Source organism: Phascolarctos cinereus, unplaced genomic scaffold (genome assembly GCF_003287225.1).
Source record: "Phascolarctos cinereus isolate Bilbo 61053 unplaced genomic scaffold, phaCin_HiC Scaffold_2;HRSCAF=192, whole genome shotgun sequence".
Lineage (NCBI taxonomy): Eukaryota > Metazoa > Chordata > Mammalia > Diprotodontia > Phascolarctidae > Phascolarctos > Phascolarctos cinereus.
Window position 1 is genome coordinate 24,538,978 of NW_027555625.1, and position 64,684 is coordinate 24,603,661.

The window sequence follows — 64,684 nt, forward strand, 5'->3', positions numbered from 1 at the left end:
TGGCTAGAAACTCCAGATTATATTCACATTTGTCCCATGGTTTCCACTCACACAACAAACATCAAAGTTTGGGCCATGATTATTTCTCACATATTATTACAATCGGCTCCTAACTGGGGAATGGAGAAAGGAATGAAAGGGAAACCATTTAGATGGCGCCTACTATATGCCAGGCACTATGTAAACGCTTTAATAAATATTATTACAATTATTACAATAATTGGATCCTCACAACAACCCTGCAAGAGAGTAGCTGTTATACAGTTGAGACAAATGATGTAGACAGAGGTTAAGTGACTTGCCCAGAGTGATACAACTAGTAAGCATGTGAGGCTGGATTTGAATTCAGGTCTTCTTGACTCCAAGGCCAGTTCTTTATCCACTCAGAGGGTTTCCAAAAAGTTATAGCTGTGGATGCATTCTGGGAAGATAGCAGAGTAGGCCAGAAATTTCCAGGCTCTCCAGATTTCCTCCACAGACAGAAAATCACCACAAAATGAATGTAGAGCAGCAAAATAAAGGGGTAAAGCAGTTGTCCTCCTAGGACAACTTGAAAGGATCTCAGAAAAGACAGGGCCTCTAGGGGCTGAGATTTGGCCTGAGTGAAGTGTAAATACCTCCAGGCCAACTCTACTGAATCAACAAACAGCAGGCCCTGGAGCAACACCTGGAGGTGGCAAACTAAGGAATTTAACTCAAGAAATTTCACCTCAACTTTCACCTTCTTCTCCTTCTCCTTCCCCTTCTCCTTCTTCCCCTTCTCCTTCTTTTTTTCTCCTCCTCCTCCTCCTCCTCCTTCTCTTCTTCTTCTTCTTCTTCTTCTTCTTCTTCTTCTTCTTCTTCTTCTTCTTCTTCTTCAACTGAGAATTTTTCTTCCTCAGATGCTGGTAGGAGTTTCAAAGTAATAGTGTTGAGAAGTACGAGTGATCACTGTAAGGGAAAGACAAAAAGAAGGGGGAAGGTCATACAAGGACAGGGCATCCAAAATGAATCTGAGAAAATCCTATATTCTTAAAGGTAGAAGACTTACTTCTCTCATCCTTGATGAAGGGTGAAGCCAGTAATAAAAAGGAAGCACTGAGTTCTTATACTCTTTCTTTCTCTCTGTTCCTGGGAATTCTGGAAATTCAGGAATTTTGGTCAAGGATGGTTTGTGTAGAAAGAGCAGGGAGACCTAGATGTCTGAAAAGAGATCCATGAAGAATATCTTCAAACCAGGGACCTGTTGCCAACTCTTAGAAGCAGCAGACGAGTGTAGCCTTGTGGAATTCTAATGAATGGTGGGACATTTGGATTAAAGTTTATTATTCTTTCTTCTTTCTTAGCACACCAAGTATTTTCATTCTCTTTTTCTTCTATCTAAAACTGTAACAGGGAACATGCTTCCACTGGAAGTGAATATTCACATTCGGATGCTTGAACAACTATGCATGCCACTTGCTGCAAAATGTCATCTTCAGTCTTCATATTCTTCCTCTCCCACTCCACTGAGAACCTTCCTGGACTCTGGAATCTGGGAATTGAAAATAAAACTTCTCCCCAGGCACCCACTGAGGGCACCTAAGAATCTAAAGAGTTCTCGAAAAGGACCTGAAAGTCGCCCCTGGACAATACTAGACCACTTGTTGGCCATGTTGTAGTGAAGATTCCCTTTCAAGTGTGGGTTAGGCTTAATGGCTGCTGAGGTTCCTTCCAAAACTCTGTGACTCTGTGAACAGAAATCACCAACACCCTGGACAAGTGCTCTTCCAGTCACTTTGTGAAGAGCTCTAGAAGGGGAAGCTACTGCCCCCTCAAGCAGTCCACTCAAATTTAGAGCAGCTGTAATAATAATTAGAAAGGCCTTCCTAACCACCATCCTGAATGGTCTTCTCTCCAACTTTCACTCATTACTCTTAATTCTGCCCATTTGAGTGAAGAAGAAGAGGAAGAGGAAGAAGGAGAAGAGGAAAAAGGAGAAAGAGGAAGAAGGAGAAGAGGAAAAAGGAGAAAGAGGAAGAAGGAGAAAGAGGAAGGAGAAGGAGGAAGACTGAGAAGGAGGAGAAAGAGGAGAAGAAGAAGGAGGAGGAGGAGGAGGAGGAGGAGGAGGAGAAGGGGAGGGGGAGGATAGAGACAGCTAATTCTTCCTCCCTTCAGCACTAAGGACACCCCAATTCAATTACATTTTTTTCAGTGAAATTCAATTCAATTGACTACTAGTTGCCAGATGCTGTTGTTGTTGTTCAGTTATTTTCTGTCATATCTGACTCTTCATGACCCAATTTGGGGTTTTCTTGGCAAAGATACTGGAGTGGTTTGCCGCTTCCTCCTCCAGATGATTTTACAGATGAGGAAACTGAGGCAAGCAGGGTTAAGTACTGACCCAGAGTCACACAGTTAGTAAGTGTCTGATGCCACATTTGAACTAAGGAAGATAAGTCTTCCTGACTCCTAGCCTGGGTACTCTGCCGCTGTGGCACTTAGCTGGCCTGCCAGATATTAGGCATATAAAAATAGAAAATTAAGAGAACACTCTCTCTCTCTCTCTCTCTCTCTCTCTCTCTCTCTCTCTCTCTCTCTCACACACACACACACACACACACACACACACACACACACACCTGTTCTCAAGGAACATATGAAAATGAAAGAGAAAAAGCATCGAGTTGGCCTTGGGAGACCCTATCCTTAGCACTGCTGTTTATGCCCTCTGTGACTTCCAATGGTCCTGCCAGTGAAAGTAACTGGTTGGGCTCCCTCTCCATTCAATGGAGAGGCTGTGCAGTGCTGGACTCAGGAGATCTGGTTTTTGTCCTTGGTTCTTTTCTTTTGAGTTCAGCAAGCCTTTATTTTGTGCCCAACCATGTTCTCACACTGTGGGGATATCAAAGTATGGGTAATCTTTGCCCTTACAGAACTTAGAATCCATGGGGGAGGGAGATAATCAAGACTTAGACATACGGAACAATAAGAAAACAGTCGAAGGAATTCAGTGATAATGCTAAACTGAATAGAGCAGGTGCGATGATCTATGATGATCTTGCAGCTTGGGATAGACAAAAGAGAAGCAACATTAAGCAATGCTAGGAATACTGAACTTGGATCAGTGGAAATCTCTCCCTCCTAATAATGCTATATGATCTTGGGCAGGTACAGTAACCTCTCCTGAATCTCAGGTTCATTTTCTGTAGAATGAAGCTAATAAACCCAACAGTATATACACCCAAGGTCTCACAGGAATATCAAATGAGCTAGAAAAAAAAGGGTCATATCCTGGTCCTGTGATTTCATTGGTCTTTGGGAACGCCCCTCATTTGACAGATAAAGAAATTGAGTACAAAAGAAGGGAGATGGCCACTTTAAGTTTACACAGCTAACTAATGACCAAGCAACATGGCCCAAGGGAAAGAGCACTGATGTTTGAATTAGAGAACTGGGTTCAAATTGTGTTTACTGGTGCTACCTTGGACAAGTCATTTCAACTCCCTGTGCATCAATTTCTTCATCTGTAAAATGAGGGGGGTGAATGTAGATGCCTCTGAATTCCCTTACATTTTTAGGTCAACAATTTTATGCTCTTGTACCTGTTAGCTGCATCTCCCAGTACAAGGTTCATTTAACTAAACCACACTGGGCATCCTGTGAATAGAAAGTGCTGAGATTCACCTGGAGTACTAAGAAAGGCAGCAGAAAGAGACCAGAAGACCTGGCCTGGAGTCCTATCGGTGCCCTTTTTACTAGTAATTCAACCTTGAGAAAGACCCATCAGGACACTGAGCCTCTGTTTCCTTATTTGCCAAATGGGGTTAAAGCTTGCATTATCAATATTAAAGGGTTCTATGAAGAAAGCATTTTGTAAACTGGAAAGCTTTATATGAAGATGAATTGTTATTCTCATAATGAGAGTGTTAGTATGGAACCTCTATAGACTTATGGACAAACATTGGCAGGAAGGATCAAGAATAGGAGGTTGTGCCTGTCTTGTGACTTAGAAAGACCACCTACACCCATGACATCATGGATCCATTGAATCAAAAACCACAAAGAAGGTGGCTTTGAGTAGAGACTTGATGGGAATAGGAATAGGGTCTAGGATTGCTGCTGTGATTACATTGGTATAGGATCCTTTGGGAATGTACATTCACTCTATGAATAAATCTTTGCATCTTTTCCACAGCTTATCTAATTAGAAGGTTGCATAGGTCACAGAGGGGAAGTGACTGATCCAAGGTCACTTAGACAGAATGTGTCAGAAGTGGGATTTGAACCCAGGTCTTCTTAGCTTTGAGCCCAGCTTTCTATCCACATCACCATGCTGTCTCTCTGAATATAATAATAAATCTCATTTAAAAGTGCTGTAAGGTTTACAGAGCATCTTCCTCACCAGAACCATATGAGCTATAAATGAGGAAACTCAGGCTCAGAGAGGTTAAGTAGGTTGTTCATAGTTATCAAATAGAAGGTATCAGATCTTGGATTAAGACCCATGGACTTTGACTTCTGGCCCAGCTCTTTTTTCCACTGCAACAACACCAGCAACATCAACAACAACAAAAACAAACTTTTATGTAGTGCTTTAAGGTGTGCAAAGAGCTTTATCAATATTATTATTCCAGATGAAGATCAAAAATATTTTTACTTGGTCTATAGATATTTAGCAATCTGTACCCAGAGAAAAGCTAATAACAGACATCATGCCCATGTTCCACTTTTTATTGGAAGACCTATCCTGAATACAGATTAAGAGAGAGACCAGGGTACTATAATTTGTGTATATGCCCATGGACCCTCTTCAGTGCTCTCCTCCACTGATGGCTTCCATCATTGGGCAAATCCAGACTCCCTTTACAGGGTCCCTTCACCATCCACTGTGGCTTGCTCATGGGTCCTGTGACCTGAAAGAGAAATAGGGGTAAATGTGGAAGCCCCACAGGCTGGGAAGCATCAGAAGCTCATTCAGCCTCCCATCTGCAGGTACCAGCATATCTTGTATCAGACTGGGTGCTTCCCAAAGAAAGCTGTGCGTCTTCTCAATTAGAATGGAAGGGTTGTGTCTCCTATAAGACCTGAAGGTTTATGAAGATACACTCATCTTTCCATGTACATTGGAATTATCTGTCATTTCTGGACTTTGAGTTAGGAAGATCTGGGGGTTCAAACACCACCTCAGACACTATCTTTGTGGCTTTGATCAATTTACCTAACCTCTCAAGTCAAATGAAATCAAATGAGATAATGTTTGTAAAGCACTTAGGAAGTGATTGGCATATAGAAGGTGCTTAATAAATGCTTATTTTTTCCCCTTCTTTCCTTTCAGTTTCCTTATCAGCAAAATAATGATATTTAATTCAACCATCTTTAAGGTGCTTTAAGGCTCTAATTATGATCCTATGAACTCTGTACTATAAAACCTACTTTTCCAATGACATGACTGGCATGTCTACTGGATTGGTAAGTTACCCAAAGCTGAGAAGCATAATTAACATGTAGAAAGGAAGGCTCAGAACCATAGAACACAGTGATGCACTCCATTCTGCCCCTCATTTCATAATACCTGACAGGTATCATCTTAAACATCACAAAGTGATGTGTGTGTGTGTGTGTGTGTGTGTGTGTGTGTGTGTGTAAAATCTTTTGGACCTTCATACCAACAGAAATCCACACTTGTTCCTATGCTGTTTAACATTCAGTCACCTGGACAAAGGCATATTTATTGATTTTTTGGGGGGTGTCACAATGTTAGAAGGGATGGCTTATACACTGCAAGATGGATTCAGGATACAATCAACTAAAATAGTGAGTGAATATAAGATGAAATTCAATAGAGATAAATATAAAGTCTTATACTTGAGTCTAAAATACCAGCTTCACAAGTACAAGATGTGGGAGGCATAGTTAGACAGAAGCTGTTCTGGGGGAAAATCCTGGGGCCTTGGTGTGCTACCAACTCAATGTAATTTGGCAGTGATTTAGCAGCCAATCACAAACAACATTATGAGGGCCATAGCACCCAGCAATAGAGAGGTGATATGCCCACCACCTCCTCAGATCTCTCTTAGAGAATTGAGTTCAGTTCTGATTACCACAATTTTAAGAAGGATATTAAGAAACAGAGGGCCAGTATGATAAAGAATATTGAATAAATACCATGTGAGCATCCATGGAAAGGAATAAAGACGTTAAGCTTGGAAAACAGAAGACTTATGGGAGAGGGGAGGCATGATAATCATCCTCAAGTGTTTGAAGGGCTATTATGTGGAAGAGCAATTAGATTTGATCTGTGGCTCCAAAGAGACCAGAAGCAAGGACAGTGGATGGACATTACAAAGAAGCAAATTTTAGGATTGACGTCTGAGAAACAACTTCCTAACAGTTACAGCTATCTAAAAGTAAAATGTTTTACTTCAAGAGGTTGTTGATTCCTTTCCTTGCAGGTTTTTAGTCAGAGCCAGGAAACTACTTCTCAGGTATAGTATACTGAGGATTCTTTTTATATATAGATGACTACACGGCCGGTGGGGTCCTGTCCAATTCAAATTTTGTGATTCTGTGACTCGCTCTTGTGAAGTAATATTATCATTTTTAGCTTGCAAATGAGGAAACTGAGTTTGGGAGAGGTAGGTTAAGCCACTTACTCATGTCAGGACGCTAAAAATTGTTTGTGACAGAGTGGGGAAGATCAAAACTCGGGTCTCTCCTGAATCCATGTCCACTATTCTTTCCACTATACTATGCTGGTTGTAATAAAATCAAAATTAAAGGGTACAATTGTGAAGCCCTATTCTTGAATTACATGAGAAATTAACTTCAAAAGTACAAGATGGAGGGAGTATTTGTTCTGAAAAAGAGCTGGTGTTTTTTTTAGTGGACTGCATGATCAATGTGAATCGCTGTGAGTAAAAGTGCTGTGTCAAATGGCTCACATCGATTTTAGGTGAATTTGGCAGTTTGAAATGACAGTTGAAAAATATCTTACTATGAAGTACTTCTTCTTGTAGAATCATGTTTTATCTGTGATCTGTGAGGATCTATGAGAACTCTATGGAGAAGATACACAGGAAGAAGGTAAGTAAAATTTTTTCCTCACCAGAACTGCCCTAAGCATGATATTACATAGAACCATTACAAAGTCGATTTCATGAACAGTCTGTTAAGAACTGGCAAGTAGAATACATTCTGTAAATGTTGTTTCCTATGATTATTGAAGAGACAAAAAAGAATACTTTAACTTATTTCTTGAGTGATTAAACTTGACTCTTGCCTTAAAAAGTAATAAAATGCTTTTTCAGGGGGAACTGAAGTGAAGTGAATGATATGGGATCATATTCTTCAGAGAAGTTAAGCGAGCTGTCTAGCATTATACTGAGCTTTGGTGGTAACCGTGGCTGTGCCCATTTATTTATCAAAATAAGATATATAATTTTCTTTGCATTCTTATTGCTTTCAATTGTTAGCAAAGGTGATTTCTCTAATTATTAAATTAATACTTAGCGATTGATAGTACAGCCTCATTAATTAACTGAAGTTAATTAATTAATGAGAAATTGGTTTGCAAGTTTATTAATAAGAAATGATTCATTCTTAACCCTGAGTTGTTACGTAGCTCAGGATAATAAAACATAAATATATGCTAAAAAGACAAGTGGCAGGTTGAAGTATGACATACAAGCAACTGTGATGAGTCCACATGAAAAAGCTAATGTAATTTTTTGGCTTCATTAAGAGAATAACACAGTGTCCAAGAATGAGGAGGTGATAGACCCTCTGTATTCTTCCTGATCAGATGCATCTGAAGTGTTATGTTAAATTCTCAATGCTACATTTCATCAATGACATATCTAGAGGATTATTCTAATGGTGAAGAAACTAGAAACCATATCAATTGCTGAAGACATTGGAGATTTTCATCCTGGAGAACAGAGGAGAGAGGAAGAAGGTGATTGTAATACAGGAATTTTAATAACTGCCATGTGAAAGAGATATTCAACTTGACCTTCTCATACCCAGGAAAGGTAACTAGGAGAAACTTGGTGACCTTGCCCAGAGACAGATTTAAGGTTGATGTCAAGAGAACTTTCATAAAAGTCTAAAAGTTGAATGGACTATCCTGGGAAGAAGTAAATTCCCTATCATTGGAGTTCAGTAAGCTAGATCTAGATGCCTGTTTTTCAAAGAAAGTTATCCCAATTGTACTAGAAGTACAATCTGAGGTCTCTTCCATATCTTAGTCTCTGAGAGAGCATCATTCTGTTTACAAAGAGCTTTCCTCCTAAGAACTCTGTGAGGCACAGGGGTAGTTTAGCATCCTCATCCCTTCTAACAACTGCTCCCTACCACTTTCTCTCCTCCTTTTGCCCTTGCACCAATAGCATTTCCCCCTCTCTCATCACAAATGTACCTGTGTTCTTCTTCTTCCATATGACGAAGGCCCCAGCACAGCTCAGCACCAGAATGATAACTGTAAGGAGACCCAGGGCCATGGCCCATGGCCTCTTCACAGTGGGCTTCTCAGGGACTGCAGGGTATGAAAGGCAACAAGTAAACAAGAAGTGTTTTTTAAGAGGAGAGACAACTAGCAAGCGTGTCTAGTGAAAACCTGCTCTGTGGAACATTATTAAGAGTGGAAAAGGTAGTGAAAAGTTTGGAATATTTAATTCCATGGCCCATATAGTTGGGGAAAATACTCACCAGTATATACAGCTGGAGTTTGTAGTGTACTGTGCTCTACCACACAGGTGTAACCTGTGTCTGAATCACCAGGAGGAAGTTCCAGTGAGATCTGGAGGTAGAAGGTGGAATCAGCATTGGGCAAGGTGCCACTGGAGCTCTCTTGACCCCACACACCCAGCTGCCCATCTTTTTCCCAATGCAGCTGGATGGAGCGAGGATAGAAACCTGTGGCTGTGCAGTTGAAGGTGACTCTACCATCTGGAGCATCACGGCGGGACACAATCACCTCAGGGGCCACTGAAGGGAGAAGTCAAGAGAGAAGATATTACCTCCAAAGCTCAGTGACCTTCTATTGTTCTGTTATCACTTCTAGACCCTCTCTCTTCCTTTCCTTCCACATTACTCTCTCCTCTATCTTTCTCTACCAGTTATTACCTTTGTCAGACAATAGCTATTGTTGTTTTGGTTGCCCAAAAGTCATCTTATCCCTAGGACCAGTTTCTCACACTTCTGTCTCCCTCACCCCAATTCCCCTTTTTGGAAACATTAATAGTAGTTGTTTGCTCCTCTTTGTAGTAAGTGGAAATGATCCTGTGCTCACATATCATGTGTTCATTTCTTCTGAAGACTAGAACCTTCCGACATCCTTAAAGTTTGTGAACCCACCATCTCTGACAGGGTAAGAAGATTTAAATGTATGATTCTAAAGCATCCAGTTAGATTGGACAAACTCAAGCCTGCTACCATGAAACTTGCCTTTAGAGCACGTGGGGCCCGATGCTGATTTGTTAGCATTGGCACCAGATGGTGCACTGGAGGCCCACTTCCTCTACCTTCCTGCCAATGTCTTCTCTTTTTTATCTCCTGGCTGTACATTGCCCTTCACCTATTGTTTCCCCTAAGAGAGAAGTAGAACCCAGAGCCCCACTATAATTTTATTCTCAGATCTACTCTCTTCTTCCCATACATTGTGGACTGGTTGCTTGTAGTTCCCTATATCTATTTTGACACACACCTTCAGAGTGAATGTGACTGTTCACAGTGCTTATTCAGATAAACGGAGTTACAAACTGCAATCCTTCTGATAAAATGAGGAAGCACTGGGCTTTACCAATTTCACTTCCTCTAAGCCCTACAGCCCATGGAGTTTGGCAAAGCACACTATGAACCCTTAGGCCTTGCTATGTGTCCTAACGCAGAACATTCTTATGTATTCTATGTTCCCCAATTAGACTGTGGGTTTGCTCTTCTACTTGTACTCCCAGAGCTTAGCACAGTGCTTGACATATCATAAACATTTGATAAATTGCTTTTTCTTTCCTTCTTTCATTAATTCACTTATTCATTTATTCTCCCCTCAGATTCAAGGTGCCCATAAGCTCCTTGAAGGCTAGTGTAATAACTTACAGTTCTTTGGACTCTATTCAGTACCTAGGATAGTACTTCACACGCTGTAGATTCCCAACAAATATTTGTCTATAGTGATCATGATTATATTACTAGATCCCCAAATCAACTGTTCTAATATGTTAAGAAGAGAATGCCAAAAATGTTAGTACTTGAAAAGATTCATGTTATCATCAGTGTGGGTACTCTCTCACTTGTGGCTAATTGCACTCTTTCCATACCATAGCAAACACATCCTCATAAGTTATTTTGTACTAGAAGAGTCATTACATGGTGACCACTCGACTATTGATGACAATCTCCACATTTAGCTAGACTGGACCTCTGACAAGAGACAATCTGTCCCAAGCCCATGCTCAGAGTTTTCTCAGCTTGATAAGACTGATCAGAACCTGTGCTTTGCTCTTATGGCCTTAGAGAACCCTGGAAGGAAAAGGGAAGGACTGGGGACTTACCATTCTCCTTCATGCTTGAGTACTGCAGGATTTTCCTCATCATGTCAAAACAATATTTCTTCATATTCTTCTCTCTTATTTTGCTTCCTAAGTTACTTTCTGCTAAGGATTTCAAGTGCTCTGCTTCAGGTTTCATGGCAGTCCAGTCATTAGTCTGATCATTTATCTTCATAAAATCTTCACCATCCATAGCAAACTGGATATGGCTGCCAATGTCGATGTCATTATCCAGTTCACAGCCTGCAAAGAGCTGTATTGTGTGATTCTCTGTAGAGAGACTTGTGAGTCAGTATCATGTAATGAAATCAGGATTGGAATCAAAGTTAGAAGGGCAAATATGAATCCGTCTCCCACATTTGCTTACTATACAGCCTTGAGTAATTCACTTAAACCCTCAAAGTTTATCATCATGATAATAGCTAACATTTGCATAGTACCCTTAAGATTTTCAAAGCACTTCACATGTAGAGTATTATTACTGCTGATTCTCACAAGCCCCTTGAGAAGTAGGTGCTATTATTATCTTCATTTTAAGAATGAAGACCCAAGGCTGAATGATCTTAAGTGATTTGCCCAATGATTGGTCATGTAGCTAATAAGTATCTATGGTGGGATTGGAACCCAAATGTTCCTCATTCCAACTCTACAGCTTTCTCCAGGACTCCATACTGCTTCCCAAAAGATGTGAAAATGTATGAAAAACATTTTGTATATCTTAAAGAAGTCATTATTGTTAAACATACTTTTTTTCTTTTTGTATAATCGGAGTGACAATATCTGCACTCTATACTTCGTAAGTTTATTGAAAGGAAAGGACTATTCGTATGTGAACTTATTATAGTTTTCTAGAATAGAATATTGTGGATCAGGTAAATTGAGTCAAGGAGTAGTGTAGAAAATTATTGACTTTTGATAAATTTTGGAGTTGACCCATATATTAGGTTGAATTATTCTCCAGACCAAAGGGGCACCAACTATTCTCTCCCTAGGGAGAAACACTCCCTAGTGATACTGGAGAACTCTGAAGAGATAGAATCATGTAGGACTTGGCTTTAGATTGAGTCTGGGTAATCTATAATATGAAGGTCTAATTACTATATCTTAATGTATAATTTCTGAATTTATGCATCCTCGGAGATAAACTTTAAAAATACTTCTGTCATCTGGGTTTTTTAGTATCAGAAAAGAAAAAGGGAAGGGAAATGGGGTATAGAATTCAGCAGCAGGACATAGTGGTTGTGGCAGAAAGAAGGAAACAATGAAAAGGGGATTAGATGGTTTTGGGGGTCATGACAAATTCTGAGACATTGTAACTCTGAAAAGTGTCTCCCCTGGGGGTTTTCTTGATGTGCATCTTCAGGGAAAATCCCAGATCTGAATTCTTCACAGATTCACAGAATCTCCAAATTGGAAGGAATCTCAGAGGCCATCTAGTCAACTATCAAGTCATGAGGGATCCTCTCCAGCACAGTCAAACAAGGTCATCTAGCTTCTGCTGGACAGCTCTCACTGTTAGGAAATTTTCCCAAACCCTTCGTTTTGTAACTTTGACCAGCTGTTCCTAGTTCTGCCCTCCATGGCCAATGATAACATATCTAATTCACCCAGTTTTCTTGCTCTGTGGTACCTGGTATTCTCTTTGGTCGCAGGCTTATCGTCAATTCAATGTGTTTGTTGTTGTTGAGTTGTTTCAGGCATGTCCGACTCTCCATGACCCTATGTGTGCTTTTCCTGACAAAGATACTGTGGTGCTTTGCTATTTCCTTCTCCACCTCATTTTACAGATGAGGAATCTGAGGAAAACAGGGTTAAGTGACTTGCCCAGGGTCACACAAAAGTAAGTATCTGAGGCTGGATTTGAAGTCAGGAAGATGAGTCTTCATGGCTCTAGGCCTGGTACTCTATCCATTGTGCCACCTAGCTGCCCTCGATTCAATTTAATCATAATTTATTAAATGCTAATTATGTGCAAGGCAGGATACTTGGCACTGAGGATTTAAAGTAAAAACAAAATGCTTCCTGAGCTCAATGAGCTGACATTTTAGGGGGAGGGGTGGTAAACAATTTGTATGCATAGCAGTGAGAGCAAGATAACATGAGATGGGAAAGAGTATAAGAGCTAGGAAAGTCTGGAGAGAGATGATGGAGTAGATAGTATTGCATGTGAACCTTGAAGAGAAAAAAGGATTCTCAGAGTTAGAAGAGAGGAAGGAGAACATTCCAGGCCTGAGGAGTACTATGCAAAGGCGCTCAGAAAGGAGCTAGAGAACCCAGTTGGAAGAATAGCTTGTGGTCCAGATTCTCTGTGACATAGTGTATGGGAGGGAGTAATATGAAATGTCTGGAAAGGGAAGATGAAGCCAGATTGTGAAGAGCTTTAAAAGATCAGGTGAGCAGTTTGTATTTCATCCTCGAGCTAATGGGGAGCCACAGGAAAAATAAAATTGAGCTAGAGAAAGACGACACTAGACTTGTGCTTTATGAAGATTATTTTGGCTGCTGCATGGAGGTTTCTTCGAAAAGAAAAGGGATGAGAAAAAGAGAAGCAACTTAAAAGTTTATTACCATAATTGAAGTGAGACATTATGGGAGCCTGGCCTAGTTTGTTAGAAATTTGAGTAGAGAGTGTGGGGTGGATGGGAATGATTTTGCTAAGGTAAAGGCAGCTAGGTTGCACAATGGAGAGAGTGCTGTCCTGAAGTCAAGAAGACCCACATTCAAATTCAGCCTCAGACATTTACTAGCTGTGTGACACTAGGCAAGCCATTTAATTTTTGTCTGCCTCAGTTTTCTCATTTGTAAAATGGGGATAACATTCACATCTACCTCCCAGAGTTGCTATGAAGACAAAATGAGGTATTTGTAAAAATGATTTAGTAAATCTACAAGTATTATTATTATTATGATTACAAGTTGTCTACTAATTAATATGGAGAGCATGAGAAAAGGAATGACTACAAGAGTATGAATAAGTCCAAGATTGCAAACCTGGTAGGATGTATGGGGAGATTCTCAATAGCAATGGGAAGGCTTGGGGGAAGGACAGGTTCAGAAGGGAAGATAATAAGTTCTGTTTTGTTCATAAATCATAGGATCATATATTAAGAGCTGGTTGGGACTTTATAAGTCACTTAATCCTGTCCTTTCATTTTACTCTTCAGAAAACTGATACCTGGAGAATCTCAATTACTTTTCCAGTAAATGGTGGAGCCAATAAATGGTTGATATGGTATTTGAACCCAGTCCATCTGCCTCCAAATCCAATTCTCTTTTCACAGCAACACACCTTCTGAATTTTGGATTCCAGCTGCCCGTATAATTAAAGTACTAATTGGATAAAGTCATACATTGTCATAGGCATTTATCAAATTTACAGATGACACATAATGGACAATGTAATCAGAATCCAAAAGGATCTTAAAAGGCTAAAGTAGTGGGCTGTACCCATTTAAATCTTGTACTTGGGTACAAAAAATCAAACATGTAAGATGGGAGAGATAGAGTTAGGGAGTAGTTTGATGTTGTTACTGTTTTTTTAAAGAATGTCAGGGTTTTAGTGAACTTCAAGCTTAATACAAGTCACCAGTGTGATACAACAGCCAAAAAAGAGTTCTTGTCATCTTGAGATGCAATATTAGGGATATCAATTTCAAGAACAGGAAGATGATAATGCCAGTGAATGAGCAGCTAGATGGTATCTTAGATAGAGTGCTGGGCCTGGAGTTAGGAAGACTCATCTTCTTGAGTTTGGATCTTGCCTTAGACACTTCCTCGCTGTGTGATGGTAAGCACGTCATTTAACCTTGTTTGCCTCAATTTCCTCATCTGTGAAGTGAGCTGGATAGAGAAGGAAATGGCACACCACTCCAGTGTCTTTGCCAAGAGAATTGAAATGGGGTAATAAAGAGTTGGATTTGATTGAAATGACTGAACAACAACAACAAATGCCATTATGTTCTGCCCCATTCAGACCTCATTAGCAGTGTTTTGCTTATTAGAAGGCACCATGGTTTAAGAAGGCTACTGATATTGTGATGAGAGTCAATAAGAGGGCAACCAGGATGGTGAAGGAACTGGGCATGTTGAGCTTGGAGAAAGGAAGACTTGGTGGCAAGAGCAGGAATGTGACAGCTTTCTGAGAATTCAAGGCACTGTCACATGGAGGATGGATTAGACTTCTTTGGTTTGGCCCCACAGATAGTAATAAGGGTAATGGGTGGAAATTGCAAAGAGGGAAATTCAAGCTTTTCCTAACAATCACTTCTGTCTAAAAATTGAATGTGCTGCTTCAGGAGATGATGCATTCATCCTTCCGGGATGTCTTCAGATGCTGGACAAGCACTTGTTGGGTATGATACAGTGAGGATATCTTTCATGAATGGATTGAACTACATGGCCACTGAAGTCCCTTCTTACACTGATTGTATAGATTCAATTTGTCTCACCTACTTTCACTCTTGGTGTCATTCTGTAACAGGAATCTGATGAGCCAATTGAAATACATCTGAAAGCTTAAATTAACTGCCTTCTTATGCTCAATGTAGTCTTTCCCTAATGCTTCCGTGATCCATGCTTCATTGAACACAGTTTTCTTGCCCTGTTTATCATAGGAGAACACCTGCACATAATTCATTCCTCTCCATCTTCTCCCCAGAAAGAATATGAGATACTTTGTCAAAAGCTTTGTTTAAATATAAATAATCTATATCCACACCATTCCCTTTAGATATTAATTCTGTAACAGTGTCAAAAAAAGAAATGAAATTAGGCTTGCTCTTTTTCATGTCTTACTACCTCTTTGTAATCATGCATCCCTATATGGATATTCTTCAAATATGTTGTTAATGAACCATTCTAAAATTTTCCATGAACCGAAGTCAAACTAACTAGCCTATAGTTTGCAGACTCCCCTTCTCTCCTCTCCTCTCCTCCTTCTCTTCTCCTCTCCTCTCCTCTCCTCTTCCTTTTCTCTTCTCTTCTCTTCTCTCCTCTCCTCTCCTTCCTCCTCTCCCCTCTTCTCTTCTCTTCTCTTCAAATCTGAACAATATACAGCATTATCTAATCTTATGGTTCCTATCATGTTTTCCATGACCTTCACCTAACTCTAACAGAGACTCACCAATTATATCTGACAGTTCTTTCAGGACCAGAGAATGTGATTTGTCTGGGATGGTGCCATGGCTTCATTAAAAGCATCTAAGTTTTCCCTTATTATTTCCTTATTTATTGTAGATGCTGACTTCCTGTTGGGTTTTTTTTTTTTGGTATGTCATTTCTAGCATAAATGTCATTCTTTGAACATTTTTCAGAGAAAACAAAAAACAAAGTGAGAATTAGGCAGCTACACATTTTGTCATCAGTGATCACTGATCTATCTGCCCCAAGAAAAGTTCTTATACCTTCTTTGATCTCATTTTTTCCTTCTATGATAACTTTTAGAAAACCAACACATTTCTCTTGCCTTTTTTCCCCTTAAACACCTCAGGTTATTCTGACTGTTATCACTCCCACCACACATCAAAATTTTATAAAAATTCACTATATGTGAAGGCACAGAGATTCAGAAATAGTAAATACTCTCTATCTATAATTTCAATCAAAATAATAATCAGTGAGCACAAGCAAAAGACACAGACCAAATGAATATTCAGCAAGAAAATCTTAAATAATGAATGGGTCAAAGAACAGATTACAGAAAACATGAGTGATTGTGTAGAAGAAAATGACAATGATGAACAACATACCAAAATTTCTGTGATGCAGCAAAACAGGTACTTGGGGGGAAATTATGTCTCTAGAAGATACATTAACCAACCGGGAAAGGAGAGGATTAATATGTTGAATATTAATTTTAACAGTTAAAAAATCAACAGATGAACTCCAAATAAATGAAAAGAAGTAGATACTGAAAGTTAAAAGAGAACTAGATAAATTGGGAAACAAAAAAGACCGTAGAAGTGATAAGCAAAACTAAAGTCTGGTTCTTTGAAAAGATCTTTAAAATTTGATCAACCTTTGGACAACTTAATTTAAAAAACAGCAAACCCCAAAATACACAAATTCACCATCCAACAAGGTGAAATCACAACAAAGCCAAAATAAGTAAAAATAAATAAACATGCAGCTATATGTCATCAAAACTGAGAACACAACAGAAGTAAAGGAATAACTTCAAAAACCCCCAAAATACCCAAACTAACAAAAGACCAAATAGAGGCCTCAAAAAAACCTAATCTCAGAGAAGCAATAGAGCTGGTTGTAAAGGAGCTACCAAAAATTATTTATGGTCTCAGTAGATTTAAAAACAGAGTCTAACAAGCTTTTAAAGAATGACTAATACTAATATTCTACAAATTATTCTCAAAAATTGAGAAACAAAGCGCTCTGCCACACTCTTTATATGAGACAAGTACATGTCTAAAATTAAAAGCAAGCACCATTTGCAATGGGCAGGAGATGTCTATCACCTATTATTCTCTATCTATCATCTTACATTCTCAGAAAACAACTTTAGTCATAGGTTTTTCCCTCCCAAATGTGCATTTCTCTCTCCTAAATTCCCCCACCTTCAATAGGAGGTAGTAATAAAACACCACCTGTGCTGCAACACCTGTCCTGTCTTCCATTTTTGGCCTCAGACTTCCTTAGCAATGTCTTCTAGGTTCTTTCCAATGTTATTATTTCTACCCAAACTGGCTTCTGTTTTCCTCAAGCATGAAATTCCATTTCCTACCTTTGTACCTTTGCACTGGTGGTCCCCCAAGCCTGGAATGTGCCCCTTCTTACCTCTGTCTTATACAGTCTCTCTTTTCCTTTAAGGGCAGCTCACGTGCCATCTTGTGTGTGAATCATTTCTTGATCCTCTCAACCACTATTGCCCTCCCTCTCAAATTCCCTTGCATTTAACTTCTTTGCATGTGTTTGTATTTGTTCATTTGTTTTTACACTGTTTGTATTTTAATATGCACTTATATTGTCCATTAGAATGTAAGCTCCTTGTGGGGAGGGATTTTGTCATTATTTGTATCAGTGCTGAGTGCAGGGGTGAGTACTTCATAAATACTGTACTAATTGATTGATTGGTCCTTAGCTCATCACTCACGCTGACCCTTTTTATCCAGTATGTTGTCCATTCTTGTAATTTAGACCTTCTTGAGATCTCTTGTATACATCTCCTGCTCTCTACTCACATGACCACCACACTAGAGCAGGTCCTCATCAGCTCTCACCAGGACTATTGCACTAGCATCCCAATTAATTAGTCACATTGTGTCAAATCTCAAATCTCAAATTCTACCCTCCATTGAGCTGCCAAAGCAATGTCCCTAGAGCATACGGCTGACCATGTCATTCAGTTACTCCATAAATTCTAGTTGCTTCCTTTAACTTCCAGGATTAAATACCAAGTCGTGCAGTATTTCAAGCCCTTCACAACCTGACCGTTCCTACCTTTCCAGTTCTTACATTGTACTTCCATCTCACATTCTACAATTCAACTTTGCTGAACTATTTGCTGTTCCTTGAACTAGACACTCCATCTCTGCACTCTCTGGTTGTCCCTCATATCCAGAATGCCTCACTTCCTGCTCTCATTTCACATGCCAGCAAGGTTGTGCTTAAGATTCTTCAAGCTCACTTCCTCCTAACTTGCTTGGCTTCCATCAAGATTCATCTCAAATTCCGCCTTCTATAGAAGTCCTTTCCTTATCTCCCTTAATCCAATGCCTTACCTTTGTCATTACCTCCCACCTACTCAATATGTATCTTGTACATACATAGTTGTGTCTTGTCTGTCCCATTAGAATGTGAGCTCCTTGAAGATAGGGACGATGATTTTACTTTTCTTTGTATTCCTCCAGCACTTAGCACAGTGCCTGGCTTATATTAAGTGCCTAATAAATACTTGCTGACTGACATCCTTCTATGCTCCATCTAGACACAAGTAAGAATTTCCCTCTGCCTCTATATAGTGTGTCCTAGTACTGTTCAGATCCATTTAATGCTGCCTTGATGTCCTGTATTTTTTTCTTCTTCTTTCTTTCCATTCTAAGTAGCATCACTTACAAAAGATTATTTTCTTTCTCCCTGAGAACCCAGAGAATAAAGATGTGTTACTTTAATCTTTTTAATTTCTTTTCAGAGACGGAGACCATTTTATTTGTCGTACTTATGTAGATATTAACTCTGTGCTAGCAGAAATACAAACACTGCACACAGCTTGAAGATCATTGCAAAATTCTTCTTGCCCTGAAGGCTCCTTCCAGCTCTGAATCTATCATCCTATGACTTTTCCCTGCCCTCCCTCACTTAAATCCAATTCACTTGCATGTCATGGCATCACCTCCCAGATCTCATGGTTCTCTTTCACAACAAAGGACAAACAACAATAACAACATTATCCTATGAGGCAGAATTGCTTGAAGCAAAAGCCACAGTCCAGTCTAATCCAATTCACCAAACCTGAACCAAGCACTTTCTCTGTGTTAGGTGCCAGAAATATGGAGAGGTCAAACAAGAGCTTTGTTGGTTCATCCTTATGATTATTACATTTCTGTGGCAAACTTGATGGAGCATGAGGCATGAGATATGATTCTACTGAAGTTGACACAGTGTGTTTGAACTTTTCACCAACATGTGGAGATCGTTTGCTTGGATCCTACTCCTTTTCTCCCCACTGGGGATAGGGATGAGAATGGGAGAGATGTATTTGTCAGACAAAACTCAAACACAAGTATAGGACTCAAGCCATAAGGATACAAGACAAAAATCCAAGTATTCAGAGATTTATCCATATTTTGGCTCACATTCCTTTTTCCAGGGAAGAAAGTTGCAGTGATCTCAGCCTTTGCATACTCAATCAAATGACCTATAGCAAGTCACTTAACTTCTCTGGGCCTCAGTTTCCTCATCTGTAAAATGACAGAGTTGGATCAGCTGACCTCTGAAGTCCTTTTAAGTTCTAGACCTATTATCTTCTGGTGCTGTATTCATAATGATGGGACCATTACTCAAGGAAGGGAGAAACTTGGTTAGAGATTGAGAGAAAGTCAGGTGGGATTCAATTAGTTTGACTTACTGTCGCTCTTGGTGTCGTTCCGTGATAATAACGTGAGGGCCAATCGGAAATACATTTCACTTTCTGAAATCACTTTTTTCTTATGCTGAATAAATTCTTCCCCTAATGCCAGAGACATCCAGGATTCTTTGACCACAAATTGTTTGTTCTGTTTGTCATAGCTGCACACATCCACATCATCAATAACATGAAGTACAGTATAGTCCAAGAGAGAAGTTTTCCCCACTGCAGTGAATTGACACTCATGCCTGTGGTGAGCTGCAAAACAGGATAGGAGAAGAGAGCATTGGAGGTGAAATGTGTGGTCTCCAGATTGGTCTTCCTATATGACTCCTTTCCCCTCCCTGTATTAGTAGTTTAACTAAGATTGGGCAGCCAGTGTGACTGTCTCTAGAGATAATCTGGAACACTGAAGGGTGCTGAGATTTCCTCAGTACCTAGACTAGAACTGTGCACACAGCAGGCTGAATATGGGATTCCCTTTGATAAATTGGTATAAATAGAGGCTTGTCCTTTATGCTACACGCATTTTTGCCAACCCTAATCTTATCTTTCTATGAGTATGATGGGCTGCATGAATTCCAGGGGTGTTAGTGTGGAAAGGAAGGGAATGTAGCTCAGCCATGGGAGTGATAAAGAACAAGTGGAGTCAACATACAGAGTATGCACCCCCATGCTGGGGTCATATTCAGTCAGTGAATTTAAGTTGGAGAGGCAATACTGGTATAGACAAGACTGTCCCACCAAACTTCTGCGGATACAGAGTAATATGAGATGAGATGAGAAAGGGAAGAGTCAGGGAGGACTCAGGGCAGTGAGTTCACTTACTTTGTAGACTTGCCTGTTTTTCAGGACTTTTTTCCATGTGCGTATGTTCCTGTGCTCTGGTAGTTCTGAGTCCCTCTGAAAAGAAAACAATAAGGGCATCTCTCATTAGTATTTTCTCCATGGGCTTGTCAATGACTTGCTAAATTGTCTCAAGATCCAAGCATATGAAGCCTTCAACCTAATAGCCTTTGACATGCTTACTGTGTTTTTTTTTTCATGATCCCCAAAAGATGTATAATCATGGGCTTTATCAAGAGGGTATTAAATAGGGGGCAGCTAGGTGGCACAGTGGATAGAGCACTGGCCCTGGAGTCAGGAGGACCTGAGTTCAAATCTGGCCTCAGACACATAACACTTACTAGCTGTGTGACCCTGGACAAGTCACTTAACCCTGATTTCTTCACCGAAAAGAAAAAAAGAAAAAAAAGAGGGCATTAAATAATGAGGGATTTAAAGTCTGAGAAATCAATCATCTGGCTCTTTCATCTCCTATATGTTATCTTGAGGCAAATCACTTTCTCAAGGCTTCACTCATATATAAAATGAGTGGCCTGGTCTAAAGGGCTCTGTAAGGTTCTCTAAACTCTAAATTCTATGCTTCCATGACTATATAATTGCTGAAACTACTTCTAGCTCTAGATTCTATTGTAACCAGGGGTTGAACAAGGCATCTGCAAGTGGAGCTTTCCGATTCTATCAGAACTCCCATGTGCTAGCTTCTGCAAACTGCCTGACTTCCAAGTTCCTTAATCCACTCAGCTTCCATGGCCTACTCCTCCAATCCAACTCAACCTCATACAGAGGTGGGCATAGCCTTGATCTTGTCATGAATTCAGAAATTCCACAATCTTTTCTTGTTCCATTTTACAATCACTAACTGTCTTCTTTGTCATCACTGTGAATTCCATTCCCTTTACCACTGAGTTCTTTCACAGACCTCAGTGTTGGCTAAGTACACTTTCCTAGGATGCCATACATCCCTATGTTGATTATACTTTCCACCCTTCCCTATCCTGACCCGTTGGTGAACTAGTTCAACTTTATGCTATCTTTTAACCCAGAATTTCCTCCCCCCTCATCCTATCACCTATCCCGCCTTGTTGCAGCTTAACTCTGGTTTGCTCTCACCATCTACCTTCACCATTTCCAGTCACATGCTTCTGAAACTACAAAACTGCATTCATTGGATCTACTATAAATTTACTTTACCTCGTCTTGCCCAGGCCTTCACTTTATTTTTTTTATTTCTCTTTTTTCATTAATGTATTTATTTTGATTTATCAACAATCCTTTCCATAAGCTTTTGGGTTTTAAATTTTTCTCCCCCTCCCTCCCCAAGACAGCATGCAATCTGATATAGGATCTACATATATATTCCTATTAAACATATTTTCACACCAGTCATGTTGTAAGGAAGAATTAGAACCAATAGGAGGAACCACAAGAAAGAGGAAACAAAACAAAACAGAAGAAAAAAAAGAGCAAATAGTATGCTTCAATCTGCATTCCAACTCCACAGTTCCTTCTCTGGATGTGGATAGCATTTTCCATCATGAGACTTCTAGAGATGGCTTAGATCCTTGCATTGCTGAGAAGAGCTAAGTCTATCAAAGTTAGTCATCACACAATGTGGCTGTTACTGTGTACAATGTTCTTCTGGTTCTGCTCATTTCACTCAGCATCAGACCATACAAGTCTTTCCAGGTTTTTCTGAAGTCTGCCTACTCATCATTTCTTATAACACAATAGTATCCCATTACATTCATATACAACAACTCATTCAGCCATTCCCCAATTGATGGACGTCCTCTCAATTTCCAATTCTTGGCCACCACAAAAAGAGCTGCTATAAACATTTTTGTACATGCAGGTCCTTTTCCCATTTGTATGATCACTTTGAGATACAGCCCTACAACTGGGCCTTCTCTTTAGCAAAACAATCCTGCTAATCATCCGTAGTTGATTTGTTATCCCAGCATCTATACAGTTTTTCCGAATGCATCTCTCCTCAACCTTCCCATGGGACCTCTTCCCCTCCCATTCAGATGAGGACCTTGCCATAAACTTGATTAAAAATGATGAAGTCATTTATTGAGAACTTCCCCATTCAGAGTTCATCAGTTCTTTTTCTGGAGATGGACAGCATTTTTCATCTTGGCTCATTGTATTCATCAGAGTAGCTGAGTCTTTCACAGATGACCATCATTACAACATCGCTGTTATAGAGCACAAAGATTTCCTGATTCCCCTCGCTTCACTTTGCATCAGTTCATGCAAGTCTTGCCTTTTTGTTTTTTCCTGAAACCACCCCCCCTTGTTGCTTTTTTGGTAGCACAATAGTACTCTGTCACAATCATATGTCACAACTTATTCAGCCATTCCCCAGTTGATGAGTATCAGCTCAATTTCTAATTCTTTGCCAGCACAAAAAGAACTCCTATTAATATTTTGTACATACTGGTCTCTTTGTTTTTTCTTTGTTCTCTTTGGGGTATAGACCTAGTACTGGTATTTCTAGGTGAAAAGGCATGGAAAGTTTTATAGTCCTCTGGGCATATTTCCAAATTGTTCTCCAGAATGATTGGAACAGCTCACAACTCCACCAATAGTTTATCAGACCTATTTTCCCATGTCCCCTCCACCATTTGCCATTTCTGACAGGTGTAAGATGGTGACAGAGTCATTTGCGTTTCTCTAATAAAGTGATTTAGAGAGGTTTTTTTTCCATATGACTACAGATGGCTTTGATTTATTTTCCTGAAAACTGCCTGTTCATATCCTTTGGCCATTTATTTTCATAAATCTAACTCAGCCCTTCCTGTACAAAATGACTAATGTGGAAATGTTGTACATGATTGCGTGTGTATAACCTATATCTGATTGCTTACTGTCTCAGGGAGGGGGTAGGGGAAAGAGGAAGGGATAGAATTTGGAACTCAAAACTTTGAAAAAATGTTTAAAAATTGTTTTAACATGTAATTGGGGAAATACATTAAGTGAAAAAATTAACTCAGTTCCCTACATATTTGAGAAATGAAGCATTTATCACACAAATTTGCCCTTTTTTGATATTACTTCATTGTCTATAATACTTTTTAGCAACATTTTAGTTTCCCTGATTCTCTCTCTTAATTAGGTATATTTTTACTTTTGCTTTGCCTGAGATCATGAATGCTAACCCTGCCTTCGTTATTTCAGCTGAAGTGTAATATCTTCAATCCATTCATTCTTGCTATCATTTTATAACTCTTTCTCCTCTTTCTCTTTCTCCTTTCTCTTAACCTTCATGGTTAAATTTCATGAGAAAGCTGTTCACACTAGGTTCTCCATTTCCTCTCCCACTTTTCTTATACCTCAGCAATCTATCTTCTGACCCCATCATTTGGCCAATAGATTAGGAGAATGCTGTAGACACTGTATGCCTGGACTTCAGCAAGGTATTTAACAAACCTTTTATGGTATCTTTGTAGATGAAATGAAGGAATGGGTATTAGACATTTGGATAGATTCAAACATGGTTGAAGAGTAGATCCAAAGAGCTCTGATTAAATGCTCAGTGTCAACATGGAGGTGGATCTTTGGTACATTATCCCAAGAAAGCTTGGCCCTCTTCTCATCAACATTTTTATCAGTGATTTATACAATTATGGAGAATATTTCTATGAACTTGAAGATGATAGAAACATAGATGGGACTGATAACACATCAGATGATAGTATTGGGAGCCAACATGATGTTAATAGGTTGAATTTAAATAGATATTTTAAGTTGCGTATCTGTCTTGGAAGATGGTGGGAGCTGTCTGTTGGGGCAACAGACACCATGACATGGTTCTTTTGTGCTGTGACCCAATGTTAAATTAATAGGTAGATCTGGCTGAGTAGAGCTGTCTCTAGGTTCTTTAGTTATCTTCTATTACCTAAGAGTCCTAAAATTAGATAGCAAAGGGGTTACTTCCAGGCTCATTCCCACCTCCATATTTGCCACTTGTCATTTCCATCTTTGAAGGTACTCAAACACATTCCATGGCAATTTTTTAGACTGTCGCATTGCCTAATAGTTTAAATTCTTGGTGTGAGATAGCTTTCTACTTGAATATAATGAAGTATCATCAGGCAATAATGTATAATATATACTGGTTCCTTCTCAAGCCTAAAAATATATCTATATCTCTCTTCTCATCTAAAAATATTAATCCTACTCGATCCTACCATCCCTGTTATTGTAACTCTTCTCCTCTTCTGATCTAACTCTTTGAGAAAACCATCTACACTTGGTGACTACACTTTCTTTCTTCTCATTTGATTGTGAACCCTCTGTAGTCTGGCTCTTGACTTCATCATTCCACTGAAACTGCTCTCTCCAAAGTCACCAGTGGTCTCTTAATTGCCAAATCTAATGGCTTTTTCTCAGTCATATTCCTTCTTGACTTTTCTACTACCTTTGACAACATTGATCACCATTTCTTTCCAAATCCTCTCTCCTCTCTAATTTTTCATGCACTTATTTCCTCTTAACTGTTTGACCACTCCTCAGGTGGATCTTCATCCAGGTCATGCTCACTAACCATGGCTTTCCCTCAAAGCCCTGCTTTGGTCCCTCTTCTCTTCTCTTCCCTTCTTTTCTATCTCCTAGGGTTGCTGTGAGGATCAATGGAGATAATAATTTTAAAGCACTTAGCACAGTGTCTGGAACATATTGTGGTTATATTGTCAGCTAAAGGTTCTGTACTATTTGACTTTGTTTAATGATCAGTCTTCGTCACAAAAGAAGGCTCAGACTTGAGTAGGGAGGGAATTACTGTTACAAAGACAAAATATCATCAAAATGTTTTAAAATGTGAATAGTTTCAATGGACTTCAATGTCGATATCAGTCCAAAATGTCTTATGGCAGGCAAATACAGTTAATGTCCTCTCAGACTGCCTGAATAGAAACATCATATCTAGAACTAGGGAGGCGACATTTAATTATTTCTCCTGAACAAAGAGGAAAGAGGCAAAGTGATCTGTCCTTACCTGGGTCAAGGTAAGTGAGGAGTGTCTACCACAATAGAATACACATGTTGGTTGAAATAGCATGCATATACTACTGAGCCCCATGGCAGTCAGGCTGAGCTATGGGTAGTGCACTGGGCCTTGAGTCAGGAGGACTTGAATTCAAATCCAGTATCAGACCATTATTAGCTTTGTGATCCTGGGCAAGTCACTTAACCCTGTTTGCCTTGATTCCTCATCTATAAAATGAGCTTAAGAAGGAAATGGCAAACCACTCCAGTATCTTTGCCAAGGAAATCCCAAATGGGGTCACAAAGAGCTGGACATGACTGAAACATCTGAGCAACAATACTATGAAGCCCAAGGATGCATCAAGGGGGTCCGGGGGGAATAGAAAAGTGAATAGACAGGAAGATGATCAGGCCCATGTGGACATTGACTCCTTCTTGCTCATCTTTTTTCTCACAAGGGTATTAACAGAACTGGCCCCCAGATATTTACTACCTCTGCTCACAATTACATGAAAGCCTGTAGCTAGCATCTGAGTATTTTGTCCTGGGCTGAGGAACTCAAGCACAGTAAGAGTGGCCTGCCTCGGAGATGACCGAGGCAAACATGACAAACACCAAATTGTTCCTGTTTCCTAAGAAACCTTTGCTGGCTCCCACTTCTCCTTCTCATGGGGCTGGTGCCCTGACATCCTTCTCTAAAACCTAAACACCAATGGAAATGTAGTGAATTCCCCCTGAACTCCAAAGAATTACTCTGACTTTTCAGTCAGAAGACATTGATTTTAGCTATCATGAATCTTCGAATACCACCAGTGAGGATAGGTGACCTTTTACATGCGACACCTGAAATTCCCTTTGTCCGTCTAGTGTTTATGGGATTCCCAACACAAACGCTGCTGCCCGATACTCTCTGATTTACCCAAGGCTCAGAAAAGACACTCACTTTGGGACCTGCCTTGCTCAATCACCGGCTTCACATTAGTGTAAAAAAGGAATGAATGATCCATTCAACAGAAGGTGAACAAAACTAAAAAAGAATGATGATGACATTATATATGTGTCTATATAGATACAAATCTAGATATAGATGTGGGACTAAGCTCCCAAATTAGCAACCAATGACATTTTTGTCCATTAGACCCTACTACCTTAAAGGTCATTTCTCTGTGTCTTCTTTTTTTTCTTCCATTGTCTTTTTAAAGCCTCTCCCAAGGATTGCTGGGCTCCTTCCTCCCTGTCCCTTCAAGGACATTGGCATTCTTCTGGAAAACGTCTCTGTTTAACTCTACTTGGTTCGGATTAGTTGGTCAGTTGACAAGCATGTATTAAACACTTATGATGTACTAGGCACTGTGCTAAATGCTGGGGATACAAAGAAAGGTTAAAAACAGCCCATGCTTTCCAGGAGCTCATATTCCAGTGGGAGAGATATACAAATAACTAGGCATGCATAAATTAAGGGGCAGATAGGTGACACTGCAGTGGATAGAGTGCTGGACCTAGAGTCAGGGAGACTCATCTTCCTACATTCCAACCTGCCCTCAGACATTTATTAGCTGTGTGACCCTGGGCAAGTCACTTAACCCTATTTGCCTCAGATTCCTCTTTTGTAAAATGAGGTGCAGAAAGGAATAGCAAATTGCTCCAATATCTTTGCCAAGAAAACCCCAGACGGGATCATGAAGAGTCAGACACAACTGAAGAACAATAACACGCAAGTTAAATGGAAGGAAGTGACTCATGGTTCAGTGGAAAGAGCAGTGGGCCTGAAGTCAGGAAAACCTGAGTTCAAATCCAGCCTCAGATACTTCCTAACTGTGTGACCCTGGACAAGTCACTTAATCTCTAATTACCTGACAAAATGGATCCACTGGATTCACTGGAAAAGGAAAGGACAGATCACTCCAGTATCTTTGCCATGAAAACCCCAAATGGGGTCGCAAAGGGTCAGATACAATGGAACAACAAAAAGCCAGAGTGGAGAAGCCTCTAGCAGCTGAGGGGCCTGGGGAAAGCCTCTTGCAGGAAGTCTCAGTTGAGCTAGGTCTTGAAGGAATCAAGGGAAACCAAGAGGTGGCTGTGAGCAGGCAGAGCAGAGCATTCCAGGAATGTAGGCGAGCCAAAGAAAGGAGACGGATGGTCATTTTCCGAGAACTGCAAGCAGGCCAACAAAGCTATATAGCTGTGTTATACAGTTTGTAGAGGGGTGTATATAAAGTATAAGAAGGCTGGAAGAATAGAAAGGGGACAGGTTAGAAAGAGCTTTTTGTATATAGGCTTTTACTGATGTCTTTTTTTTTTCATCATCAGTTTCCCCCATATCCTTCCTTCCTCTCAAACCATTCTATAAAACAAATAGTATTTTAAAAAAAAAAAGAAAAAGAAAAAAGGGAGGGGCAGCTAGGTGGCACAGTAGATAGAGCACCAGCCCTGAAAACTGGAGGTCCTGAGTTCAAATCCAGCCTCAGACCAAACACTTCACACTTACTAGCTGTGTGACCCTGGGCAAGTCACTTAACCCCAATTGCCTAAAAAGAAAAAAAGAAAAAAAGAAAAAAGAAAAAAGTAGGGAAAATCAACACAACCAATAAATATATTGAAAAAGTCTAAAAATATGTACAATATGTAACACCTGGGGATCTCCTACCTCCATGAAGGAGTGGCTTGGGAGTATCCTGTTACATCTCTTCTTTCAAGTCATGTTCAATCTTACAAAGAAACTTGCATGTTAAAAAGAAGCATTTAAATTGGATCCTGGGCTATTTCAGAATCATTGCCAGCTCTGTCCAGATATTTTCAATTATGTCCTTATTTTTCTGCCTCTTTAGCTTTGGTTTTTTTAATATCTTACCTCCCCATCATACCAGGGACTTCATGGACACAGGGGCTATGTCTATCTTATCAAACACATCATCAAAAATGAGAGACCCTCATTGTTTTAACCCTCCCTCCCACCCACCTTGTCCCCCTAGACTCACCTATCTGGTATTCTCTCAAAGCAAACACACTTAGCACAAGCAGCCAGGATGTAAGTGATCCTTTCCTCCTTCTCTGGTTCTCCATTTTTATTCTGTAGGCAGATTCTTGGTCTCTTCAACAGGTCTTAACTTGATCTCACCCCAGCAAAGAGGAACATTAGTCCCCAAAGGCTGTGCCATTTGCAGGTCCCAAAAATGAAACGAAATCCCTATATACATAATGACTCTCTATCTCTTATCCATACCCAAGTTGGGATTGGTGTGCCAAGGCCCCGTCTTCCTATCATTGCCATCTAGGATGGCTGTCACCAGGCAGAACCTGCCCTTGACTGGTGGATATGACTGAGCCTGTGGGTAAGGACAGGAAACTCTTGAGTATAGTCACTGTCAGGTGTTGTTGGGGAGGCCCAGATCAGTGACTGGGGGAGGTGGAGACTGGTACGATGTCATTCACACAGCTGGCATTTGTAAATGTCAATAAAATTCGACTGATGTAAGAAAGTACTAAGACTGATGGAGAAGACAAGAGCACACCCTCAAGGAGTCCACAATATGCTAAAGGAAATATAGTTCCAATCCTAAGGGAGGTGTTGCTTTAGAGTTTTAATATCTTCAAAGAGTATTGGAGGAGTTGAGGAAAAAAAACAGAGATCTTGAGAGTGGATTGACTCCATTCCAAGGAACTTAAGGAGTAACAAGAAGGAAGAATAAAAAGAAGATACTTGTGTAGAAAGGAAGAAGAAGGGAATAGACTTGGAATTTCTCATTATTGGAGAGTATGAGAAGAGTATACAAATTTGGAGGAAGGAATGGGGGGAAAGATATCAGATGAATGTCATTCTTATCTGAAATAGACAAAGCAGAAGTGAGCACACAGGCATACACCAATCAATTCAGCATAGAAATAATGAAACTCAGGGGAGGGAGTGGGAAAGGGAGAAAGATTAAGAGGGAATATAATGCTGGGGTGGGGGTTGGGGGGGATAGTTACAAACAAAACAAACTTCCTGAGCCTGGTGGGGCACTTAAAAGGGAAAGAAAGATAAGACTACAAGATAAGACAAAATGACATAGAATCTAAAGGAGTTCCTATTAGCTGTCTAATGGCTAAATGAACTATGATATATGAAGTAATAGACTATTATCGTATGGAAAAGAATGAGTAACTGGCTCAATGCCACCAGAGATGATTGCAGAGAATCTGGGGAATCTTCACACTGATGCAGTATGAAAAGAGAAGAACCAGATAAATGTATATTTTAGCTATTATTTAGAATTTTATTTTCCCCAGTTACATGTAAAAACAATTTTATCATTCATTTTCAAAACTTTGAGTTCCACTTTCTCCCTTCTTCCCTCTTCACTCCCCCCTTGAGACAGCAAGCAACTTAATATAGGTTATACATGTGCAGTCACGGAAAACATATCCATAATAGTCATGTTGTGATAGAAGACATAGGCAAGGGAAAAAAACTCAAGAAAAATAAAGAAAGTAAAAAAAGTATGCTTCAGTCTGTATTCAAACACCATCAATTCTTTCTCTGGGGATGGATAGAATTTTTCACCATAAGTCCTTCAGAGTTGTCTTGGATTGTTGTATTGCTGAGAATAGGTAAGATCATCTTACAGTACTGCTATTACTTTGTACACAGTACATTTGACTTTGCATCAGCCCATGTAAGTCTTTCCAGGTTTTTCTGAGAATATCTTTCTCACCATTTCCTGTAGTATAATAATATTCCAATATAATCATATACCGCAATATCTTCAGCCACTCCTTTTTTCTTTACCACCGGAAAACAGCTTCTATAAATATTTTTGTACATATGGGACCTTTTCCTTTTTGTTTCTTTTTTTCTTTTTGGAGATACAAACCTAGTAATGGTATTGCTAGATCAAAGGGTATGCATGGTTTTATAGCCCTTTGGACATAGTTCCAAGTTGAATCCATTCATAACTCTACCAACAGTGCATTAAAGTCTCATTTTTCCCACATCCCCTCCAACATCTGTCATTTTCCTTTTCTGTCCTATTAGCCAGTCTAATAGGTATAAGGTAGCACTTCAGAATTCTTTCAATTTGCATTTCCTGAATCAATAGTGAGTGGAACCAGATTAATTTATACAAAGACAGCAAAACAATTAGAGTAAACAGTTTTGAAAGAACTCATTAATTCAATGACCAAACAGGTCAGCAGAGACCTGGTGATAAAGTAGGCTATCCATCTCCTGAAAGGAAATGGACATGACGTACAGAAAGAGAAATACTTCTTCAGATATGGAGACCATGTAGATTTGTTTTTCCTTGACTATGCTTATTTTTTGACAAGGGATTTTTTTCTTTCTCTTAGCTTTTTTAATGTGTGGGGAAGATTGCAGGTACCAATATTTTTGCCCTCTCTATGGCTTCAGCCTTAGGGTTAACTTTGTCCCAAGCCTTAAATTGTCACTCGTATGCCAATGACTCCCTTATCTAACTAGTAACTTTTGCCTGGAACTCCTCTCCTCTATTTCTAACTGCATGATACTTTTCTATACTTGGATACCCTGAAGGTCCCATACATGCAAATTTCAAAAACAACATTGTTTACTGGAAATATCAGATTTAGTGTTAGAGACTCTGGGTTCAAATCCCACCCCTGAAGCATACTAACTGTGTGTCCTTGAGAAGTCATTCATCATCTCTGAGCCTCAATTTCCTCATCCATGAAATGGGGGGATTGGACTAGGGAGCCTTTGAGTCACTTTGAACTCTAGATCAATATATAAACACATCATCTCCCCAAAACATGGCCCTTCCAGGGGCCTACCTTCCCTGTTCATGTTGCTGGTGCCAATAGTTTCCCAATGTCATAATCTTCAAGCCATGTTTGCGTCCTCTGTCTCCCCCACCTCAAATATCTAGTCTATTGCCAAACCCCATGGAGTTTGCCTCACTGATATATCCCCACCCTCAAAGTCTGGCCTCTCTCCTCCATTTCTAATTCCTCTACCCTCCAGTTCCAAACACTCTTCTCTGATTCCTCATTGATTCTCACTTAGATGAATGCAATGGCCTCCTAACTGGTCTCCCTGCCTCCAGTCCATCACTTCTCCATTCCATCATTCAGCAATGCAAAGTTATCCTCCTCTTATACCACTCTGAGCATGCCATTCTTCTACCAAAAGCCATCAGGGAAACCCCATTGCATGCCACAAGAAAATTTTGAAATGCCACTTCTTGGCACTGAAGATTTTCCAGAGTTGGGCTGTGACCTACACCTCTGGCTTTCTCTCCCATTACTCTCCTTTATGTACATTCCAGAAAAATAAAAGGAACTGGAGTTGTCTTTAAGCCTCTATGGCTTCCCCCATTTCCACATCGTGTCTTGGACTTCTTCTGTGGAATGGACTCTTCCTACCTCTAATCTCCAGCCATAGAATGCCTTCCCTTCATTGAAGGAAGAGCTCAGGTGTTACCTACTCTGTGATCCTGGGCCTGAGCCCCCTGGTGGCTTACTGTAGCACAGTGCCTGGAACATAGGAGCTGCTTAATCAAAGTTATTGATTGATCAAAGGAAAATCATCGTTTTCTCATCAAATTTCTCAACTTTTCCTAGACCTCTCCTTTTGTACTTTATCAAATATCCGTGTGCTATAGATACTGTTTGGGAATGTGTTTTCCTTCACTACACTCACCACTTTGAGAGAAATATCTGTGGGCTGGTTGGTGGTCAGAGAGCTGCACTTGAAGGCAGGAAGACCCATGTTCCAATCCTACCAGAGACACATGCGCACACACACACACACACACACACACACACACACACACACGTATGTATTTATTTGCCAAGTGTTTTCCATATGTTATTGCATTTGATTCCCAAAACAATCCTCAGAGGAAGGCACTAATATCATCCCATTTTATAGATGAGAAAACTGAGGGAGACCTTAGTTATGTGATTTGCCTTGGATCACACAACTAGTAAGTGCTTGAGTCAAAATTTGAACTCAGGTCTTTCTGCCTCCAGGTCCTACTTTTTACTCACTATGTTGCCTAGTTATCTCTTTACCTCTCTGTACCTCAATTTCATAACCTGTAAAATGAATTGGGGGGGGGCCCAAAGGTCTCTAAGGTCTTTTTCAACTCAAACTAAGACAACATAGCATTCTTATTGCCTAAGAACAACGTTTTGTGCTCAGTTGAGACATTGCTTGATATGGTAGGAAACAGGCTGGACCTGCAATCAGGATGAGAGATTGAGAGATAGGAAATAAACATGTGGGCCAATCCCCTCACTCTGAAGATGAAGCACTGAGGCCCAGAGATGTGAAGTGACTTGCTTAGGGTCACACAGCTAACAAGTTCCAGAACCAGAATTGCCCCAGGCCCTCCAACTCCAAACCCAGCACTCCTCCCACTTCACCACTCTGTATCTGAAGGAAGACCTAGGTTCGATTCCCACCTCAACCCCTTACTAGCTGTGTGCCTCCGGGCAAGTTTTGCAGCAGTTCTGAGACTCATTTTCTTCATCTGTTCAAATTGGGATAATAATACCTACAGTACCTCCCTCACAGAACCATTGTGATGCTCAAATAAGATAATGTATTTAAACGCTTTGCAAACATAGAACTACGGAAACATCAGATACATAGGTTGAATTGAACTGAGAAGACTTGCCTTGTAGCATTGAGCTTGTTTCTCTATGCTCTGAAGGTCAGGAAGCCAGTTAATGGGCTGCCTCTGGGACAGAGGATAGAGCACCTGGACTGGAGGTTTAAAGGAAGACGTGAGTTTAAATCCGGCTTCAGGAACTTACTAGCTGGGTGACCCTGGGCAAGTCACTTAACCTTGTTTGCCTCAGAATCCTCATCTGCAAAATCAGCCGGAGAAGGAAATGGTAAACCACTCCAGTATCTTGGCCAAGAAAACTTTCTATGGGGTCATGAAGAGTTGGACACAACTGAAAAAATTACTACACAACAGCAATAGGTAACAGTGAATGGAGCACTGCCTTTGGAGTGTGGGAGACCTGAGTTTCAGTCCCCCCTCAGATATTAACTAACCCTGTGATTCTGGGCAAGTGACTTAACCTTTCTCAAACTCAGTTTCCTCATCCGTAAGATGGACATAATCATAGCACCCACCTCCCAGGGTGATTGTGAGGGTGAAATGACATCATAGAAATAAAGCGTTTTCCAAATCTTGAAGCACTACATAAGTTCTAACTATTATTATTATTATCAGGTTCAAGTAATACAAGTGCCTTGTGGCAAAATTTGTCCTATAGCCTTGTGACATGTTTATGTGACCATAAACATATTGACTCCAAATCAATTGATCTGAGGTATGGGGAATAAGGGTGAAGTGCTTAGCAAGCAACTCTGGACAAAGTTTGGGTCTTCCATGGATTTCCTTTATTAAATCTTCCTCCTTGGAGTTCCTCTTTGCACCGACTACCCCATAGCCTATGAACTGGTTTTCCTCCCACAGCCACCTACTTCACATACAGTTTTGCTCACTTCCCCAGTGGTGGCCAGAAATTGGCTCACTCCCAGCAGCCTACGCTAAGAAGAAATCTTCAATTCCTGGGAAGACTCTCTAGTGTGAGAGGTGGACAGGGCCCCCGGTGACCACAAAGCCTGTTTGGGATTGGAAGAGAAGTGTTTTCACACCTAGCTATTAGCTTATGAAGTAAGCAAAAGTAGCTTGAGTGTCAAGAAATTAAATTCATTCTTTGGGCATTAAGAGATGACCAGGACATTGAAGCTTTCCCTCCAAACTCCTTTCCTCTCTCACCCTCCTTCTCTCCCACCCTTCCAGTCCATCATGCATGAACATACCACCCCTACCCAAAGTCAGCATAGAATTATTGTTCGAGGCAATGGAGTTTCTTTTTTGTCTGGAGATATCTGGGCATGATTGGCACCATCTGTATGAGACTTTTAAACCTTCAGTGTGTGAACAATCCTCTTTGGCATTATGACCATAATGTTGGTCTGTTTTTTATCAACCACCTACTGGATTCCCAGTGAAGACATAAGGGAAACTGTGAAAGAAAGGCCTTCCCTTGAATATATCACCAATCAATCAGTAAGCATTTATTAAGTCGTGAATATGTGCCAGACATTATATTTTTCATTTTTTATTAATTTATTTTGAGTGATCAACAATCACTTCCATATGCTTTCAACTTTAAAATTTTTCTTCCCTTTCCTCCCCACCACCCTTCCCAAGATGGTGCACAGTCTGATATAGGCTATGCATATACATTCCTATTAAACATATTTTCACATTATTGGTGTTGTAAGTAAAAATTAGAACCAATAGGAGGAACCACAAGAAAGAGGAAATAAAACTCAACAGAAGAGAAAAAAATAGCAATTCAACTTACATAGTTCTTTCTTTCGATGTGAATAGCATTTTCCATCACAAGGCCTCTGGAGATGTCTTAGATCCTTATATCTCTGGGAAGGGTTAAGTTTATCGATATTAGTCATTGCACAACATGAGAACAATGTTCTCTTGGTTCTGCTCACTTCGCTCAGCATCAGACCATGCAAGTCTTTCCAGGTTTTTCTGAAGTCAGCCTGTTCATCATTTCTTATAGCACAACAGTATTCCATGACGTTCATATACCACCACTTGCTCAGCCGTTCCCCAATGGATGGGCGTCCTCTCCATTTCCAATTCTTTGCCACCACAAAAAGAGCTTATTTTTTTTTCTCTTTACAACAATCATCTTTCCAATAATCCAAGTCAAAGCAAATCAACAAGCAGTTATTAAGCACCTGGTGCATGTCAGACATTGCACTACGTGCTCAGGATGCAAGAACACTGCCTGCCTAAATCTCCGTTCCTTGTCTCTGCTGATTTTCTCCAATTTCAGAGAGAGAGAGAGAGAGAGTGGGATGGAGGGAGGGAGTTCATACATAAGTTATTTGCATATTATCTCCTTCATTAGACTGGTAGCTCCCCAAAAGCAAGACTCTTTTTGTGTCCCCAGTGCCTGGCACATAGTAGGTATTTAATAAATGCTTGCTGACATGACTGTCCTCAGGGAGCTCACAACTTAATGAGAGAGACAACATGCAAATAACTATGTACAAACACCCTCCAGCTTAAACCTTTTCTACTGGCAAAGAAATTTGATTTAAAAATATTCTGACACAAAAATTTTGCCTAACAAGGTTCTCTTTTCATAATCTCACATCTCTCTTCCTTAAAGAAAAAGTATGCTCCATTTTTTTCTCTCCAAGACTCCCACTGATTTCTTCATGACTCAGTTGCAGTTCCATATACGGCCTCTTAGTTGTGCTATCTTACCTTGATAATGTTTGTGAAGGGCTTTGCAAATCTTAAAACATTATAGAAATGCTAGCTATCACTAATTCCCATCACTGATCTTAAGAAAGCCCCTATCACTTATCTGCAAATGTTTGTGTATTTATTTCCCATTTAAAATATTTCATCATTATCTTATTTTGTTAATGTTAATTTTAAGCATTGGTGCTTGCTTTGAAATATAGTATGAATGTTATGTACAATATAAATGAAGAGTTGTTAGCATCACCACATGATAAGGAGTTTAAAGAGGTTAAACATATTACATCAGCCTATGGGTACAATGGACATTTTCGATATTACATCATTATGTATTATCATTTACATTAGTACAATACTAATAACTCCTTCACATTCCAGATTATAAGCAGTGGAATTTGAATGGTGTCCAAGGATTGCCTTGTTGTAGAGAGGGTTCAGCTGAGACTATGTAACTGATATTTATTATGAACCAGTCAGAAGTTTCATGATTATCTCCAGCTTTGTGCAACATCACGTGAGTAGGAGTGAAGGCAATGAATGGTGAGAGTGATCAAAGACTGAGGCTTGACAGGGCATGAGCAATGATAGGACGAGGTGGCAGGGGCCAAAAGAGAAAAGGGCAGCATAGAGCTGCACTGGTTCACCAAGTAGTCAAGATGGGAAGGGAGGAGTGTGAAGCTAGTGTAGGAGGGATGGCCTGAGAAAGAACTTAGAGTTGGGGGCATTGGTCATAGTGTGGATGAAGAATAGGGTTAGGGCTTGCAAGGCAGAGGCAGACATGGAAAGATGGAGTGTGATCAGAAAAAGAAACTTCGAAGTTTATGTTCACAGAAGTGGAAGAGTTGTGGGTGAAGGCAAGATTAAGAACGCAACCATCTGAATGTGTAGCCTAGGTGGGGTGCAGGAGCAGGTCATGGGAAATGAGGAAATTGAAGAACTAAAAGATTAAGGTATTTGAAGGAGGATCAACATGTATGGTGAGATCTCCTAGTATGAGGTTAGGAGTTGGAGAAGAAAGCCTTTGAGCCAAGAACATAATTACAATGCATATGGGCTCAGGAGCTAGACTTCTACCCCCAAGTTCTTCCATGGGGAGGGTTAACAACTGCCTTCAAATTATCTCTCCTGGGATGCCATGCCAGTTGTTCAAACTCAACATATCATTTCACTTCAACAGTCACCAATTTGGTGCCTATGATACCAAGGCATTCTGCTGTCCCTCAGAATACAAGGATGATAAATGGGACAATAGCCACCCTCAAAGAGTTGAATATTGTGGAAGGGGGACCCAACACAGATAATCACAAAATAATTCAAGGAGCAAGAAAACATTAACTGGAGTGATTACAGGAGACTCCGCAGAGGACCAGGTGCCAGCATGGAGCCCTTAAGGAAAATTAAAAAGTCTCAGAGGTGTAGATGAGGAAAGCGAGCATAGTAGGCCTGTAGAACCACTTGTGAGTACATAGAGGCAGGAGACAGACAATGTTAAGTGTGGGGAAGAGCCATCCCAAGATACCATTCAGATACCATTTTTCGTAAAGGACTTGGAAGTAATGTAGAGTAGCAAGTATTCTGGGTTAAAGTTAAATCTCCATTGATTTTCTGCATTCTTGGCCTAAAATTCATGGTTCATTTCTCTCACAATCACCTCCCTCAATCCGAGGCTATGCTTATACCTTAATCCCTGTCTCAAGAGCTGCCTCTGATTGGGCATGTTCCTAGTGATCACAACATCTCAGAAGTTTGGAACTAGAAGGAAGACCTCACATCTCAGGAAAGGGGATTATGGGAAAGAGATTGGTGAGAGGAACTGGAAGGAATAAAATTTCTCTGAAGTTCAGAAAATGTAGGTGTGTCCTGGCAATATAAGGGAAGGCTGAAGAAAACACAAACTTGATCTGCTCTTCCCTCTGACTCACCTGTCTTCTCTACCCTTCCTCATCTCTCCCTATTCATGAAAGTGGCCCTGAAGGTTCTCAGCAATTTGTGGTTTAATGCAGTAGAACTCCTGTTTGAAAAAAGTCTGGCCACACTCGAAACTATGATGTGGCTTCAAAACCTTGCCACAAAAGATCCTCTGAATCCTGTGACCATAGAGGGATTTATGGAGTACTAACCATGTGTCCAGACTTAACCTAATATTACCTCAATTGATGTCTACCCAAATCCCAGGAAATTAAGTGCTAGATGTTCAATATAGATATCAGGTGTAAGACTATTTATTCCCACTGCCACAAAAGAATTACTTAGAGCACAAAAAGATTCATAAGTGCACATTTTAAATACTTAACCCAACAAATTAACTAAGGATGAAAATTGTCAATGTCACAGGGGTTCTGGAAAGACAGGCATATGAATTCATTGTTGGTAGGGCTGTGAATTCATACAACTTTATTAAAAAGTAATTTGGAATTGTGTAAATCAACTGGCTATAATGCCCAAACCCTTGGACCCAGAGATTCATTGCTGCAGATCAAGGAGATCATTGAAAAACATAAAAGCACTCTACATGCTGAAATATTCACAGCAGCACTTTTTTGTAGTTAGCAAAAAACTGGAAACAAAGTAACCTATCAAAAGGTGACTAGCTGAACAAATGGTGGCACATGGATGTGATGGAATTCTTTGCTGTGAGAAATGATGAACATGATGAGTGCAGAGAAGCATAGAAAAACTAATGTGAACTGATGCCAAGTGTAGTAAACAGAGCCAGGAGAACAGTATACATGAAGACTACAACATTGTACATGGGAAGAAAAACAAACAAAATTCTACAATCTATTGCAGTCAAGAAATAAATCTAAAAAAGTGAGACATATAGCAAAAAAACGAAAGGCTGGAACTACCAAATGATAAAAACAAGAGAATATCTCAGAATTAAGAACATGTGTGCTGCCAAAGATAAATGAGGGGATAGCTCCCCCCTCTTTTGCAGAAGCGAGAGTGTCCATGAATAGGAAACTTTGCATCTACTGTTAAATTTTAATTCAATGTACTGATCATTTTTGCTGAAAATTGTCTTCTCTTCTTCCCGTTAATTTTTTTCCCTAAAAGTTAAAGCCCAGCCTTTGCTATGAGGAATGGCTCTCTGAGACAGAGGGGAAGCATAAAAGAGAGAAATTTGGGCAGTGTAAAAAGGGAAAAAAATCAACACAAATCTATTTAAAAGAAATCCCAACCCCAACCCAAAGAGAAGAGAGTCCATCCTACTGGGAGAGACTGAGAAGGAGGAAGGACTTGTAACCAATGACTTTTCCTCTCACAAGGGCTCCCAGAGAAGACAATGGCTGATCTTCTTTGGAGACTTCTCAGAGACAACCTTCCAAAGTACTTGCTTACGGTGAAGGAGAGGAGGAAGATGCTCCCTATTACTCCTGCAGCAAAGAAATAAGCTTCTTTCATACAAATTTATCAACATTTTCACTTCTGAAAGTCTCACTCACCACACACTCAGGATTTTGATTATTTCCTACATTGTCTGTCACTTAAACTCAACTACTTGTGACCTGGGTCTCATTCTTTTTTTTTTTCAATCTAAAATAATCCACAGATTTTATTAGTAACAAGAAATGATACCAACTTCTGCTTGCAAGTTTTACTTGTAATTATATAGTGGATAAAGTGTTAAGAACTTGTAGTCAGGAAGACTGGACTTCAAACCCTTCCTCCTCCCAACACTGTGTAAACATGACAAGTAGCAACTTCTCTGAGCCTCAGTTTCCTCATCTGTTAAATGTGTATAATTATAACATCATGAGGCTGTTGTGAAGATTAAATATGAGACACATAAAGCATTTTGCCAATTTTAAAGCATTATATAATAAATTTCACTTATGTTGATAATGATGACAATGATGGTAATGGTGACACTATGCCAAAGAAACTAGCTGAGTACCATTTTCTGATCTTCTCTTTGTTGCCTATATTTATCCTGTAGCTACTAAGATTGCACTTCACTGAATGAACCAGTAATCCTTACTCCTTTTAATTGTCCCAGATTTCCATGGGAATCTTAAACAAATGTCTTTTTAAATGTATGTCATTGGTAGACCAGACAGAGAATATAGATGAATAAAAAGCTATCCCTCTCCTCTGAGTAAACTACTGAGATATATGACCTACTGATAGTGAGAAAGCCAGCACATGGTACCTTCCTTTGACTAGGCAAATGACCTTTTCCAGATTCATCAAGTCCCCTCTGGGCTCACTTAAGTGAGTTGCTTCCCCTAAAGGGGGAAAAAATAGAAACAAAAATACCTTATTCATTGCTATTGGTATTTTCTAGACATTTTCAGTTTCTTTTACAATTTTCAGTGTGCAAATGTAAATTACTAATGAGTGTCCTAAGAACGTGATACTTCCCTGAAGTCCTGTATCTCATTGTCACATGGAGGTCACCCTGAGTTTTCAGAGGCTTTTACAATCAGAGCAAAGCTCTAGAAGAGTAATATTAAGTGGGAAATAATCAGCACATTGCCCCAGTGACAACAGCCTAGTCAGGTTTAGGCATATTCATTACCAGATGGTTGGCTGAAAGAAAGAGAGAAGAGAGGGAGAGAGAGAGAGAGAGAGAGAGAGAGAGAGAGAGAGAGAGAGAGAGAGAGAGAGAGAGAGAACAAGAAGCTAGACATGCTAGCTGAATATAGATATAGCTATCAATATAAATATTGTTATGGATATGCATATATATCAGTTAATCAGACTAATATAATCTATGCTCCTGGGTCTCATTCTTCCCATTGCCAAAGGAAGCTGAGGTGGACTGTGTGCTGTGTGTCTCACATTTACTGAAGGTTCATTGGATGCCCCAGACCTTCTCCTACATAGAGAGGCCTGTTACAGATAGGATTAGGATTATGGTTAGGTGTGCAACAAATGATCCCTCTGACAAATATGCGGAGGCTGCCAGGGAAGATGGCAACTGCCTTGGTGTCAGTCTTGGGGGTTGATGAATTCCTTCACTGAAGATCAGTAACAGGAGAAGCAACAGATGTAAAATGTCCTTCCAGTTGAGCTTGTGAAGTTCTTCCTGTGAAAAAGATTCCGAGGTTAAGCTCATCCCATGATCCCCATGTCCATTTATTCCTTGCTTCCTTTCTCTGCCTGATGGAAGAGGTTGATAAAGGGAATGAAATCAAGGCTCAGGAATTAGTTACAAAGGCACTGATTCCACCTTCCCTCTGGTAACTTTCCCAAGGGCTCTGCTTTGCTCACAGTCTGTACCAATGCAGTCCATGCCCCTTCGACATGCCTGCCCTCTGTAACCTACTCTCAAAAACCATGAGTGGTCCAGATTCACAGGATGTCAGAGTGTGAGGGGCCCTTAGCAGCCAGCTAGCCCCATTCACACATGAAAGAGGGTCTCCTCCGTAACTGGCCAGCCAGCCGATGCTTGAAGACTTCTCGTGGAAGGGAACCAACTCCCTGCCTCCCAACGCTACCCTAATCACTGAAGATAGCTCTAGTTCTCAGGAAATTTTGCTTTTAAGGCTTCCATCCATTGTGCCTCATTCTACCTGCTGGGCCTAAAAAGGAGTGGTCTGATCCCTCTTCTTCTCGATGCAGCAGGTGGCTGACTTGACAAAACAATGGGTTTGAAATTAGGAAGACCTAAGTTCAAAGCCAGCCTCAGATACTTTTAGCTATATAACCTTAGGCAAGTTATTTAACCACTGGCTGCCTCAGTTTCCACAACCATCAAATGGGGATCATAATAGTACCTACTTCACCCTCACAGGGTTGTGGTCAGAATCAATTGAGATAATATTTGCAAAGTGGCTTAGCACAATGCCTGCAGCATAGTAGGTATATAATAAATGGATGTTCCCATTCCTTCCTCCTCCCTTTTCCACATAACAGCTCCTGAAGACATCTCTCATTTTCCTTCTATCTCCTTGACTCACCCACTCATGGTATGGGTCTTTCAAGTTAAACAGTCAGGGTTCCTTTAACTCATCCTCCTACTATAAATCCTTGAGACTCTTTGTCCTTCCTGGAATGTTCCCAGAAATGAATGAAAGACTCCAGCTAGGACCTAATGGAGGCCAGAGTAGAGCAGGATAAGCACCTTCTTTTTCTTGGAAACCATTCCCTTTGACAGATTTTGAATTTTTTCTCAAACACAAAGAGAGAAGGAAAACACAAATATCATTATTACAAATATCCCATGTAAGTTTCTGCACATGTGGTGAACTGTGAGGGGTCCCCACAGGTGCTTTGCAATGGCTGAGTCTCACCCTAAGAAGAACCACCTTCAACATTATGTTGTCTCCCCTGCCCACTAAGTCCCCATGTCTCTTTTGTTGCAACTGAATGTCTCATCAGAATTTTGGTGCCATGTTGCACTCATCTGAGCTTTTCAATCCACCAAAGCACTCCATTCTTTTTCAGATGAGCTATTTGCTGCTGCCTGTAACTTTTCCTCCTCTTCCTTTTCCTCTCCTTCTTATCTTTCTTGTACATTTTAATGGAATCTGACTTTATCGACATACAGAGCCAGCTTGTACACTCCCCTTTCTTTTGAATTTAAAATTCTTTTTGTGGCATTTATGCAACTCCAGATGCATAGACACTTTTACCATCTTTGGCCAAGTGGGGAAGGGAAAGAGAAGGGTTATTCAGAGGTCAGTGTTATTATCTTCCTCATTTTATAATTGAGGAAACTGAGTCTGGGAGCAGCTAAGTGGGAAGCAGGGAATGACACGCCAGGCACTGTGCTAAGCATTTACAAATGTTATCTCATTTGATCCTTACAACAACTCAACAAGGTAGGTGCTGTTATTATTCCCATTTTGCAATTGAGAAAACTGAGGGAAACAGAGGTTAAGTGACTTTCCCTGGGTCACTCAGACAGTAAGAATCTGAGGGCAGATTTGAATTTAAGTCTTCTTGACTTCAGGCCAAGTGTTCTATCCACTGCACCTCCTAGTTGTCTGGGCACACTCTATCCCTAGCCAGAAGCTTGTCAAAAAGGGATTTTTTATAAAAGATAACTGACTCCATTTTGTTCTATACTGGTTATTATATTTCTCTCTGTCTCCCCCCCTTTATGTCTCTTTGGTACATCCTGAACCTGAACATCTCCTTTGGTGCCTCCCTTCCTCCAATCCATTTATAATTTCTTTAAAAATTGGACTTGGAATAGAACCAGGAACCCATTCCTTTCCAGTAAAGTATGCAGTAGGGGTTTAATAAATGTTGATTAACTGATGAAGAAGGTACAGTATCCATTGGTCCAGTGTAAGTAGTTCCATTAAAGAACACATTCTTTCTTTTGCAACAATTTAAGTATCTTTTAAATGTACATTTTCCTGTGTACATGCCCTACCTGATCTTATCCAAACTCTCTGGGGTCATATACCTCAGAAAGAGAGTATGTGCGTGGGTGTATGTATTTATATGAATATATACATATATGTGGATAGGCATGTGTGTAAACACATATGTGCATGTGTGTGGGTGTGTATACATGTGTGTCATCTATGGGACCATGACACATATGTCTATTGTGTAATGACACTCTTGAATTAAATATTCACACTCTTGAATGGAGAAATAAACTGAAATGTACTTGTTTCTCTGTATGCTGTGTTGGCTTATTCATATAGCGGATAGCAAGGACCCTGAAAATTCCTGAAACAAGCATGTCACTCTTATGTTTCATGCATAGTCTAGCAATTCAAGTATTTCCAGATGCCATCTTCTTAACTAGATAAACCCTTCTAAAAGCTTCTTTTCTCTTCTTCATCCCTTGTCTTTGTTACCAGCAGTGATGAAGGTACCAGCTGTGCCACTATCTGCTCCAGTTTCTTGCTCAAGGAAGAAATGTACAAGATATGGCAGATAAGCAAGAGTAATTAGAGATCCTAAGGCAAGAATGAAATTTTGATTTTATCTCTGAGAGTTGGGGAGATGAGACCACTCCAATATGATGCCATAAAGGCAGATCTAATTTTAAAAAATAGTCTAGGTAAAGTATGTAGGAGGAGATAGGGGATACACAGAGTAGTCATGTATACTAGGAAGATGTGTTTATTGAAGAAAATCCAGAAACCATAAAGATTAAAAGCATGGTGCAGAACATCTGGGTAATAATTGAGGGAAAAAAAAAACCAAAATTATTTTTGTCACCGGAGTATACCCTGGACTACTTGGATGGAAAGAGAAGTTCAGGAAACATGTTATAAGTTAAAAACAAAGGCATAAAGAAGTAATGAGGAATTTTAATTACCTGTTTTTTTCTACCAAAAGAAGAGCAACTAATAATTTCTCGACTTTCCTTAATAATGATTTTATCATTCAAATAGTAAAAGAACCAATACAAGGATATCCTAATGTGAATATTACTTAAAGGGAGTAATTGGGTGCTGTCCTGGAAATGCTGAGAATTTATGTATCAGTGGTCATGCCATCTTAGAGTTTATGATAGAGATGAAAAAGAATTAGGCACAGTAGGACATGCATCCAATATTTGGGGAGTGAAGACTGCAAAATATTCTGAGAAATATTTTATAATAATAAATATTTTATAATTTTATGACACTATATATCACAATAAACAAAATGGATATGTGACCTGAATATTAAAGATCAAACCATAAAAAAATTAGAAGAGAATTAAATCAGGTTCCTTTCAAAAGTATGTCTTGGTGCTGAATTCATAAGAGAAAAGGGGCACATAAATGATTATATAAGATAAAAGAAATATTTTTCAATTACATGAAATTAAAAAGTGTGAAGAAAATAAAGGCAAATAGCAGATGAAGGGAAATGGTTGCCTGGAAAATATACTTAGACCAAATATTTCCTACAAGGGTCAGATATTTAAGATGCATACAAATATACAAAAGCCATTCCCCAAAAGATATGTGGTCAAAGGATATGAACAATCACTTCTCAAAAGAAGAAGCCGTATATTAACAACTATATGACGGAACATTCCAAATCACTAATGGAGAAATGCAAATCAAAACAACTTTAAGGTTTCATCTCTTCTTCACCAATTTACAAAAAAAAAAAAAAGATAATGTTCATATTTGGAGAGGAAAGATGGGCACATCAATATGTGGCTGGCAAAGCTCCAAATTGTTGCAACATTTTTCAGAGCAGTTTGGAATTATAGGAAGAAACTGACTAAAATGTCCATAACCTTTGCCACAGGGAGTCCACTGCTAGGCATATACCACAAAGATCAATGACAGAAAGGTGGCACATAGTGCACTAAGTTCTGGGCCTAGAATCAGGAAGACCTGAGTTCAATAAGGCTTCAGAGATTTAGTAGCTACGGGACCCTAGGCAAGTCACTTAGCTTCTATTTGCCTCAGTTTTGTCATCTACAAAACAAGAGCAATAATAGCACCTACCTCTCAGGCTGTTGTAAGGATAAAATGAAAAAATAGTCATAAACCACTTAGCATAGTGCCTGAAACATTCTAGGTACCATATGAATATTAGTTATTATTATTTATTTTAAACAAAAGACCTCAGATAGACAAAAAACAGTTATAGTAACACTTTGTAGTATCAAAGAACCAGAATATTTATAGCAACACTTTTTGTCATATCAAAGAACTAGAAAAAAGTAGACATTAATCTTTTGGGGGGTGGCTGGACAATTTGTGATATATAAATATCATGGAATATTATTGTGCTGCAAGACTAAGGAATATGGTGCATACAGAAAAGCATAGGAAGACATGTAAACTGATGCAATGGGAAGTAAGCAGAAGAAGAAGAGCCATAGGCAAAATTCCTATAAAATGTAAATAGAAAGAACAAATGTAAAACTATTGAAAATGAAGGCTGCAAAATAATACTAAATGTCCTTGACAATAAAGAAGAGATATGAGGCATGCTTTCTAGAACTGGGGGAACTCTCGGGGTGAAACACTGCATCTGACAAAAGGCTTTTGTGATATATGTTGTTTATATTTGATCTAGCTTGGCTTGATTTTTCTCCCCTTTTTATTATTTGTTATTAGGAATAGCTATCTTGGAGTGGGGCCAGATTCAGGAGGAAAGGCGCATGATCGGACATCAAAATTTATCCCCAAAAGTGTATTTTTTAAAAGTGACAAGAATATGGAAGTCCATAACAAATTGAAACATGTGATCTATGCTAAGCACAAAAATAAAGGTGACATTTTAAGACTATTGGGCGGGGGAAGAATGAGGAACAAGAAATGAATAGGGCCAAGGGTTGGGATACATGGGATGTTAACTAATGACAGACAGAAGATTTTGTTGCTCAACACTTCCTTGTTTCCCTTTTTTTTTAAACAATAACTTTTAATGAGAACAAAGATGAATTATAGAGAGAAGAAACCTAAGATAGTAGACAGAGGGTATTACTGTCCTGACTAAATAGATAGCACCTGGTCCAGAGGAATTTGCTTTTCAGATCCCAAGATAACTGGAGGCACTGCAAGAGATCACTGAGACATCAGCATGGGTTCAAGGAAAACAGGTCATTCCAGAAGAACTTTATTTCCATTGAATAACAGGAACTTTGTCAATCAGGTAAAAGTCACAGACCTAGATTTCACAACACAGTTGACAAGGACCTCCATGGTCTCTTTCAAGGCAAGACATAGAGCTATGGCTTTAATGAATGGCTAAGTTTAGAACTGGTTGAAAGCCTAGACCCAAAGTCTGATTATCAGTGGATGAATGACAAGATGTAGTGGGGTATAGCTGCAGGGTATGGCATGGGGATCTATCCAGTACTCGTCTCTGCTCAGTATTTCAATCAATGACTTTCATAAAATCATAGATAGACTATTTCTCAAATCTGAAAGATGAAAGAAAATTGGGAGGGACAATTGACATACTCCAAAGAACAGTTATGACTCATAAAGTGAGCAAAAGGAAAAAACAATGGGTAGAAGTCAGTTAATTAAATTTTAAAAAGACAAATGTAAACTCCTGTGGTTGGCTTGCGTATAGCAAGACATCAGTTTGTGTAAAAACAATCTAAGGATTTTGGTGGAGATTAAACTCCTTAAGAATCAACAATGTGACATGGCAGCAAGAAATCTAAAGTAATCTTAGTATGTAGGAATAGAAATGCAACATGCTGCATGAGGGCAGCAACAGCCCTGTTGAACTCTGTCCTAGAAAGAGCACAGCTGGATTATTGTGCTCTCTGGGGATGCTATGTTTCAGGAAGAAAAAGAAACTGGAGAATCTCCAGAGCTAAGTGACCAGAATAATGAGAGGACTAGAAGCTAGTCTATATAAACGTAATTGGGAGGAAATTGGGCTGTAATCACGATCTAAGTTTCTGAATTTCTTCTGTGCAAAATAGGAATTAAAATTATTCTACTTGATCCCAGAGAAAGAAAGTTGGAGTGATGATGGAAGGTAAATAGAGAAAAATTCTGCCTCCATATATGAAAAAAGTATTAATCTGAACTGTCCAAAAGTCCAAAAACTGTACAACTTTGGTCATTCTTTGTAACCAATATGTTGGTTAGTTTTACTGAACCATCATCCCTATAACCACTCCTTTTTAATTCCTTATTAAAGGGGATAGATTTCTAGGAAAATGTAGCGGATGAATAAGAGTGGGAAGTGTGGTTGATGTACAACCAAAATATAAAAAGGGACTGTGTTTGTGATTTAACTGAAGGAATGCTTAAGTCAGTTTGTCTACAATGTGCTTTTATTAAGGGAATGCTATATGTCAGACATCTGCTAAACACAGGTAAGAAAACTCTCTCTACCCATGGAAGTCAGCATCTTCTCTGAAACTTGGAGTATTAGAGAGTTGCCTAGGTTATGGAGAGGTTAAGTGATTTGCCCAGGAAAAAACAACTAGTTTGTGTCAGAAGTTTGACTTGACCCCAGGCCTTCTCCATCTACTAAGTCATGCTTCCTTTCCAAGAAATATATCAGTAAAAAGTGTTTAAGGCTGTGACTTCCATATCACTTGAAGTCTTCAATCCAAGGATATATGATCATTTTTTAGTAATGTTGAACAGAGAAAATATATTCTTATAAGGTTTGGATTAGAGTGAGTTCAAAGTGCCTTCTTACTCTGAGATTCTGTGTTTCTGGGATTCTTTTCACAAAGTACACAATTATTAATATCAACCCCAGAGTAACACATTATTTTATTCTTTTGTGTTCTCTTCTTCCCATCCCTTTCCCTCTCACCTAACAATACACACCTGACTTTCTATTCATCCATTTGGTGAAGATCACAAAACAGCTAATTGTCAGGATGGCTACTAGAAGGATGCTCATGACAACAGGCCACAAATTCCACTGGAAGAGCTTCTCAGGGACTACAGGAGGAGAAGAGTCAGCAAATTAAGTGGATGGAGGGAATTAGATTTCTCCATGGTACAATGGAGAGAATGTTCAGTGGGAACTTTGCCCTTGGACCCTTTACCATGCAGGGAAGGAAGTGGGCAAGAATTAACAGAATCCTATGGCTTGGCCTTCAGGGAATGAGCCCAAGTAGCTTGGCTGAGACACTCACCAGGGTACACGGCTGGTGTCTCCAGCTGACTGTGATCTACCACGCAGACATAACCTGTCCCTGTGTCTCCTGGTGGGATCTCCAGGGAGATTCAGAGATAGAAGGTGTCATCAGAATTAGGCAGGGTGCCGCTGGAGCTCTCTTTCCCCCATATAGCACCCTCAATACCCTTCTTCCAGTGCAGCAGGATGGATCGTGGGTAGAAGCCTGTGGCTGTGCAGGAGAAGCTGATAGTGCCATTGGGGAAATCTCAGCAGGACACATACACCTCAGGTGGTACTGAAGACAGAAGATGAGAGAAGCAAGACATTGTGTCCAAAGTGAATTAGGATGCATTGGTCCCTTCATCCTCCCTCCCTCCCCTACTCCTTATTGACCAACCTCAGCTCTCACCTTCCTCCAGCTGTAGCAGTTGCCTCTCTGTATGCTACCGCCAAGTTCAGGGGTGGGGAGCCTGCAGCCTCAAGGCCATATGTGGCCCTCTAGGTCCTCAAGTGCAGGCCTTTGATTGAAACCAAACTTCACAGAATAAATCCACCTAATAAAAGGATTTGTTCTGTAAAACTTGGATTCAGTCAAAAGGCGGCACCCAAGGATCTAGAAGGCCATAGGTGGCCTCGAGGCCACAGCCTCCCTCCCACCCCTCCCTGCTCCCTAGTGTCTAATGCCCTGCTCTGTACGCAGCAGAAATGCATTGTTGCTTATGTTTTTGTCATTTATATTTAGTTGTTTATGTTATGTGATGTTGTTTTGTCATTTCGGTTGTTTATGAAGATGAGGGGGGAGAGAAAAAGCTCTCCCTCATTGAAGTCCTCAGAAAAAGATGAGACAACCACTTAACAAGCTTACTTTCTGTTTGACATTAGCATTTCATTTTTTAACATTTGCCGTAATATTAATAAAGCAAAGTGCATAACCACATCAGAATAGTTTATTTAATTATATTAGGTAACCATGATAATAAGCAGCAACTTTACTTCTTCGTTGTATTAGAAATTCAATTTTTTCTTAAATAGATGTTGTGATATTATTGTTTTTGAAAGTTTAAATTCTGTTTGTTTTCATTTACATGCATATCTATATTTAATGTTTTGTTGATATGTTTTGTTTTTATTACAAACATTTAAAGGTTACTCCCACTCTGTGAGAGATCTGTTACAGTTCAGTAAAACTAATACTACAGTCACCTCATCTAAAAATGCCTGCAAGAGTTCACATATGCAGCACCCCCACCTCTCTTTTTGAAATAAACAGAAATCTATTTAATATCTTTCCCCCATATGTCCTATCAGAAAAGAAAAGAAAAACACATTTCTTGTAACAAACACATGTAGTCAGGCAAAACAAATTCTCTCAGTGGCTGCATTCAAATACACACACACACACACACACACACACGTTTCATTCTACATTTAGTATGTCTCATTGCCTCAGGGTTGGTAAAGGAATGTGCAATGGGCATATTTTAGAAGACATGCTTTTTCACACACAAATAACATTCTTATCAACTTGGAAATTCTGTGATTCTCTATTTCTATATAAGCAGGAGACATTTAAACTAACCGTAAGTGGTGATAGGCAGCAAATGCTATGAGAATTTCAGACTACAACGTCTTTAATATGTCAATACTTCAATTATATAACTGAGATTATATAATAATGATGATGATGATGATGAATAAGATTTATATACTGCTTTCTATGTGCCATGCACAGTGCTAAGCATTTACAAATATTATCTCATTTGAGCTTCACAACAATCCTGAAAGGTAGGCACTATTATTATGTCCATTTAACAGGTGAGGAAAATAAGGCAAATCAAGGTCAAGTGACTTTTCCTGAATCACATGGCTAGTAAGTCTCTGAGAATGGATGCAAACTCTTTCTGACTCCAGGCCCAGTGGTCTGACCACGGCACCATCTAGGTGCTCAATCTAGCAGCCATACTTTTAGATACAATATTGTCTTCACAATATTCTGAGACCCAAAGAACTCCTTATAGTAACCCAACAATGATTCTATCAGAGCTTACCTAGGCTGGGCTATTCCCAACAGACCTAAAGTATCTCACCAGGTCTGTGTTCCTGCTTGGTAGGACTAGTCAGAACTTGAGCTTCTCTGCTATCATATTATATCACCAGTTTCCCTCCTGTGGGCCAAAGATACCAAGAAATCTTTTCCATAGGATTTATTCTACCACATGATTTGCTACAGTGACTTGGGTCATAACACTACCATGCCACATGATGCAGAGGAAAGGGCTCAACTGGGAGTTCATGAGAAATCCTAGACCTTGTCTTTACTTCCCTTATGAGTGTAAGCAAGTCTCTTAACATCTCTGGTACATAATTTCCTCAGTTGTAAAGTGAGAGGATTGGACAAAATTGATGATCTATGTCAAACAGGAAGGGACTTTAGACCCACATTCTATAGGTGAGGAACCTGAGGACCAGAGAAATTGGACAATGGATCAGGAATTCAAAGCTGTGTTCTTCCACTGCAGATATTTTCAGCAGACACAATAAACAATGTCTCACAAATATGTATGACTTTTCAAATAGATGTAATGGAGTTATCACCAAAGAGAAAATCTATTCAAAAGAACTAATGATTTCATAAGAGCATTTTCATATCACGCATCAAAGAACAATGGGAACACAGAATGTCATCAGGGAAATATATGAATAGGAAAGACAATGGTCTTTCCTAGGGTCTCTAGGGTCAGGGAACCTTTTCATGTTGGAAGTCTGCATTATTATTTAACTGGAAACAAATACAGTCACATTCAAGAAACTTCAATTAGATATTCTTAAAAATGTCCATTATTTTGTAAAAATCTAACTACTATGTACTTAATAATTTCAAAAAATGAAAACTATTTGTTAATTTTAAACTTTTAATGACTTTGTTGTGTCTGCTTTTTGTTGTGAAGCATTTGAATATTTGGTTGTGGCAGGGAGGTCCACAGTTTCAGCTGATCCTCTAGATAGGTATCGGTCATTTGTCATTTTAAGGGCGTCTTGATTTAGGTTAGGTAGGAGAATGTAGATTCACAGCAAAAAGTAGTTAAAAAGCCAGAAAGCATTTTTCAGGCATGTTGCCAAAGAAGTGGATATTCTAGTGCATTTTCCCGTATTTTAATTGGATCTTTCTTAGCATCAAACGATGACTTTAAAATGTCGTCTAATACAAGCTCAATCAATTTCATCTGCAGTTCTTTAGATGTCTTGGTGATATCCACTAGGTAAGGCTGAAAAGAGAATTTGAGCGTGTTGTCATATTTCTCAAAATCAGTGGACTCTTCACTGTATTCTCTAATTGACAGGTCTACAACAGCTGTGTATCCTTCAAATGCTTCACATCTACCATCCTGCTCATCAATGACCTTTGCTAACTGGGGAAAGTATTCATCCAAAATTTCCTTTTGAAGAAGTGTTTTTTTTAAAAGATAGCTTTTTTCTAAATGCTTGGATTTTTTACCACATATAATATGTAGATTTAATTTTCCCTTGCAAAGAAATATTCAGATTGCTTTGATTTGATGTGATATCACACAGAAATGCACCATTCCTTTAAAAATCTTCTTTCAGTAATTCACATTACTGATTCTGTTCTTCATAAAATTTAATTATCTTTTCTCACAAAGATAAAAAATTTTGTCCAACACTTGTCCATGTCACAGCCAACACACTTTAGAATGATATGGCAAATTCACACTGAATCATTTGACTTTAACATGTTATGAAATTGACAATAACAACTGAACATCATTCAACTTTAGCGTGTTATGAAACTGACAATGCCATGTTTCATTTGCATAAATATAGTTAACAATACTTAGAACTTGTTGCAAAGTGTTACTTAAAATAATAGCTTAAGCATAAAGATTTTTCAGGTGCAAGACAAAATGAAAAGAAATGAGAGCGTCTGCATCTGTTAATACTTTTTTTTCAATCTGTGGAACAAACCTTTCATGTTTTCTTGTCATGGAAGGTGCACTATCTGTATGTGCACTTGCTAAATTTGCCAAATTCAGTCCAAATTCATGACATTTATCTTGAAAATTGTTGAAGATATCTATTCCCCATGTTCTGTTTGCAGGAGGGCCCAAGGTGAGAAACTCTTCATAGCAAAGAAAATATTCTGTTATGACCCAAATGAAGTATAAAACCTGCACTGAGTCAGTAGTATCAGTTGATTCATCCAAAGTGAATGAATAATATATATTTCTCTTTGAAGTATTACATGAAGTTGTTCTGTGAAGTTGAAGGTTGATTCATGCTGTCAATCAATTATGGTTCTCCTTCAAAGAGGCAATTGTTTGTACTAGGAAACATTATCAGGATCTAAGCATCCTACAACTTTGACAATTCATTCTTTCAAAATTTCTACATTACTAAATGGCTTCCCTTTTCCCCCCACATATATAAGCAACTTTATAAGTTCTTTCAGTGGCATTATTTCCAGGTCTTATTGCTGCTTGAAAGAATTGTCTTTGCTTCGACTTCTTATCATTTCATTTCTGTCTGCCTTTCCCTCTAATTTAAAATATTTGTGGCCCTTATGAGCATTATGATGCTGGTGAGCTTTGGATTTCTTTAATGTTGATATTGCAGTATCACAAAGCAAGCTAATCATCTTATCTTTAGCAGAAAGAAGACAATGGTGCAATTCCTAAATCTGATTTTTAAAAATCTGTTTTCTTTTTTCAGTATTGCCTCGGTTGTCTTTGACATGTTGGGCTGTTAAGCAGACAGAACTAAAAAGTACTGTCTAGCTGTGCAGCTGTTCACAAATTGCACTGCAAGCAGAAACACAGTGCACCATTGTCAAAAACTGATAACAGACTGGTGTACTGGACCCTCATAAACTATCACCAACCAGCCTCATGTGGTAGAAGCGCCAGTCAGACTGGGGAAGGTAGAACTAAATAATGAGTGTAGCAGCCTTCAATTTAGCCATTGTGGCTTATTAATGTTCTAATTGTGTCGGTCAATCTAGAAGGATTATTTCATTGAAACTTATTTTATTCTTTGGTATTTAAAAGTCTTCTCTTTTAAAATAAAATAAAAATATGAAAGACAAACAATGTATTAATAAAAATAAAAGGATTTGTTCTGTAAAATTTGGATTCAGTCAAAAGGCCATTCACTCTTAAGGATCCAGAAGGCCATATGTGTCTTTAAGGTGGCAGGTTCCCCCCCCCCCCGTTCATGGTAAGTGGGAGAAGTAATAGATGGTTGGTAACAGTGCTCCATTTGTATCCCCTCAATTTCAGGGGAAAGGAAAGAATGAAAACGTTTGCCACAAGTTTCTCTTAGAGACCTTATTTCCAAGATATAAAATGTATACTCAAATGTATACAATGAAAGCCAGTTCCCAATTGATAAATGATCTAAGGAAGTTCTCAAGGGAAGAAAGTCAGTCTATCTACAGCCACATAAAGAAAATGTCCAAAAACTTAATAATGAGAGAAAGGCAAATTGCAGCGAATTGCACCCATCAGATTGGCAAACATGAGAAAGAAAATGGCAAATGCTGGAGGAGCTGTGGTGAAATGATTGGTGTACCTGTAGATGAGCACAACCATTCCAGAAAGCAATTTGGAATTCTGTACAAAAAGGTTACTAAAGAGGGCAAGCCCTTTGACACAACCATAACACCCCTGGCCCTATACCTATAGAGAATAAAAAAAGAGGAAAGAGATCCAAAGTGTACAAAAATATTAGAACATCTCTCTTTGTAGTGGCAAAAAGGTGGGAACTCAAGGGATAGGCTTCAGTTGGGGAGTGACTGAATAAATTGTTGCATATGAATGTGATGGAATATTATTGTGCTGAAAGAAATGAGGAAATACATGATTTCCGAAATACAGAAACACTTGCATGAAATAATGAAAAGTATAGTAAGCAAAACCACAAGAACAATTTCTACCGTAACACCAATTTTGTAAAAATAAATGCGTTTGAATGAACACTTTAAAATGAAGAATTTTAAAAGCTGAAAATGAATGAAATGAGCAGAGCTAGGAGAATAATTTATACAGTAACAATAATACAGTGAAGACAAACTTTGAAAGCTATAAGAACTATGATCAACTCTATGACAATCAAAGACTCCACAGGATTTATGATCAAGCATCCTGACAGATAGGGGATGGATTCAGGGTGCAGATGAGACTATTTTTTAAAAAACATATGCAGTGGAGGAATTTGTTTTGCTTGACCATGTGTATTTGCTATAAAGAATTTCCTTTTTTTTCCTACCTTGGCAAGGGATAGAAGACAGAGAAATGTATTTCTTTTCATTAAAAAAATAAAACTGTAATTTAAAAAGGAGAGAAGACCAAGTAAAACAGACGTTATATTCCTCTCTGAAGTCAAAACTTTAAGTCCTCTGAAAATATATTTGTTAATTAACAAATCAAACACTAATTCTAAAAATGAAATCAAGAAGGACCACAACATATGGGGCAGATCTCCTATGGCAAATTTATGGAAGGACAGAGACAAGAATTGCTCAAGATGGGCAATGGGAGAGGAAGTATGATCTGCATCATTGGAGGTGAAATCCACATGGATTTCACATGTAATGCATGGATTGCATTTGAGTATTTGAATATTTTTCCAAAAGAAGGGATGCTAATAGCACAACTTCAATCCAAGGAATATGGAAGCTGACAAAAACAAAATAAAGGGCAATCCTAATACTAAAAAAAAAAATTGGAGGAGGTACACTGGCTTAAAGAACCTACAGTGAGCTCTATACCATACTGAGGCATCAGAGTAGAATTTCCATCATCTGAATAAATGAATAAAGATATTTCCTCACATCTACTATGTGTATTTTTTATTAGAAAGAACTGCATCCCAGGTCCTCTACCTCCTAATTCCAGGGCTCTGGCCACTATACAATAAGATGGAGGTGATGGCTTGGTAAAGAATGAGGGGAAATGTACTTATGATATTCTTTCAAGCTTGATTTCTGAAGGATTTTCTGCATGACTCCAACACAAAATCTCTTATTTCCTTGTTTTCTCACTTCAGTCCAGAAAGGATTTTCCAAAATTAATTTGAAACCATGAACCCTAGGGTTCAGGACCACCCATTGTCCTTCTAGACCATCTCTCTGGATCAAATCTTCTCCATCCAAGCCATACTTTAAATGGCTACTCAACAGGATATCTCCATCTAATTCACAATCATAATGAGTCTGCAATGTGTGATTCCCTGTGGGGGGAAAAAACATGGGATACTCTGGAAGAAAATTGGGTATGGAGAAATTAATGGAAAGAAACTCTGTTGTGAGTCTCAGAAGAAAAAAAATATTTGTTTTGTGAACTTTAGGGGTGACCTGTATGTGAGGTAGAAGTATTCTGGTTTCTAAAAGGGAGCCTGATTCTCCAAGCCTAGGAAGAATACTAGCAAAGATAAGAAGTAGAATGTTAAAGGACAGAGAAGATTAGGAGTCAAGAATAATTCACCCCTTTATATGAATTCCTACTTATCTTGTCCTACTTTCTTCGTTCTGAATCCATATGTGGTCTTCTCTTTAATATCTAGACTGTAGCTTGAACAAATTTCTGTGTTTTAGAAAGAATAGTAAGAGAAATTTTAAAAAGAAAGCCAAATTAGGAGCAGGTGCCAGGAAGAGGGAGGTAACAAGTAAAAGGAAAAGAAGAAGGAATAGGAGAAAGAGGTGGAGGAGAAGGAAGAGAGAATAAGGAGGAGGAGGAGGAAGAAAAGGAAGAGGAGGAAGAAAAGGAAAAGGAGGAGAAAAGGAAGAAGAAGAAGAAGAAGAAGAAGAAGAAGAAGAAGAAAGAAAGAAAGAAAGAAAGAAAGAAAGAAAGAAAGAAAGAAAGAAAGAAAGAAAGAAAGAAAGAAAGAAAGAAAGAAAGAAAGAAAGAAAGAAAGATATCAGGCAGCCAAAGAATCAAGTGGGACTGATCACTAAATTCAGGGACCAAGGAAGGTTAAGAAGTTCAATATCTGGAGTTCACACACAATGACTAGAGAAACTTGGGAAGAAATAAAATGTGAAAACTGAAGTTGAAGGGGAAGTGATTTCAATGGAGGATTTGGTGTTTGGGGAAACTGATGTGATTCAGGATTGCATCCTTCACAGCCCTTTCCCTATAGAAGAAGTAACAGTGGTTTGAGCCCCTGGGGTAGCATACTTAGGGACTGGTCCAGCAGGCTTGGTTGAGAGGAGATGAGTTAGGATGAGGGGAAGGATACGGGCAAGGCATATGTGGCAAGGCATGACTTACTCTCAGTATTGGTGTCATTTCTTGTCAAGTAATGGATGACAAACTGGTAATCTCCCTCATGGTTCATTGTCAAATGTCTTATCTCCTCAGTTAAGTTTGTTCCCACAGCCTCAGCGATCCAGGGTGCCTTCATCACAATCTGATGGTTTGATTTGTAATAGAAAGTCCACCAGATGTCATCAGTGAGGCCAACAATAATGAGGTCAAGGAGAGTTTGAGGTGTGCCCACTGCAGTGTGTTTTATTTCATGCTTGTGGCAGACTGCATGGCAAGATGAAAGAAAAGGAAAAGAGGGGTCAGATATGAGAGGGCCTCAGAAGCTTAGAATCTCCTTACACCCAACCTCCTCCCACTACTACTTTTCATCATTTATATATGTACTCAGGGTTTTGGAGCAGGCTCAGATCACATGAAGGAGGTACCCTGAGGGTAGGAACAGGCTGTGTTGTTCACACTGCCAGACTGGGATGGCCATGTTCTCCTTGCTGCACACTTTTTGCTGCTTAGTATCCAGAGATGGCGAGGGTTCACCCACATTGTGAGCATAGTAAACAAAACTGGTGAAGGGAGAAGCCCTCCTTTCTCCTTTTAGGACCCATGGCCCTGGAAAATGACAGTGAAATTTCTACTTTTTCTGGTCCTCTCTGTTTCAAGTACAAGAGGAATATAACACACATGGCTTTCAGGAAGTGGGGCTGAGGTAATTACTGTTGCACATATGTAAGGTGGGGAATTCCAGATCTTTTCCAGGACAGCATTCCAGAAAAAAAAATACACAGACAACCCACTTTCCAATCAGAACCTGTCACAGGACTGAATAGAAATCAAGAATCAGTAAGAAGTGGCCATGTTATGGAGGGCTCTGAATGCCCAACAGGTCATATTATATTTGATTCTGGAGGTGTTGGAGAGCCAACAGAGTTTATTGACTATGGGAGTGACATGGTCAGATGGTGCCTTAGGAAGATTAATTTGGCAGCTGAGTGGAAAGGATGAACTAGAATCCAGAGAGTTGTGAAGCAGGAAAAACAAGACCATTATTACAATAGTCAAGGTGTGAAATGATGAGGGCCTACATCAGTGGGGTGGTAGTGTCAGAGGAGAGAAGGGGGCATGTACAAGAAATGTTCTTGACAAGAGTCCTGGGGAGTGAGAGAGAGTTAGCTGTTGAGGATGGTGCTTGGGTTGTAAGCCTGAGTGGCTGCTCAGATACTTATTCCCCTCCACAGTGGTAGGGATGTTTAGTACAGGAAGGCTTTGGGGGGAAAGATAATGAGTTCTGCTTTGGACATGTTGAGTTTAAAAAGCCTTCTAGACATCCACTTGGAGATGTCTAAAAGACTTTTGGAGATGAGTTACTAGAGGTCGAGAAAAAGGTAAGGGCTTGATAAGTAGTTCTGAGAATCATCAGCATAGAGATTATCAATGAATCCATGTGAGCTGATGAGATCACCAAGAGAAATAAATCCACATTAATTAATAGGCCACATCTCTGAGATAAATGAGAATGCCCTTCATTTCTCACTGCCTTTTGAAGATTATCTCCTTTCTAATAATCAGGGACTAGCCTTGCTCAATTGAGGTGCTAGCAGCCCCAACGGGAGTTAGCTTGTGGTACCAGGATTCCCTTTCTCTAGGATTCATGGATCTCAACAAAAATCTACCCTACTGCAGCTTCTCCCTGGCTTATCTGAAGCCCCAGTGAAATATATCCCTGCTTCAGTCTGCTCTAGTCAAACACTGGAGACTTCTTTGTGTCAAAAAAAAAAAAGTAGTGATTTAGGGGCAGTTAGGTGGCATAGTGGATAGAGCACCAACCCTGAAGTCAAGAGGACCTGAGCTGAAATACAGCCTCACACCAAACACATGACACCTACTAGCTGTGTGACCCTGGGCAAGTCACTTAACCCCAATTGCCTTAAAAAAAAAAAGTATTGCTTTATGCAATACAATGTTGGACCAAGGTAAATGGAGCTTTACAAAACTAGCCGTACCTATGATTTCATCAGCACCAGAGCTACCTGTAAGGTAGATCCAAATGAACCTACTCTGCCCCTTTTGTTCAGGGAGTTCCCTGGGACACTGGGAGGTTCAATGACTTGCCCACAGTCACACAGCTAATATGTATCAGAGGTGGCACTGAAGGCCAGGGCTTTCTGACTCACAGGCCACTTTCCTATTCATTATTCTCTACTGTCTTTCATAAAGGACACATATCACTTTTTAAAAAACACATGCTTGTATACACAGAGACAATGTTGTAAGATAACAACCAATGGCATTTATCACCACTGTAAACCCAACCCTCAAGTGGGTACATTGGTATAGCCTCATCTTCTCCCCCTCATCTCTTTGGTCAGGCTCTCAAAGGGGCTGTTTTGGTCCTTCCTCTTCCCCTTTTAAGGTATGACAGCCTGGACAGCTCCCATCCTGCCTTTCTCCTCTAGGCATGAGTCAAATCCATCTCAAGAGGTCTTTGAAATTTAAGCACATTAAAGAAAGCTGTAGAACTCCCATTTCCCCATTATTTACGCTACCCTGATTGATGCAGCCTCTGTCCTTCATTGATCTCTGTTGATTCTTGTTGAGAATTGGGGGGAAAAAAACCATGAAGTTGTCTCAAAAGGCAAAACCTCTGTCTCAGGTAAAAATTTCCTTTCTCTGAAGACATTTCTCTGATTGACTCAGATTAGTTGGAGTCAATTTTATCTCCAAGAAACAAGGTAATAGTTCTGTCCAGTTGCTTCAAGTTATATCTTTGCCTCCCACTTAAGTCAAACCCAGAGCTCTATGTTCCCCTCCACCAACTTGCCCAGAATCACCTGTCTGGATCTCTCTCAAAGCAAACAGCATCAAAATAAATAGCCAGGATGAGAATGACCCTCTTTCCTTTCTCCTGTTCATCATGCTGCTCTGTATGTGTCTGTTAGAGTCCTCAGAATCACTCCCCTTAGGAGAAGTACCAGTCCATAATCCCCTTCTGCATAATGGCTCCTATGCAGGAAAAGAAGCCCCTTTATACCCAAGGCCTTCCTTGCTTTGATATTGGCTCTGCCAAGCCCCTGCCCTCCTATCACTGCAAGAGAGGACATTTGTCACCAGGCAGAACCTGCCCCTGCCTGGAAGGGGTAAAAGTGGAAGTGAAATGAAGCCTGTGGTGAGAGCAGGAAACCCTTGCCTGTCATCACTTTCAGGTGCTGTTGGAGAGTTGCAGAGTGGGGACTCACTGTGCCATGGGCACAGCTGGCATTTGTAACTGTTAGTTGAATTAAAGATATGTCAGATAGTACAGAAAAGAGTGCTGGACCTGAAATCTGGAAGACCTGAATTCGAACCTGCCTTAGACACTCCATAGCAATTCCCTTACCTCTCTGTCTCTGATTCCTTATCTGTAAAATGTGGATAATAATTGCAACTGTCTCACAGGGTTATATTGCTAAAATGAGTTGACATATATAAGGTACTTTGCAAACTTTAAATGCCATATGAGTTATATTATTCTTTCTGATCACAGAAATCCACCTTCATGGGGTCAATCCCCAGTCAAGTGGGAGAGATGGTCCTGTCCTCAGGGTGTCCCTCTTCTAATAGGGAAACATAGAGCCTACCCTCCATGGTCCTTTGGTCTGAGAAGAGACACAAAGGATGTGCCTTCATGGAGCCCCCAGTCTGAGGGGCCAAACAGTTGTTGCCTTCAGGAAGTCTTCAGACAGAAAGCATCAACAGTTGTAGATCACAACATCACTGACAAATATTGTTTTGAAAGCTACTTCTCAGCTCCCTGGGTTTGTTTCTAAAACTGAATCATGCTTGCCAGTGAGTCTGGTTTCTCCTCTCAAAGGGTGCCCCATCCTGCTTCACCCTGTGGTTGAGCCTGAGTTCTCTCTGGCCTTGGATAAGGTGGTTTGGGGCTCATCTCTGGGCGTCAATCATCACCATTCAGAGACTCCAGAAATTTTCCCTTGTGTCTCTCCTCCCCTTCTTTACAATTGCCTTCTTCTGTCTCTCCCTGGACTTCATGCCAGCAGCTCAAACCCAGCTCAATAAACATTTATTAGGTACCAATCATAGCCAGGGCACTGCACTGTCCTTTGAGAATTCAAAGGCACAAAATAAGACCATTCCTCCTCTCAAGGACTTTACCTAATGGCAGAGGGCAAATGATAGAGATGGAAAAAATAATCACCTCCAGACAGGCAATGGACACAAGCTGTAGAAAGAGAAATACATCGTCAGATACAGCCCCTCTATCCATTCTTTTTCACTTGCCTACACTTATTTCTTAACAAGGGTGTTTTTATATTTTTTATATATGGGAAAGACCAGGGGTCGCAATAGTTCTATGCTCTCCAACTCCACCCCCAAAGAATCATTGAAATATTTTTCTCCATAGGCTCAAGTCAGCCAGTCAGCAAGTATTTATTGTTTACTAAGTGCAACACAATGTGCTTTTAAGCCCTGAAATTACAATCAGAAGCAGAAAGAGGCAGTCCCTGGTGCCAAGGAGCTTACTTTCTAATGGGGACAAACAACACAGAGAAGGAAGTTGAAAAGGAGAAAAGAGTGGGGAGAAAAGAAGCAAGTTTTTTATAAAAGCCCAGAAAACAGGACAGCTGTGGAAATATCTTCATTTCAGCTAGGCTGGCTGGCTTACCCCTTCTGCCCAGTTGGTGGGCACCTGGTGGGAGAGGGAACCGTGAGTTTCTTCTCTCCAAGGACCCTACTCCCCTTTCTCCCTTTGGTGGAGGTTACCAGGCTGGAAACAGGGCTGGTGCTCTGGGAGGCACAAGACAGGCACTGCTATTTTTAGAACTCTTGGGTTTACTTGCCAATGGGCAAGACACTGTCCCTGGACTTGTGGAGGTCCTTATATTATAATCACGGACACTTCTAGATATCTGTCCCCAATCAACAACTTACACTCACAAGTGACTTTGTCAGCCTTCTAAGCATTGATGCTTCAGAAATAAAAGTCTGGGGGGCAGCTAGGTGGTGCAGTGGATAGAGCATTGGCCTTGGATTCAGGAGGACCTGAGTTCAAATCCAGCCTCAGACACATAACACTTACTAGCTGTGTGACCCTGGGCAAGTCACTTAATCCCATTGCCTAGCCAAAAACAAACAAACAAACAAACAAAGAAATATGAGTCTTGTAGCACCCATGAGTCTTCAGGGAGGAAAGTGGCATGTTGGCTGTGCTCCCTGGAAGGTACACTCCCACATTCAATTCTATTCAGTTAAAATAATGTCCAGCACCTGCTATGTCCAGGGCAACTAACAAACACATGGATGTTGGCATGATACTGACTAGAGGAAGCTTGCTTGGTAATGGCCATTCTCTCTACAATGTCTGACCCCTCAACTTTGGGTCATGAAGAGTCAGACATTACTGAATACAATAATGGGTAATGGTGGATAGAGCAGTGGCCTTGGAATGTGGGAGACTAACATTTTATTCCTTCCTCAGATACTTGCTATCCCTATGGTCCAAGGCTAATGACTTAACTTCTCTCAGACTCAGTTTCCTCATCTGCAAAATGGAGATAGTCATACCCCCACCTCCCAGGGTTGTTGTGAGGGTGAAATGACATCAGAAATAAACACTTTCTGAATCTTAAAGCACTACATAAATCCTAACTATTATTATTATTATTAGTGGGTTCAATTAATACAAATGCATGATGACAAAATTTGTCTTACAAATTGGTGATATAACCTAACCATATTGAGACTCCAAAATACCCAAGCTGTGGGGAATAATGGTGAAGTGCCTAGCAAGCGACTACAGGACAAAGTTAGGGTGTTCCATAGATTTTCTTATGACATTCCTCTTTGCAGCAATTCCCCCACAGCCTGTGACCTGGTTTTCCTCCCACAGACACCTCTTTGATGTATGGCTATGCTCATTTCCCCAGTGGTGGACAGAAATTGGTTCATTCCTGGCAGCCTCCTCTATGAAAAAATCCCCAACTCCTGGGCAGCCTCTCTAGTGTGAGATGTGAATCCGGTATCAGGGACCACAAAAGCTGAGTTTGGCATTGGAAACAAAGAGTTTACATGCCTAGCTATTAACTTAGGAAGTAAGTAAAAGTAGCTGGAGTGTGAAGGAATCACATTCTTTATTTGGGCATCAAGGGATAACTATAGCACGAGGGCTTTTCCTCTGAACTCTTTCCCTCTCTCACCCTCCTTCTCTCCCACCCTTCCAGTCTCCATCATGCATGAACATACTAACCCTATCTCAAGTAGAAATAGAATTGTGGTTTGAGGCAATGGAATTTTGTGTGTGTGTGTGAAGATGTCTGAGCACAATTGTTACCACTTATATGAGACTTTCAGTCCTTCAGTGTGTGAACCATCCTCTCTGAAGACTATAACCATATGACTGGTTTCTTACTTATCAACCACCTACTGTGTTTCCAGTGCAGAGCTAAGGGGAACATCTGGAAAGAAAGGCCTGACCTTGAATAAATCACAAATCAACCATTAAGCATTTCTTAAGTCACAAATATGTGCCAGATATTATACTATGTTCCAGAGATACATATAAAAAGGAAAGCATTGGTTTCAAAGCTTTGGAGTTGACAGCTACATTACTAGTTACTTGCCCAGGGAAACATAGGCAGTGTGTCACAAAGCACTCAGGTCTTCCTAGTCCCCAGACCAGCTCTCCGTACAGCATATACCACAGAGGTATATTAATCTTCCCTGCTTAGAACCATATTATTCATGGGGCCATATATAAAAATAGCTCCCAAGTCACTATTGTCATTGCTGTCATGTCAACCTCTCTGTCCAAGTCACGTCAAGTGAAATCCACAAGCATTTATTGAGTGATTACTATGAGGTATGCTTTGACAAATATAGAAAACCCAGAATTGTTCCTCTTTTCTAAGAAATTCTGCCTGGGTTTCACTTCACAGTTTTGTTGGACTGGTAATGTGCCAGTGTGAAAAAACGTGAATGAGCTTGCCTCGAGGGCTCTTTCCATCCTTCAATCTCACACTCTTCTACCTCACATTCTCTTATTTTGCCTCCTCTTTTGCCTTTGGTTTTTCTTCCCTACCTCACTTTGGACTCTTTAAACTTGAAGTCCAATGCACTCTACACATCTCAGCATATTGGATTGATGCCTGTTCGTCTTCACAACAGTCATCTTCTAAGTGAAAACTGGTGAAGCCGAACAGTTATTAAGTGCCTACTCTATGTCAGACATCACGCTAAATGCTGGGGATATAAAAACACTCCCTGTCTTAATCTTAATCTTAGTGCCTTCTCTCTGCTGATTATCTCCAATTTCCTGTGTATACACATTTGTGTGGATGTGTATATACATATGAATATATATATGTGTGTGTGTGTATGTTTGTATGCATACATATGCATACAGGAAATTGGATATACGGGTATGTTCATACACATATGTATATTGTTTGTACATAGGTATTTGTATGTTGTCTCCCTCATTAGACTAGGAGCTCCTTGAAAGCAGAGACTCTTTTTGTATCCCCAGAGCTTAGCAGAGTGCCTGGCAATAGTAGGTGTTTAATAAATGCTTGTACAATGAGGGATTGCTCCAAAGAACTGGCAGTCTAATGGGGAAAACAACATGTGAACAGCTATGTACAAAACACTCTCCAGCTTGAACCTTCTCTCCTGGCAAAGAAATTTTATTTAAAAAATCACCTAACATGAAAATCTTGTCAAACAATGCTCTCTCCTCATGGTCCCTAATCTCTCTTCCTTGAGCAAAGAGTATACTCCATTTTTTCCTCTCCAAGACCTCTACTGATTTCTTCACAACTCAGTTGCAGTGTTACTGTGCATATGGTCTATTGGTTCTGCTATCTCACCTTGATAGTGTTTATAAAGGGCTTCTTAAATCTTTTTTTTTTTTTTGGTGAGGCAATTGGAGTTAAGTGACTTGCCCAGGGTCACACAGCTAGTAAGTGTCAAATGTTTCATCTGAGGCAGGATTTGAACTCAGGACCTCCTGACTCCAGGGCCGGTACTCTATCCATTGTGCCACCTAGATGCCCCTGGGTTTCTCAAATCTTAAAGCATCATAATAATGATAGCTATCACTAAGTCCCATCAAAGCTACTGCTTTGCTGAGAAAGCCTCCATTCCTTCTCGGTAAACATTCATGTATTTATTTCCCATGTAAAATATCACATCCTTATATTACTTTTTTGAATGTTAATTTTAACCTTTGGTGTTCCT

The 64,684-nt window shown here is 39.7% G+C and overlaps 1 protein-coding gene and 1 pseudogene across 2 annotated transcripts; both read right to left on the minus strand.

Moving 5' to 3' along the window:
* Positions 1 to 4,676: 4,676 nt before the first annotated feature.
* Positions 4,677 to 28,721, minus strand: LOC110218421 (class I histocompatibility antigen, F10 alpha chain). 2 transcript variants are annotated; one of them, XM_021001133.2, is made up of 7 exons: positions 28,401 to 28,721; positions 20,416 to 20,490; positions 19,588 to 19,845; positions 10,512 to 10,778; positions 8,668 to 8,946; positions 8,378 to 8,494; positions 4,677 to 4,874 (listed from the first exon to the last, which is right to left on the minus strand). In XM_021001133.2, exons 1-7 carry the CDS (start codon positions 28,483 to 28,485, stop codon positions 4,825 to 4,827), a joined length of 1,131 nt encoding a protein of 376 aa, XP_020856792.1. In that variant the 5' UTR covers positions 28,486 to 28,721; the 3' UTR covers positions 4,677 to 4,824. The 2 variants fall into 2 exon arrangements, with proteins under 2 accessions (XP_020856792.1, XP_078005391.1); XM_078149265.1 differs by lacking the exon at positions 4,677 to 4,874 and having other exon boundaries at positions 7,476 to 8,494.
* Positions 28,722 to 47,834: 19,113 nt separating this feature from the next.
* LOC144455499 (hereditary hemochromatosis protein homolog) lies at positions 47,835 to 59,433 on the minus strand (annotated as a pseudogene).
* Between the last annotated feature and the right edge of the window lie 5,251 nt (positions 59,434 to 64,684).

Bases quoted from the DNA above. Each gene is read 5' to 3' on its own strand.
- LOC110218421 (XM_078149265.1), bottom strand. From the start codon at position 28,485: ATGGAGAACCAGAGAAGGAGGAAAGGATCACTTACATCCTGGCTGCTT. The intron at 20,491-28,400 runs GTGAGTCTAGGG...TTTTCTTTTCAG, and splicing joins TTTGAGAGAATACCAGATAG to AGGGACTCAGAACTACCAGA. The intron at 19,846-20,415 runs GTAAGTGAACTC...CCTGTTTTGCAG, and splicing joins AAAACAGGCAAGTCTACAAA to CTCACCACAGGCATGAGTGT.